This window comes from Salmo trutta, chromosome 4, assembly GCF_901001165.1.
Source record: "Salmo trutta chromosome 4, fSalTru1.1, whole genome shotgun sequence".
Lineage (NCBI taxonomy): Eukaryota > Metazoa > Chordata > Actinopteri > Salmoniformes > Salmonidae > Salmo > Salmo trutta.
This window is the reverse complement of record NC_042960.1, coordinates 42,546,839-42,618,927: the sequence shown is the minus strand read 5'-3', so window position 1 is coordinate 42,618,927 and position 72,089 is coordinate 42,546,839.

Genomic DNA, 72,089 nt, shown 5'->3' with positions numbered 1-72,089 from the left:
ACAACTAATTATACACTCTAGCCTAATTCAATATTTACGTAATGGCCATGAAATTAGTCAAACCCGGATACATACACCAGGATACATACACTAAAGGCATCATATACATGATACAAAGAGTTGAGACTCATGCAACAGTGCATAACCGAACAAAGCAACCAAAGATTACACCTAAAAATAAAAACAAATCAAGGATACTACCATTCATTCATTCATTCCTAGTAATAACTATTGAAATGGGACGGAGACATTTTGGGTTGTGGAGGTCAGGGTGAGATTAATCACGGAGCAAAGCAAACAAATAATCGCACAAAATAAATAACAAATAAACCGAGACATATGTTACGCCCTGTGGATCCGAAAATACCCCCCCCCCCCCCCCCCCACTTTGCTGCACACTCTTCATAAATCCCTCGACAAGTGATCAATGGATAAGCACTCCGATTCTAATAGCCGCCACAAAGCGCACAGGGATTAGCAATGTTTACCATCGTTAGCCTAATAGTCCCCCATCCAAATGAAATGAATTCAGGGAGCGTTTGTGGCTAAAACCCTTGAGTGTGAGAGAGCGCGTGCGGCAGCAGCACTAATGAACCCCATCATGCACCTCAGCAGAACGAAGCCACGACGGATAGCAGCCACGCGGGTCAGCTCTGACTGTGATTGATCAGCTTGCAAGGCTAGTGAGTCGAGTGACGCAGCCCAATGTATTCATCACACGTCTGTTTGTCACATGTTAGACCGGAGGATGCCACCTTACCTCACAAACTGTATCATACCATTAGCTGAACTAACATCCTGCACTGCACAAACGGACATACTGTGTACTTTTTTAAACTCAACTGTATGAGGCACAACTACGCAAGCGTACACATGCAGACACAACTAGGCTGCCTAAAATCAAGGTGTGTAAATATACACAAACTCCAAATTAACACACCTTCTTACCACTGAAATCAGTGTGTCATCTTAAAAATCAGACTCTTTGCTTGTCTTCATCTCAGTCCGAATATCACAGATTCAGACATTTAGACACTCAAAGTAACAAAGTTACTAGGATAGGAGTTTGAATACTGATCATGGCTGTGCCCTTGACCCTTCAGCCAACGCCAGTCTACAAATATGGACTGTTTCATTGTTCACAGGTTACAAAGGGTAGAATGTACCAACATGTGCAGTACAACGAAGTACAATCAAAACATTCCAAACACGTACTTATATTTTACCATGTATGGAGTTTGAAGAGTTCTTACTCAACAATTTATAGTAAAACCATAAACGTTATAATTCTCTGTCTTGACAAAGTATTTCCTCCCACTGTGCACTATTCAGCAAAGATATAAGCAAAGATAAAAACAAAGGTAGGCTGCTTATTGAACAATAATCTGCCTCTTTATACAAGCAGTTTAACAATTATTTTTTATTTATTTTTATATATTTTTTTATTACCCCTTTTTCTCCACAATTTCGTGGTATCCAATTGGTAGTTACAGTCTTGTCTCATCGCTGGTCAAGAGCCGTGTGGTCGAGAGCCGTGTGGTCGAGAGCCGTGTGGTCGAGAGCCGTGTGGTCGAGAGCCGTGTGGTCGAGAGCTGTGCGTCCTCCGAAACACAACCCAACCAAGTCGCACTGCTTCTTTACAAAATGCACGCTTAACCCGGAAGCCAGCCGTACCAATGTGTCGGAGGAAACAGTGTACGCTAGGCGACCGTGTCAGTGTGCACTGCACCCGGTCCGCCACAGGAGTCGCTAGTGCGCGATGGGACAAGGACATCCCGGCTGCGACAGAGCCTGGACTCGAACCCAGAATCTCTAGTGGCACAGATAGCACTGTGATGCAGTGCCTTAGACCGCTGCGCCACTCAGGAGTCCCAGTTGAACTATTCTTAATGCTTTATGAGAAAGAGGGATAGAGCAAGAGAGATTAACCGAGGGAATGCATTTTTACATGTTCCAAGTTGCACTTAGTTGCCATCAGTCTCTTCGGTCTGACGTAGGTCTGACGTCTTTTCATCCAGTAGCTATATGTTCTGCCTCCATCCTGTTTGCCATGGTGACTAAGAGCCTGCATCTCTCCCTCTTAACTCTGCCTGCCCCATTGTGTTTTTTCAGACGGAAGAGAGGCGAAATTGCTCCACTAAAGCTTTAAGAACGACATCCCTGGAGAGGACACCAGGCCTTTCCAGTCCTGAATCGACTGCAATCTTGTGGAATTATGGGTATTAAAAGGGTATTTCATAGAGAGGTGGAGAGTGAGCAGCAATCAAGCACAGTCATACGGTGTGACTAATGCTAAATTGTATGTGCAACATAAAGACAGACATTCCCACCATGGTAATGACTTCTTTTCTGAAAACAATAGAGTCAGGAAGCAATAGAGCTCCCCTACACATCCTTTACATCTACAGTATGCACACATACAAACACACACGCTGACACACTGATACAGAACACACACACACTGACACACTGATACAGAACACACACACTGACACACTGATACAGAACACACACACTGACACACTGATACAGAACACACACACTGACACACTGACACACTGATACAGAACACGCACACTGACACACTGATACAGAACACACACACGGACACACTGATACAGAACACACACACTGACACACTGATACAGAACACACACACTGACACACTGATACAAACACACTGCCACACTGCTACAAACACACACACTGACACACTGATACAAACACACACACTACCACACTGATACAGAACACGCACACTGACACACTGACACAGAACACACACACTGCCACACTGATACAGAACACACACACAGAACACACATTGACACACTGATACAGAACACACAGACAGTTTTCATGTATCAAGACGTATCAAACATTCGTCACAAGCAATACAATACCAACCTCTACACACATACCACACACAAATACTGCAAAGCATGGTAAACGTACGTTAGGAAATGTCCTTTCGAAGCAAAAATATATGCGAACTTACCCGGTTGGTAGGACTTCCTCTCCCTCTGCTTAACAAGTCTTGTTTTAACTCAGACCCCCATACTGACACACACACACACACACACACACACACACACACACACACACACACACACACACACACACACACACACACTCACACACACACACACACACACACACACACACACACACACACACACACACACACACACACACACACCACTGAACTTTACTGTTCTGAGGTTGTAAACTTCCTTCCCAACCAGGATGAGATGGGAACATTTGGGACACAACTGTTTTTAACATTATGTCTAGACGCAGAGGTCAAGTCCACAACAAACAAAACTGCCGGCCAGGCGAGCCCTAGCCAGGGCTGTGTCACTTGGCTCTAATTAGATGAACTTTCTAGGAACTTAGGTGTGGATAGGAACACTGAGGATTGGCAGAACCTTGACCTCAGTCGCTTGTACTGTGTGCTGTTAAACGCTCAACTAGGAACATATTTTCCAGGAAACCTATTGAGATACAATATACTATTTGGTGCAAATAGCAGCACTTTGAACATACATGTAGTAAAAGTGGAGCATCACCATACACTTACTGCATATCACATACACAGATCATTAACCCTCCCCCTCACTGCTCTCCTCTTGGCTGAGCTCCATCAGTTATTCATCAGTGATTCATCATGGTGACATTTAGTTGAGCTCCTAAGCTAAAGTCCTTGCAGCACTCCTGCAGGAGGGAGTATCATTAACAGAGAAACATTCTATGTTTTTGTGATTTCCCTTCCTCTCCCTCCAATCCAATCCATCTCTCCCTTCTATCTTCTCGTTCATGCCCTCGTTGCTTCTCCCTTTCCGCGTCGCTCTCTCTCTCCCATCGCCCTTCCTTCCATTCTATCATTGGGGACTTGTTTCTGTACATGATTCCACTTGATTAACCCTGAGGGCAGGACACGGTGTCTTCACTGGGGGGGTACCATATACAGTACATTTATACAAATATAGACTGAACACAATTACTGTCCGGCCTCTGCGACCACTTAGGCCTGAAATAGCCTGAGAGAGCCAGAGAGAGCCAGGCGAGAGATTTATGAAGCCCAGAGTCAATCACCTTCCTCCAGGCTGGTGGCACAGAGGCATTATGCGTACAGAGACTGCAGTTTTCTCTCAGATGATGCCCGCTCGGCTCAGGCCCAGGGGGGCATGACGCATCAACCGTTTACACTCGGTGGGGATATTGCCATTGCAGGCCAGGGATTATAATGGATACTCTATAATATCACATGTAGGCTCAGTTCCTGTGGGAACGTCATCACAGCCGTCACCAGCGGCAACTTAGTGAGAGGGGCCTTGTGGGCGCTACCAAGCTCCTGATTGGCTTTTTAATAATGACTTTACAAAGAGTCACCCTGCTGTCAATCAATCCCATGTAAACAGAGTAGGTGTTATTTTCCCTTGTCGTTTCTTCCTCCACAAAATGTTCCATTTCTACTTCTTCTTTTTGCTTTTATCTCGGTGAGACACATGACTCACACAAAGCAAGTGTACCCGAGTGAGTATTTTTATCAATCCCTCCTTTTCCTGTCTCTCCCTCTCCTATTGCTAATTTACGTTGTCATTTTCCACCACACTAACGGCTCTGTCTCCGTCTGTGTTCCTCTCTCAATTCAATTCAAGGGCTTTATTGGCATGGGAAACATATGTTAACATTGCCGAAGCAAGTGAAATTGATAATAAACAAAAGTGAAATAAACATTACAAATGAGCAGTAAACTTTACACTCTCTCTCTCTCTCTCTCTCTCTCTCTCTCTCACACACTCACTCTTTCTCTCTCTCCTTCTCACTGTCATTCTCCAGACCCTCCAGGTTGTGGCTGGTAGCGGTATTGTAGCAGGCATTTGGAAGGATGGTGCAGTCTCTGCTTCTTTCTCCAAATGTCATCCACTCACGGTGTCACGTGACATTTGGGACGAGTCCTCTGGGGCCCCTGCGTTTGAAGTATTGATTGAAGTGCCCTCGTCCCCTGTGTGACGTTACGTAACAGATGAAAAAGATTGACAAATTCAGAGAGATAGAGAGGGAGGGAGGGAGGGACTGACCAAATGAGGGAAAGAGAGAGAGAGAGAGAGAGAGAGAGAGAGAGAGAGAGGGGGATAATTAACCATGTGGTAGAGAGGAGTAAGGGCATCGCTGTAATGAATCTGCATTCCATCATGGTTCCATCCTGAGGAACTAAAGCTGTGTCATAGATCACCTCGTGTTACGGCTTAAAATAGAGCTATGAATAATGTTATCATTACTCCATCCTCTATAATTACCCTATTAAACGGACACTTCGATCTAGAATAAGATAGGGATCAGACAAGTGTACCAGATATGATTGAGAAAAATCTGAGAAGCATGAAAACTTTGGCATGAGGCTCAAAGTTAAGGTCTGGAAATTATACAGAGCAACACACAGGGATTTAATAAACAAAATAAAAAGAGAATGTTTTGACAGGTGTCGAGATTGCACGCTCAATAAAAGGGAAATAAGGGATTTGTTTACAAAACAAAACAGAGACAGTGTTGAGAGAAAGTTAGCTGTTTCAAACAACATTCCTTGACAGCTGTGCAGTTCAAGCTCTATTTCAGATTGTCAGGTACAACGGTTTCTCAAAAACAAAATCCCAAAACACACAGTTGTTCTCTTTTTAACAAATTGAGCACATAGACATGCTCGTGTTCAAGCACACACAAACACATGCACACACACACACACACACACACACACACACACACACACACACACACACACACACACACACACACACACACACACACACACGCAAACACACAGGAAAGATCCCACCTGGCAAAAACTGGTTGGCTCAACGTTGTTTCAATGTCATTTCAACAGAATAATGAAATGTGATGACGTTGAATTAGCGTGGGAAACTGATTGGATTTACAAAAAGTCATCAATGTAAGGAAATGTCATCTTTTTTACCCCCACCTTTAACCTAAATCCAATGACATGGTGAAATGTTTTGTGGATTTCACTTTGAATTGATGTTAGTTGACACCAAATTGAAATAAAAACTAGACGATGAAATAACCTCTGTGACCAGTGGGACGGCCCTGACCCTGACCCTGACCCTGGCCCTGACCCTGACCCTGACCCTGGCCCTGGCCCTGGCCCTCGGTAAGGTAACATAAGGTCTTTGTTTGACACAGAGTGAGGACTCCCCATGATGTACGATCTCTCTTCCAAGGTGTCAGAGATGGACATTTGCTGAGAAAAGGCTTAATACAGTACGTGACCTCTGACCTGACTCCTGAACCACTATACAGCCCTGGTGTTCTACCAGCCAATGTGTCCTTGTAGGTGTCTGTGTATGTCTGTGTGCAGTGGCAACCACAGACAAATGGCCCGCTGTCTTGGGCTGCTCAGCTCATTGCTCCCATTCTGTCTTGCTTCAGCAGGTTGGTTCAGCAGCAGCAAAATCTGTGGGAAGCTTCAAAGTTGCAAAGGAAATGGCGAGGGAGTTTATTTTGTTGCCTGGCCACAGTACTCAGGTTAATGGTGACTCGTTTCAGGAAACTAGGTGTATGTCACGCGTCACTACTTCACAGGAGACCATTTGAACGTAAACTTTTTTTAATATCAAAATGTGTTTTTCTTTGGCAGAAATGCCTTTTGGAACATGTGAACTTTCATGTGTCTTAATAACAAACTTGTATGCCATCTGTAAATACGAATACGTTTTTTAAATTATGAGCCTAGTTGGTTTAGCCACGGAAAAAGTCGGAAACCTTCCTGCTAGCCATGATTGGCTGAGTGGGCAGGACATGCTGAGAGATGAGTTCAGATTGGTCTGCCATGTAGAATGCTTCTGTCTATAACATGAGCTGGTCGGTATGTGTAGGTAATCGTTTCTAACGCAGCTTTTTTGAAAGATATCATGTAGTAGAACTGCATAAGTGTTGCTCTCCACTTCCTGTAGGACTAAGTTTTGATATCAGGGGAATTAGAGTGTGATAGCTAAGGAGATGGAGAAAATTCTAGCGTTTGATAGTAAGGTAAGAGATAAGATAGTCTAGCTAGTTACATTTTCAGATATTACACGTTTCTAATTTTGTCAGAGAGTCATTTTCATTTCAAGTGTACTGTTAGCTTGCCAGCTAACATGACATGTATGATCTGTGTAGTAATATTATTTGTATCTCAGAGCCATTTGCATTGCTAGTTATGGCCTAATGTTAGCTAGCTAACATTGAACCTGATTGGTTAGGTACCTGCAGATTCATGCAGGGCAGTAACTTTATGAGTTGGGATTATAGTTCATTGTTTAGCTAGCTAGCTAGCTAGCTACATGTCTAAACAAAAGATGCAAATAACCATTTCAACATAATTGTCATGATGTCACTGCAAAAACTGTCGATAGACAGGTAAATTCACTCTGGCTATCTACTCTGATTTCAGAGCACCTTCGTCTCCGTGTGCCAGAGCTCAGAATAACTGACAAATGTACGAACACTCAACACCCATTGAATATGGCAGGTGTCAGTAAATGTTGGCAAAAAAGTGTAATTAAATTGTTGCCAGCAGCACAGTTGCAGTCGCCAACACTCTGGATAACATGAAATAAGCCTAACCAGCTCTGCTGGGGCGAGTAAAATGGTCAGAGTGAGTGGCCCCTGTGTTGAGGTGTTGTTGCCTACCTTCACCACCTGGAGTCGGCCCGTCAGGAAGTCCAGGACCCAGTTGCACAGGGAGGGGTTCAGACCCAGGGCCATGAGCTTAGTAATGAGCTTGGAGGGCGCTATGGTGTTGAAAGCTGAGCTGTAGTCAAAGAAGCAGCATTTTTACATAATAATTTATCTTGTCCAGGTGGCATAGGGTAGTGTGCAGTGCAATGGCATTTGGGGGGTTCTACTAAGCTGACTTATGAAATTGTTTTAAGATGGTCATACTACAGATCATTTTTTATTTAACCTTTAATTAACTAGGCAAGCCAGTTAAGAACAAATTCTTAGTTACAATGACAGCCTAGGAACAGTGGGTTAACTGCCTTGTTCAGGGGCAGAATAACAGATTTGTACCTTGTCAGCTCAGGGACTCAATCTAGCTACCTTTCAGTTACTGGTCCAACACTCTAACCACTAGGCTACCTGCCACCCCCAAACATTAGGCTATTTGATTTTGAATTTTAGGATCCCTTTAGGTATAAAACTTTTTTTAAATAAAATATTTAATTTGGCCTTTACTACTATAGCCCATAGAAACGTATAGAAATGTATTGAATAACACATTCATAAATGGCAAAAAAGACAGTAAAAATAATGTTTCACAAGGAATAAGGTTTTGAAGTGACTGTCCTATATCTAGGAGATAAAAGAAAGCTCAGGAAATATTTTGGTTTTTTTGGACACACTTGTGGAGGGTGTTCGTGAGAGTCTCATCTTTCCATAGAGTGGTCATATTCGGACGACTCAGACGTTTTCGTGAGAAGACCGATTTTCCGGATGTCTTTGACAAACACCGCCGTTGCTCGGCCACCTTCCACCGTAGATGCGGATGGCCGATATAGGCGGATGCAGTGGATTGAGACGGAGCTCATGCAAAAACTATAACAATATCTCTAGCTTAAACTAATTTTTTTTTTTTAATCTATAGACTCAATAGACTCTTATTAAGGAGCTTAATTAACTAGCCTCTCAGAGCACTTCATGATTACAGAAGTGATCGCTACGGGGCGATAGTCATTTACTTCAGTTACCTTCGCTTTCTTTGGTACAGGAACAATGGTGGACATGTTGAAGCAAGTGGGGACAACAGACTGGGATATGGAGATATTGAATATGTCCGTAAACACTCCAGCCATCTGGTCTGCACATGCTCTGAGGACGCAGCTTGGGATGCCATCTGGGGTCCCTGCTACATACGTCTCATGTCTGAGTAATTGAATTACTGCTCCACTTTGTCCCTGTACTGTCGTTTTGCCTCTTTGATTGCCTTACGGAGGTCATAGCTGATCTGTTTGTACAATTCCATGTTCCCAGTCATTGTTAAATGCCTTGGTTCGCGCTTTCAGTTTTGTGTGATTGTTGCTATCTAGCCACGGTTTTTGGTTGAGATAAGTTAAGTCACAGTGGCAACAACATCCTCTATGCACTTCCTAATGAAAGCGCGAACCACGGAATTTAACAATGACTGGGAACATGGAATTGTACAAACAGACCAGCCATGATAATAATGAGTCAGTGTATACGTGGATACTATTCTCAGAGCCGACCCAGAACATTTCCCAGTCCACGGGATCAACACAATCTTGAAACATAGATTCCGATTGGTCAGACCAATGTTAAGCAGTCTTTACCACGGGTGGATCCTGTTTAAATTGTGTTGTCATGTGTTGCTGCCTTGCTATGTTGTTGTCTTAGGTCTCTCTTTATGTAGTGTTGTGTTGTCTCTCTTGCTGTGATGTGTGTTCTGTCCTATATTTATATCGTAATTAAAAAAAATATATATATCCCAGGCCTCCGTCCCCACAGGGAGCCTTTGGCCTTTTGGTAGGCCGTCATTGTAAATAAGAATTTGTTCTTAACTGACTTGCCTAGTTAAATAAATAAAATTGAAAAATTGAAAGTTTCTGCCTATAGGTGGGAAGGAGCGGAATGGAGGTGTGATCTGAGTTGCCGAAGGGAGGGCAGGGGAGAGTATTGTATCCGTCCCGGAAGGGAGAGTAGCCATGATCAAGAGTTTGTGATGTGCGTGTAGCACAGGAGATGTCTTGATAGATGTGCGGTTTCCATTTTGCACAGTCCAGTGTAGGAAGTGTAGGTCGAGTGTAGTGGGTATTTTCTTCTTATTTTTTTTATTTTATTTAACTAGGCAAGTCAGTTAAGAACAAATTCTTATTTACAATGACGGCCTACCCCGGTCAAACCTGAACGACACTGGGCCAAATTGTGCGCTGCCTGATGGGACTCCGAATCACGGCCAGATGTAAGACAGCCTGGAATCGAACCAGGGACTGTAGTGACACCTCTTGCACTGAGATGCAGCACCTTAGACTGCTGCGCCACTCGGGTATGATCTTTGGCCCTCTGTAACTTTCTCACTCATCATTATTCACGATTCATTCAAGATTATCAGTAATCATCGTAGCATCCACATTAATGAAGAAGTGTTTAGAAACATATTCTATTCTTATTTATAATAAAAATGACTCCAAAATGACACAATACATTATTTACCATTCATTTATATTGGGCACAAAATAATCTGAAACACAACCAAAACGAACTGCAAATGCCTCCATATGGGACCAAATGCTAAATTGTTGACTACTTTATTTATAAGAATCTTTAAGGGTGTCAATAACTTTGATCCCTACCTTTTTTAGAATAAAAAAAGATTACTTGTTAAAAATATCTTTCTCTGAGCAATTGTATTAGTATAATATAATTCCCCCCAAAAGTATTTATTTTATACTAATACAACTAATACAATACAATCTTTATCAATGGTGTCAATAATTTCGGACAACTTTGTACATATATTTTATATAAATATTAATATATATATATATATATAGTGACGGACTCCATCCTAGCTGGAGGGGTGCTCTCATCTTATCTATGAACATAGACAGGGCTCTAACTCCACAATGAGTCTGCCACTAGCACAGTCAGTGTAGTCAGCTCAGCTTTCCCCATTGAGACCGTGTCTGTGCCTCGATCTAGGTTGGGCAAACTAAACATGGCGGTGTTCACCTTCGCAATCTCACTGGAATAAAGACCTCCTCCATTTCTGTCATTATTGAAAGAGATTGTGATATATCACATCTCAAAATAGGGCTACTTAATGTTAGATCCCTCACTTCCAAGGCAGTTATAGTCAATGAACTAATCACTGATCATAATCTTGATGTGATTGGCCTGACTGAAGCATGATGAAACATGATGAATTTACTGTGTTAAATGAGGCCTCTCCTCCTGGTTGCACTAGTGACCATTTCCCCCGCGCATCCCGCAAAGGCCTAGGTGTTGCTAACATTTACGACAGCAAATTTCAATTTACAAAAAAAATGACTGCGTTTGTGTCTTTTGAGCTTCTAGTCATGAAATCTATGCAGCCTACTCAATCATTTTTTATAGCTACTGTTTACAGGCACCCTGAGCCATATACAGCATTCCTCCCTGAGTTCCCTGAATTCCTATCAGACCTTGTAGTCATGGCAGATAATATTCACATTTTTGGTGACTTTAATATTCACATGGAAAAGTCCACAGACCCATTCAAAAAGGTTTTCGGAGCCATCATTGACTCAATGAGTTTTGTCCAACATGTCTCCGGACCTACTCACTGCCACAGTCATACTCTGGACCTAGTTTTGTCCTGTGGAATAAATACTGTGGATCTTCATTTTTTTCTTCATAATCATGGACTATCGAACCACCAATTTATTACTTTTGCAATCGCAACAAATTATCTGCTTAGACCCCAAACAAGGATCATCAAAAGCCGTGCTATAAATTCCCGGACAACCAAAGATTCCTAGATGCCCTGCCAGACTCCCTCTACCTACCCAAGGACGTCAGAGTACAAAAATCGGTTAACCACCTAACTGAGGAACTAAATATATCCTTGCGTAATAGCCTAGATGCAGTCGCACCCCTAAAAACAAAAAACATTTGTCATAAGAAACTAGCTCCCTGGTATACAGATAATACCCAAGCCCTGAAGCAAGCGTCTATAAATTTGGAACGGAAATGGTGCCACACCAAACTGGAAGTCTTCCGACTAGCTTGGAAAGACAGTAACGTACAATATCGAAGAGCCCTCACTGCTGCTCGATCATCCTATTTTTCCAACTTAATTGAGGAGAATAAGAACAATCCAAAATGTATTTTTGATACTGTCGCAAAGTTAACTAAAAAGCATTCCCCATGAGAGGATGGCTTTCACTTCAGAAGTGATAAATTCATTAACTTCTTTGACGAAAAGATCATGATCATTAGAAAGCAAATTACGGACTCCTCTTTAAATCTGCATATTTCTCCAAAGCTCAGTTGTCCTGAGTCTGCACAACACTGCCAGGACCTAGAATCAAGGGAGACACTCAAGTTTTTTAATCCTATATCTCTTGACGCATTCATGAAAATAGTAATGGCCTCTAAACCTTCAAGCCGCATACTGGACCCTATTCCAACTCAACTATTGAAAGAGCTGCTTCTTGTGTTTGGCCCTCCTATGTTGAACATAATAAACGGCTCCCTATCCACCGGATGTGTACCAAACTCACTAAAAGTGGCAGTACTTAAAGCCTCTTTTGAAAAAGCCAAACCTTGACCCAGAAAATATAAAAAACTATATCGGCCTATATCGAATATCCCATTCCTCTCAAACATTTTAGAAAAAGCTGTTGCACAGCAACTCACTGCCTTCAAGAAGACAGTGTATGCAAAACGCTTCAGTCTGGTTTTAGACCCCATCATAGCACAGAGACTGCACTTGTGAAGGTGGTAAATTACCTTTTAATGGCGTCAGACCAAGGCTCTGCATCTGTCCTCTTGCTCCTAAACCTTATTGCTGCTTTTGACACCATCGATCATGACATTCTTTTGGAGAGATTGTTTTCACTATATATTTTACCTCTTGGTGATGTCATTCGGAAACATAATGTTAACTTTCACTGCTATGCAGACAATACACAGCTGTACATTTTGATGAAACATGGTGAAGCCCCAAAATTGCATTCCCTGGAAGCCTGTGTTTCAGACGTAAGGAGGTGGATGGCAACACATTTATACTTTTAAACTTGGACAAAACAGAGATGCTAGTTCTAGGTCCTAAGAAACAAAGAGATCTTCTGTCGGACCTGACAATTAATCTTGATGGTTGTGCAGTCGTCTCAAATAAAACTGTGAAGGACCTCGGCGTTATTCTGGACCCTGATCTCTCTTTTGACGAACATATCAAGACTATTTTAAGGACAGGCCTCCTTATTGTCCCTAGAATTTCTAAGCAAACAGCTGGAGGCAGGGCTTTCTCCTATAGAGCTCTGTTTTTATATAATGATCTGCCTGTCCATGTGAGAAAAGCATACTCGGTCTCAACCTTTATTGAAGACTCATCTCTTCAGTAGGTCCTATGATTGACTGTAGTCTGGCCCAGGAGTGTGAAGGTGAAAGGAAAGGCACTGGAGCAACAAACCGCCCTTGCTGTCTCTGCCTGGCCGGTTCCCCTCTCTGCACCGGGATTCTCTGCCTCCAACCCTATTACGGGGGCTGAGTCATTGGCTTACTGGTCCTCTTCCATCTTGAGTGCTTGAGTCACTGACGTGATCTTCCTGCCTGGGTTTGGCGCCCCCCTCGGGTTCATGCTGTGGGGGAGATCTTCATGGGCTATACTCAGCCTTGTCTCAGGGTAGTAAATTGGAGATATCCCTCTAGTGGTGTTGGGGCTGTGCTTTGGCAAAGTTGGTTGGGTTATATCCTGCCTGTTTGGCCCTGTCCGGGGGTATCGTCAGACAGGGCCACAGTGTCTCTCGACCCCTCCTGTCTCAGCCTCTAGTATTTATGCTGCAATAGTTTATGTTCGGGGAGTTAGGGTCAGTCTGTTACATCTGGAGTATTTCTCCTGTCTTATCCAGTGTCCTGTGTGAATTTAAGTATCCTCCCTCTAATTCTCTCTCTCTCCCTTTCCCTCCCCTCCCGGAGGACCTGAGCCCTGGGACCATGCTTCAGGACTACCAGGCCTGATGACTCCTTGCCGTCCCCAGTCCACCTGGTCGTGCTGCTGCTACAGTTTCAACTGTTTTGCCTGCGGCTATGGAACCCTGACCTGTTCCAATCCTGCTGTTTTCGACTATCTCTCTCTACCGCACCTGCTGTCTTTAACTCTGAATGCTCGGCTATGAAAAGTCAACTGACATTTACTCCTGAGGTGCTGACCTGTTGCACCCTCTACAACCACTGTGATTACTATTATTATTTGACCCTGCTGGTCATCTATGAACATTTGAACATCTTGGCTATGTACTGTTGTAATCTCAACCCGGCACAACCGGAAGAGGACTGGCCACCACGCAGAGCCTGATTCCTCTCTAGGTTTCTTCCTAGGTTCCTGCCTTTCTAGGGAGTTTTTCCCCGCCACCGTGCTTCTACATCTGCATTGCTTGCTGTTTGGGGTTTTAGGCTGGGTTTCTGTACAGCACTTTGTGACATCGGCTGATGTAGAAAGGGCTTTATAAATACATTTGATATATTGATTGATTGATAATCCAAGTTTTTCTCATAATAGTAGTAACAATTGTAATTAATTACCTATGGACTGGTTCATAATAGTTGGTGCTGTTGATAACGCGTCGTCGAGGCAGAGGACATACATATGTAGCCCATGTGTCTGATGCTGTCTGGCCAAAAAGAGAATTATGTACTTGCTCCCAAGTGGAGCAGCGCTCTAAGGCACTGCATCTCAGTGCAAGAGGCATCATTACAGTCCCTGGTTCAAATCCAGGGGCTATCACATCTGGCTGTGATTGGGAGTCCCATAGGGTGGTGAACAATTGGCTGGGGTAGGCTGTCATTGTAAAGAAGATTTTTTTCTTAACCGACTTGCCTAGTTAAATAAAGGTTCTAAAATACTGTTTTTGACCTGACAGCATCAGATACATGGGCTACATTTAGTAAGACCGACGGGTGCTGTTTCACTTGCTCGGATGCTTTCTCTAGCGAGATAGTTTCAGCCACTTGCAAATTGAAGGAAAGTTGGAGTGTGCACAGTACACTGTTCCGATGCTGGAATTATTTTGGATGAACGTGCGAAGGTAGCCTACTTTCTGAAGTGATTTGTTTGATAATCAGATGAAAACATCATGACTGGTTGTTTTCATGGAACATTAAAAGGTAATACTTGTCTTTATTATAAAACTCAGAGTGGCGACTACGGGTATCACGACCAACTTCTGCTGATTCTGAGTGTTTGAGACTTATCTGCAATGCTCCAGCACTGTGTGTGTGCGTGCGTTTGTGTGCGTGTGTGTGTGTGCCCAGCCAGATTCTCTCCAGTGTCTGGGAGTCTTATCTGAAACGCTTCACAGAGCTTGTTCCCTCCACATGACTCTCCTGAGTCCCCAAGTTTACTTTCAGGAAAGTTTCCTCCTCTACTGACTGTTTGTCAGTCTGCATCGACTAACTGTGTCTGTATTCCTGCGGGTGTTCAGCCACTCAATCTCCAGGGTCTTCCTTAAGTGTCTTAAAGGATACTGATGCTGAAAGTACATTCCAAAAAGTACTGTGATTCGAAACTAAATTGGGTTCTGTCTGCATGCTCATCAGTCATTACGCCACCGGATGTTGTAATCAAACTACATGAGATACTGAGGGTAGATATTCTGTTAACTATTGCTTCTTCGGCTGAGACTTCATACGGTATGCATGCCATGATCTAACCCGTTCGCACTCCTAATCGCACTCATAATCTGTAGCTGTTTCTATAATGTGATGCTCTGTTAGTTTCTCTTCTGGTGTACTCTCTGAACTCTTCTTATCTCTAACCTATAGCATTCTCTTTCCTGCTGTTACCTCCCTCTCCGCCTCCCTCTCTGTTTCTCTCCTCAGATCTGTGTTGTTATTGCGTCTCCATCTCTACGTGAAGTTGAAGCCCTGTCACCACAAAGTCTTTCTGATGCCTCTGGTATCCTGTAGCTTCAAGAAACCTCTCTCTTTTACTCTCTTTCTCTCTCCTTCTCCCTCTCGCTCCGCTCTCTCTCTCTTTCTCTCTCATCTCTCTTTGGCAAATGCAAGTTTCATACTGACCCCTCCTCCAGTCTTTCATCTGCTTTATGAAGCCTTCCATGTCGTCTCCACACCCAAACGGGAAACAAATACCCCTCCTAATTAACTCCAGTGACTTTCGCTTCCCTGCCCAGAATCCCACACGTCAGCCATTGTTTCCAACACACAGCCATGTATACCAGCTACACACAATGAGCTCAGCGGTTACTTTGACTGTCTGTTCCTTTTACGAGCCAGTGTAGCACCCTGGAATGCATTTTTAAAATAAAATAAAAACAGAATGGTGATCCTGAGCAGAGCTCAGATGATTGGGAGTAAATGTTATGTGAATGGGATTCTATTTAAAGGTTGACCACATCACAGGAAGCCATCAGTGTGAGTTTGTTGAAGAGCCTGTAAAAGCCTCTCCGCACTGGCATTAAAAACCTCTCTCTCCCTTCTTCTCTCTCTCTTTCTCTCTCTCTCTCTCTCTCTCTCCCTCTCTCCCTCTCTCTCTCTCGACTCTTGTTCAGCTGGCCGCTGCTTCACTCATTCCCTCTCCTGTCTTCACTTTCCCATTTCTCCTATCCTCCCATTTCCCATCAACATTACCCAGCATTCATAGCAGCAGCCATCAGTTTAAATTGACAACAACCAACAATCTGTTTGCAACTCTTGAAGAGCAGCCATCTTGAAAAGGTCACCCAGCATAGAGCCTGGAGGGTCATTGGAGACCATTTTGACAAGGTCACATCACACGAGTGCCACATACACAATCTAGGAGCTGCTGGCTTAGCCCTGTCCCTCAAACTAACTTTGAAATCACATGCTAGATCATTGGGAGGGAGACAGAGGCAGATTCTGGGAGACATAATTTACAAAGCGGCCCTCTTAACTATGTAATCCTCAGTGATAACCATCCACGTGTGGCTCTGTCTCTCTGAACTCCTCCTCATCATTATCGGGTCTGCATCACGGCAGCATCTTTGAGCATCTCTACCCCTCACTGATCAAAGAGATAAGATGTACTAGCTAGCTCGCGTAGAGCTCCCCACCATCACACAGCACTCATGTAACATCTCGCGCCACACACGCCGCCGCACCGGACCTCCAAAGTGTGCGTGTGATTGTGCACGTGTGTTTGTGTGTGTGACAGAGAGAGAGGGCGGAACTCAAAACGGGGGATGTTTCCTGAGTGTCAGGACTCACTTTGAAGAGTAAGAGGAGTGATATCATCCAGGCCTGCAGATAGGAGAGAAGAGCTACCGCAGTGAGACTCTGCAGGCAGGAGAGACACAATCCCACCACACACTCACTCGACACACAAACATGCATGTGCATGCATTCGTTCAAAGCACCCATGCATGCATGCACAGACACACTTTAATAATGGAACATTGGTCACTTTAATAATATTTACCTACTGCTTTACTCATCTCATGTGTATATACTGTATTCTATTCTATCACTCCGACATTGCTCGTCCTAATATTTATATATTTCTTAATTCCATTCTTTTACTTTCAGATTTGTGTGTATTGTTGTGAATTGTTAGATACTACTGCACTGTTGAAGCTAGGAACACAAGCATTTCGCTACACCCGCAATAACATCTGTTAAATATGTGTATGTGACCAATACAATTTCATTTGATTTGACACACACACGTGAGTTACTGAATATATCAAGATGATGATGGTCAGTACTGAGCAGCAAAATAACGTGTGTCATTAGTAAGTGTGAACTTACAACAAAGACTTTCTATGATCCTTCCATTCCCATCTAGGTGGAATGAAAGCAGCATCCTGTGTTCTACCTCTGCTTGTTGCTAAGCAATACCTTTCCTTAAGCCAGGGGATTTGGGCTCTGAATCCAGGAAATCCAATCTGAAAGATATGTAATTTCATTTGGCCAAATCAAAAAGTCTCAACAGGCATGCGTTACACACAAGCCCACATATAGAAAAACGCAATACATTCAGAAATTAGGCTCCATACACATTACACACAGATAAAGGGCGTTAGGTAGCCTAGCAGTTAGCCTAGCAGTTCGAGTGTCAGGCCAGTAACTGAAAGGTTGCTGGTTTGATTACCGGAGCTTATTTTTTTTACATGGTCATCCCCCCCACACCCACATCGCCCCCCTCCACACACACACACCCACACGCACTCACACACCCACACACACAGACACACACACACACACACACACACACACACACACACACGCGCGCGCATACACACACACACACACACACACACACACACACACACACACACACACACACACACACACACACACACACACACACACACACACACACACAGTTATCTTGGTTTGTCTGGTGTGAGTTCCCCCTGTCAGCGGTTGAGTTGTCTGACCTCGTCTTTATAGAGTCGTGTCCATCACAGCCTATCAGGCCCAAGGTGAGTGTTTGTGATCGGGCGACACACAGCGACACAGAGACAGCCAACCACAGAGGGCCATACTGCCAGGGTCAGAGGTCAGGCCTGTTCCCACAGTGACTGAAAGGGGAGTTGTCTCTGCTCACTGTCACCTCATCATCTATCTCATGACCTCTAACCCCAGGTCTGCTTTAAACATCTCAGCAAAGTTGATCTTCTATACATCAAAATTAGGCCACAAAAGAGGAACATTTAGAGGGTTAGACTTCTAGGTACATTCTTACAGATACACCCCCCCTACGTATTTATTTGGACAGTGAAGCAAAAAACATTTAATTTGGAAAAGCACTTTATGTATCTAGTCCCCCTATATGAAGGTGTCATAAGTATTTGGACAAATTAACTTGGAGTGTATTAAATTCAGTCAAAAGTTAGTATTTTGTCCCATATCAAATCAAATCTAATTGTATTGGTCACATACACATGTTTAGCAGATGTTATCGCGGGTGTAGCGAAAGGCTTCTCTTTCTAGTTCCAACAGTGCAGTCATATCTAACAAGTTATATCTAACAATTTCACAACAATATACACACAATACACACAAATCTAAAGTAAAGGAATGGAATGAAGAATGTATAAATATTTGGACGAGCAATGTCGGAGCGGCATAGACTAAGATACAGTAGTATAGAATACAGTAAATACATATGAGAGGAGTAATGCAAAATATGTAAACATCGTTAAAGTGACTAGTGTTCTATTTATTAAAGTGGCCAGTCACTTCAAGTCTATGTATATAGGCAGCAGCCTCTAAGGTCCTAGTGATGGCTATCTAACAGTCTGATGGCCTTGAGATAGAAGCTGTTTTTCAGTCTCTCGGTCCCAGCTTTGATGCACCTGTACTAACCTCGCCTTCTGGATGATAGCGGGGTGAACAGGCAGCACGCAACGACTACATCAAACTTGTTGGATATATTTGCAGTTTGTTTTGTTTGTATTTTGGATTATGTTGTGCCCAAAAGAAATGAATGGTAAATAATGTATTGTGTCATTTTGGAGTCGCTTATATTGTAAATATGAATAGAATATGTTTGTGAACACTTCTACATTAATGTGGATGCTACCATGATTACGGATAATCATGACTGAATCGTGAATAATGATGAGTGAGAAAGTTACAGAGGGTCAAAGATCATACTCACAATAAAATCCTAACCTCCCCTGTTAGTGGTAATGGTGAGAGGTTAGCATGTTTTGGGGGCATGATCTTTGTGCATCTGTGTAACTTTCTCACTCATTATTCACAATTTACACACTATTTACCATTCATTTCTATTGGGCACAACATCAACCAAAACACAACCAAAACAAACTGCAAATGCATCTAACAAGTTTTTAGAGTCACAAGCTTGATGTAGTCATATCGTGCTGATGGGACCAAATACTAAACTTTTGAACGTAATAAACTATAAGTGAATTTGTCCAAATACTTATTACGCCTTCAAATTGGGGGATGAGATACATAAAGTGCTTTCAGACCTGTATGAAAACCCCCTCAGATAAAAGGTGACACGCTGTACTGTCGCCTCATATGAAACATTCAATCTCAAATACAAAATGCTGGAGTATAGAGACAAATGAAAAGTTTTAGCTTCACCTGTCTAAATAAATACATAGAGGAGTGGACGTACATTATAATTGTCTTCAAAGCTGACAATTATCTGATGGATACAGACAGAAAGAACTGTATCCATGACGACCCAACTGCCTACTGTTCCATCACGTTTCTGACATTTGCAGCCGTGCGAGGACGTCAACTCTTATTTGCTAACATAATCAGCGGCTGATAATACAGTACTTATTTTACATTTTGGAGTGACGCCGTTTCCCAATTTTCTTGAACTTGGGATTTCATTTGAAGTCATTGTCATATATGGCAGTGCACCCACTTAAAAAAGCGAGATAGCGCACCCCGTTACCCACTCCACGATACATGAATGTGCTTGGCACACTAACTGGATGGCTAATTAGCTACTTGATGAGAGTTACAGAAGGACGCAGTGATACCCAACGTGAGTAAGAATCAATGACAAAGTCAACTCTATCCTGATCCTGTTTTAACTCCCTACCTGCAGCCTTTTAGGATGTGAGGGAGCACCAGGTAAAGGGCTATGCGTGAAGGTGATGGGGTTTTGACACATGTTTGTAGTCAGCGTGAACCCCAGTAAATATTTTATACTCTGCAGTGCAGTTTAGTGCAGGGGGAGCCGCTACAGAGCAGACTGCTACACGGCAGTTAAAGCAGTTGCAGTCCCGTGGGGAAGTTAGGGGCAGCGAGGGATTGGATGTGTCAGGTCTAATGCTGGAGGAACAACTCCACACCAACACACAGTGTGCTCTGGATTCAGACCACTGAGCATCTACTACTCTAATGTAATGACTAGCCTGCATCATCATCATCATCATTACTAGAATACTCGACACAACATTTATGTTTCAACCCATTTGTCTCTAACTCTCTTTTTTGCCATCAGTCTCTCTAGGCTCAGAATGGGTGCCATCAGTCTCTCTAGGCTCAGAATGGGTGTCATCAGTCTCTCTAGGCTCAGAATGGGTGCCATCAGTCTCTCTAGGCTCAGAATGGGTGCCATCAGTCTCTCTAGGCTCAGAATGGGTGCCATCAGTCTCTCTAGGCTCAGAATGGGTGCCATCAGTCTCTCTAGGCTCAGAATGGGTGCCATCAGTCTCTCTAGGCTCAGAATGGGTGCCATCAGAGGCAGAGCATCTATCATCCCCATCAGTCTCTCTAGGCTCAGAATGGGTGCCATCAGAGGCAGAGCATCTATCATCCCCATCAGTTGCGAGGACTCCAGAAGTGTTATTACTTTGAGGGAAGCCATTAAGCTTTTTCCCTGAGGTGATCGATGGCAGATGCTGTAGGGGTTGTTTGTCTTCTGTCTTCTTATCAGAGAGGCAGAGGGAGAGAGGGAGGAAGGGAGGGGGGAGATGGACAGGCAGAGAGGTAGAGAAGGGAGAGAGAGCGCAAGAGAACACACTGTTCCATAGACAGTGACAACCCTGAACTCCACTCCAAGCCCTGTCGATGAGCTATCATTCACTGAGCATACAGCCATGTTATTGGACAGACTCCCTGAGCAGGTTTAGAACTCTGATCAAAGAAGGAGATCAGTGATTGGGCTGTGCCTGCACTTCTCTGTCACCAGCCCACATCATTGGTTGATTGGTTTGTTGGGTTGTAAACGGATCTATTCTCTGTATCAGCCAAGGCTAGGAATGTCTATCATCTGAACTCAGACCAGCCTCTCATTAAAGCAATTCTAATCTTTTATGACACTGGATGTCATATCAGCTGACATTGGGCCAGTGTGGCTGGTTGTTGGAAGGTGATGGACACAGGGATCTTTAATGAGAAGCGGTAGGGCGGCGTGCGAGGCGGCAGAAATTGCTTTTCCAAACTTTGAACCGTGTGACAAATCTTAATGAAAAAGCTGCGTGAGTCTGGCTAATAGGACGTGTCAGACGCACGGGGCGTGAAGCAGAACGATGAGAAACAGCTGTCTATGGAAGACGCAGCGGCATGCTCTCCCTCTCTTCCTCCATCCCTCACTCTCTCTCCAAAGCCCTCTTGTCAGAATGTGCCATTTTCTCCTTATAGATAAAGTAAACAAACAGTGTGCCCCACAGCTACACTGAATGAATCTTCATATTACAACCTCCTCTATCCCTCTCTCCCTCTCCCTATTCCTAGTCTCTCTTCTCTTAGGCCTAGATTCAATCAGATCAAGCGGTAACAAGCGATAGGGCTTCTGAGTGGCGCAGCGATCTAAGGCACTGCAACTTTCTAGGCCTTTCTAATCGACCTGGCCCGGGTATCCTGGAAGGATATTGACCTCATCCCTTCAGTAGAGGATGGTTGGTTATTTTTTTTAAATGCCTTCCTCACCATCTTAAATAAGCATGCCCCATTCAAGAAATTTAGAACCAGGAACAGATATAGCCCTTGGTTCTCTCCAGACGTTCTGCATTAGCATCGAACAGCCCCGTGATATGCAACTTTTCAGGGAAGTTAGAAACCAATATACACAGGCAGTTAGAAAAGCCAAGGCTAGCTTTTTCAAGCAGAAATTTGCTTCCTGCAACACAAACTCAAAAAAGTTCTGGGACACTGTAAAGTCCTTAGAGAATAAGAGCACCACTTCCCAGCTGCCCACTGCACTGAGGATAGGAAACTCTGTCACCACCGATAAATCCACTATAATTGAGAATTTCAATAAGCATTTTTCTACAGCTGGCCATGCTTTCCACCTGGCTACCCCTACCCTGGTCAACAGCACAGCACCCCCCACAACAACTAGCCCAAGCCTTCCTAATTTCTCCTTCTCCCAAGCTGCAAAATCTGGACCCCTACAAATCAGCCGGGCTAGACAATCTGGACCCTTTCTTTCTAAAATGATCTGCCGAAATTGTTGCAACCCCTATTACTAGCCTGTTCAACCTCTCTTTTGTGTCGTCTGAGATTCCCAAAGACTGGAAAGCAGCTGCGGTCATCCCCCTCTTCAAAGGGGAGGACACTCTTGACCCAAACTGCTACAGACCTATATCTATACTACCCTGCCTTTCTAAAGTCTTCAAAAGCCAAGTCAACAAACAGATTACCAACCATTTCAAATCCTACCGCACCTTCTCCGCTATGCAATCTAGTTTCAGAGCTGGTCATGGGTGCACCTCAGCGACGCTTCCTAAACGATATCTTAACCGCCATCGATAAGAAACAATACTGTGCAGCCATATTCATTGACCTGGCCAAGGCTTTCGACTCTGTCAATCACCACATCCTCATCGGCAGACTCAATAGTCTTGGTTTCTCAAATAATTGCCTCGCCTGGTTCACCAACTACTTCTCTGATAGAGTTCAGTGTGTCAAATCGGAGGGCCTGTTGTCCGGGCCTCTGGCAGTCTCTATGGGGGTGCCACAGGGCTCAATTCTTGGGCTGACTCTTTTCTCTGTATACATCAATGATGTCGCTCTTGCTCCTGGTGAGTCTCTGATCCACCTCTACGCAGATGACACCATTCTGTATACTTCTGGCCCTGCTTTGGACACTGTGTTAACTACCCTCCAGACGAGTTTCAATGCCATACAACTCTCCTTCCGTGACCTCCAACTGCTCTTAAATATAAGTAAAACAAATGCATGCTCTTCAACCGATCGCTGCCTGCACCTGCCCGCCCATCCAGCATTACTACTCTGGACGGTTCTGACTTAGAATATGTGGACAACTACAAATACCTAGGTGTCTGGTTAGGTTGTAAACTCTCCTTCCAGACTCACATCAAACATCTCCAACCCAAAGTCAAATCTAGAATTGGCTTCCTATTTCGCAACAAAGCATCTTTCACTCATGCTGCCAAACATACCCTCGTAAAACTGACCATCCTACCGATCCTCGACTTCGGCGATGTCATTTACAAAATAGCCTCCAATACCCTACTCAATAAATTGGATGCAGTCTATCACAGTGCCATCCGTTTTGTCACCAAAGCCCCATATACTACCCACTACTGCGACCTGTACGCTCTCGTTGGCTGGCCCTCGCCTCATACTCGTCGCCAAACCCACTCGCTCCAGGTCGTCTACAAGACCCTGCTAGGTAAAGTTCCCCCTTATCTCAGCTCGCTGGTCACCATAGCAGCACCAACCTGTAGCACGCGCTCCAACAGGTATATCTCTCTGGTCACCCCAAAGCCAATTCCTCCTTCGGCCGCCTCTCCTTCCAGTTCTCTGCTGCCAATGACTGGAACGAACTACAAAAATCTCTAAAAATGGAAACACTTATCTCCCTCACTAGCTTTAAGCACCAGCTGTCAGATCAGCTCACAGATTACTGCACCTGTACATAACCCATCTATAATTTAGCCCAAACAACTACCTCTTCCCCTACTGTATTTATTTATTTATTTTGCTCCTTTGCACCCCATTATTTCTACTTTGCACTTTCTTCCACTGCAAATCTACCATTCCAGTGTTTTACTTGCTATATTGTATTTACTTCGCCACCATGGCCTTTTTTGCCTTTACCTCCCTTATCTCACCTCATTTGCTCACTTTGTATATAGACTTATTTTTCTACTATATTATTGACTGTATGTTTGTTTTACTCCATGTGTAACTCTGTGTTGTTGTATGTGTCAAACTGCTTGCTTTATCTTGGCCAGATTGCAATTGTAAATGAGAACTTGTTCTCAACTTGCCTACCTGGTTAAATAAAGGTGAAATTAAAAAAAAAAAAAAAATCTCACTGCATCTCAGCGCACTGAAGTCCCTGTTTCGAATCAAGGCTGCATCGCATCCGGCTGTGATTGGGAGTCCCATAGGCTGGTGCACAATTGATCCAGCGTTGCCGGGGTAGGCCATCATTGTAAATTAGAACTTGTTCTTTACTGACTTGACCTGTTAAATAAAGAAAGCTGACACCCGCATTGCTGACATTTTGGCAGAGTTGGAGCTGTCAAATCGGTGAGCATCTTCTCGTGATCATTGTCACGAAGCCACACCAATTCCACTTGCATTAGAAGTTCAGAGCGAGAAAGTGTAGACTATATGGATGCTAAAATGGAAAATCCTTAAATGAAATCATAAAGATTTCTATCAGCCTAATTGAGGTGTAGATTAGACTACATCTCACATTCCAGTTTTTGAACTTGTCAATGCGACAAAACATCAGCTATGTGGATTTCTGCTAAAGCGGATCTGATTGAATCGGGCCCTAAATCTCCATTCATTCTCCTCTTAATCTCTCTGTCCTACTCCCTCTCTCTTTGCACCCTCACTGTCCCTCTCTATTGTGAACTTTAAGTAGTCACTACACTATAATAAGCCAGTGGATCCTAGCCAGTACAGTACAGCCACAACATACCATTTCAGTACAGCTACCACATACCAGTACAGTACAGCCACCACATACCAGTACAGTACAGCCACCACTTACCAGTACAGTACAGCCACCACATACCAGTACAGTACAGCCACAACATACCAGTACAGTACAGCCACAACATAACAGTACAGCACAGCCACCACCTACCAGTACAGTATAGCCACCACATACCAGTACAGCACAGCCACAACATACCAGTACAGTACAGCCACAACATGCCAGTACAATACAGCCACCACATACCAGTACAGTACAGCCACCACATACCAGTACAGTACAGCCACCACTTACCAGTACAGTACAGCCACAACATACCAGTACAGCACAGCCACCACCTACCAGTACAGTACAGCCACCACATACCAGTACAGTACAGCCACCACATACCAGCCTTCTCCAGAGAGACTGACCAAACCTGATTTGACCGAAATAAAACCCTGAAATATGTGGGCTCTCACAGAAAAATTATAGTCATAAATTGATTTTCACATTAAACTGTCAAATACAGCAGTGGCGTAGCAACATGACAGAGTGTGTGTATGTGTGTGACTGCATATCAGTGTGCCTGGGAGTGTGTGTTTGATTGTGTGTATGTGTTGTGTGTGTGCAGCAGTGGTGTTATGTGTGTGTGTTTATGTTTGCACTGTAGGCGTGAATCACTTTCCATTTACCCCGTCCAGAACGAGCACAGTGTATTTCTTCTGAAAGGTCCCATTGATAGGCCTGAAGCCTGGGCATTTCCTGCTGGGCTGCTGCTGACAGCTCTGACCGGGCCCAGGGGAGCTCGCTGTCATCAGTCCCCAGGCCATCACCCACACCACCAGCAGCTCTCCCTGAGTACTGTCTACAGGCCAAGGGAGGCTAGCTGGCACAGTGATGCAGAGACCAGGACATCCTCATGACCTCTATCATTAACATACAATATGAACTGGAACTGACACATTCCTATCAACAGTCAGAGGTCAATGGAAACAAGGTGCACCTAATGTGTTTCAGACCAGCCTGAACGAAAAATGAGGGGAAAGTCAAAAGGTCGAAGTTACACGTTCACATTCTGAAAGGGAGGGCAAAGGAAGACAAATCATGATTAACAATACGTGTCCATTGGGAATCACATGGGTTCACATTCTGTGATCACGCTCTCCGTAGCCGATGTGAGTAAGAACTTTAAACAGGTCAACATTCACAAGGCCACAGGGCCAGACGGATTACCAGGACGTGTACCTCGAGCATGCGTTGACCAACTGGTAAGTGTCTTCACTGACATTTTCAACTTGTCCCTGTCTTTAAGACAAGAGTCTTTAAGACAAACATGTTTTAAGCAGACCATCATAGTGCCTGTGCCCAGAACACTAAGGTCACCTGCCTAAATGACTACTGACCCGTAGTACTCATGTCTGTAGCCATGAAGTGCTTTGAAAGGCTGGTCATGGCTCACATCAACACCATTATCCCAGAAACCCTAGACCCACTCCAATTTGCATACCGCCCCAACAGATCCACAGATGATGCAATCTCTATTGCACTCCACACTGCCCTTTCCCACCTGGACAAAAGGAACACCTACGTGAGAATACTATTTATTGACTACAGCTTAGCGTTCAACACCATAGTGCCCTCAAAGCTCATCAATAAGCCAAGACCCTGGGACTAAACACCTCCCTCTGCAACTGGATCCTGGACTTCCTGACGGCCGGCCCCAGGTGGTAAGGGTAGGTAACAACACATCTGCCACGCTGATCCTCAACACAGGGGCCCCTCAGGGGTGCGTGCTCAGCCCCCTCCTGTACTCCCTGTTCACTTATGACTGCACGGCCAGGCACGACTCCAACATCATCATTAAATTTGCCAATGACATAACAGGGGTAGGCCTTATCCCCGACAACAACAAGACAGCCTATAGGGAGGAGGTCAGAGACCTGGCCCTGTGGTACCAGGACAACAACCTCTCCCTCAACGTGATTAAGACAAAGGAGATGATTGTGGACTACAGGAAAAAAAGGACAGAGCACGCCCCCATTCTCATCGACGGGGCTGCAGTGGAGCAGGTTGAGAGCTTCAAGTTCCTTGGTGTCCACATCACCTTCAAACTAACATGATCCAAGCACACCATGACCGTCGTGAAGCGGGCACGACAAAACCTATTCCCCCTCAGGAGACTGAAAAGATTTGGCATGGGTCCTCAGATCCTCAAAAGGTTCTACAGCTGCAACATCGAGCGCATCCTGACTGGTTGCATCACTGCCTGGTATGGCAACTGCTTGGCCTCCTACCACAAGGCACTACAGAGTAGAGGTAGTGCGACTGGCCCAGTACATCACTGGGGCAAAGCTTCCTGCCATCCAGGACCTCTATTCCAGGCAGTGTCAGAGGAAGGCCCTACAAATTGTCAAAGACTCCTGCCATCCTAGTCATAGACTGTTCTCTCTGCTACCGCACGGCAAGCGGTACCGGAGCGCCAAGTCTAGGTCCAAGAGGCTTCTAAACAGCTTCTACCCCCAAGCCATAAGACTCCTGAACATCTAGTCAAATGGCTACCCTGACTATTTGAATTGCCAACCCCCACTCTCCTCTCCAGACCACTGCCACTCTCTGTTGTCATCTATGCATAGTCACTTTAATTAACTCTACCTACATGTACATACTACCTCAGCTAACCTGTGCCCCCGCACATTGACTCTGTACTGGCACCCCCCTGTGTATATATATATTTTTTTTTACTGCTGCTCTTTAATTACTTGTTACTTTTATCTCTTATTCTTATCCGTATTTTTTGTAACTGCGCTGTTGGTTAGGGGCTTGTAAGTAAGCATTTCACTGTAAGGTCTACACCTGTTGTATTCGGCGCATGTGACTAATAGAATTTGATTTGATTTGATTTCCAGACAGGAGAAACGAAAGAGAGAGAGAGTGAGAGTCCAGGGTTTTGCATTTGGCTCTGTGTTGCTAGGTGACAGAGGCCTGTGCCAGGACCTTTCTGGTGATTAGCCAAAACATGTACCTCAGCTAGCTATCTGTGTCTGGGAAAGGGAAAGGGGATACCTACTCAGTTGTCCAACTGAATGTATTCAACTGAAATGTGTCTTCCGCATTTAACCCAACTGTCACACTGCACTGCGTTAGAACCCACACAGGGGAGAGAGCAATCTGCAAAGAATAGTCCTCGGGCAGGGGAGAGAACACGGGAGAGAGCATCCACAGGGCACAGAGTGGGCAGGGGAGAGAGCAGGGGTGAGGACAAGGGGGGAGGTGCAGGGGAAAGAACGGTCCACAGGAGAGAGCTCTCATGGCAGGAGGGAGGGGTCAGGGAGGAGAAAAAGAGATCAGTCCAATAGAAAGATTTCCAGCTGATGTGACCTATTTGATTGCTGTTGTGATCCTCGGTGGAGATTATCAAGACCGGATTAAAACACACACTGACCTCTTGCCAACTGAGCTAGACATGTGAGCATGTCTCTGTGTATGTAACCTGTGCGTGATTTCTAGTCAGAGAGAGTCATGCCCTCAGAGCAGGGCACACATAGTCTGGAAAAGGCCACCTCCCTGATGACATACTGTGCCGGGTAGGGACCAGGTATCAGTGCCAGTGGGCAACCCCCCAGTGGCATCATTTCAGCTATACCTTAGGTAAGGCAAAGTTACATCCTTTTAATCGGGATTGGAATGATCTTAGTAGCCTATTTTAAAATGTTGGTTTTGAGCTAGGGTGTGGCAAGTGCCATTGCCTGCCATATCCAATGTCGCCCCTGCCACCACACGCTCATTGTCCATCCCTGCCCAGGCTGGCATGGAAACAGGACTGACAGCACCTAGGTCAAGGTGGCACCAGATTAAAGAGGCGAAACTGATTTTTCACCATACCCTCACTCGGCTGCCTGCACCCACTTCCTCTGAGCGATTGCTTTTCCCTCTATGGCACTTTAATTCCCTGTCAGATTACCCAATGTTTACCCTGTATGGATCTGGTCTGGGCGCTGACAGACTACACTGACATTGACACACTTTCACTAGCTCCCCGTCCGTCACTCACACTGGCCCTTTATCTCTGATGGGAATGGCTTTCATCTGTCCGGCCCTAGACATCACAAACCTGAAGAACTCCTAAAATAACTGTGCAGTGTATTTCCAACATCCAATGTGTGGTACTGTTCTGTACAAGCGTTCCTAAAATCACCCCATACTGTGGCCTAAGAATAGCTATAATAATGTGTATAATATTTAAACTTATCACTGGTAGATGGAACGATACACCAAAGCCATTATAGATCTTGATCAAAACAAGGTGTCGCTATGAATCGTTTTAGATGCTAATGAGGTGAGTTTGTGATGCATATCCATGAAAGCATTGCTGATGTCTGACTGTGCAGCTGAACATATTGCAGTGATCTCCTTTAATATGGCATCAGTACTTTGCATGACTCAGAGCTCTGCTACAGTGCCTTCAGAAAGTATTCACACCCTTTGACCTTTTCCACATTTTGTTTTGTTACAAAGAGGGATTTAAATGGATTTTATTTTAATTTTTTGTCAATGAGCAACATAAAATACTCTCTAATGTCAAAGTGGACAATTTTTAATTTTTTATGAATAGAAATGTATCACTTTTGGCAGCGATTGCACATGTGAGAAATTGTGGGTACATTTCGAAGAGTTTTGCAAAGCTGGACTGTATAAAATTTGCCCATTATTCTTTAAAAAATACTTTTTACTGGTTATTGATCATTGCTAGACAGCCATTTTTCTGTCTTGTTGTCCTGCTGGAAGGTGAATTTGTCTCCCAGTGTCTGTTGGAAGCAGTCTCAACCAGGTTTTAGTCTAGGATTTTGCCTGTGCTCTATTCCGTTTATTTTTATCCTAAACATTTCCCTAGTCTTTGCAGATGACAAGCATTTTTTTGTTTTACCTTTATTTAACTAGGCAAGTCAGTTAAGAACACATTTTTATTTACAATGATGGCCTACCCCGGCCAAACCCAGACGACGCCTGGCCAATTGTGCGCCGGCCCTATGGGACTCCCAATCACAGCCGGATGTGATACAGCCTGGATTCAAACCAGGGACTGTAGTGACACCTCTTGCATTGAAATGCAGTGTCTTAGAACGCTGTGCCACTCGGGAGCCCAATCATGCCCATAACATGGTGCAGCCACCACCATTCTTTAAAGTATGAAGAGTGGTACTCAGTGATGTGTTGTGTTGGATTTGCCACAAACATAACACTTTGTATTCCAGGCAAAAATGTTAATTTCCTTGCCACATGTTTTGCAGTATTAATATTGGTGCCTTATTGCAAACAGGATGTATGTTTTAGGAATATTTTTTATTCTGTACAAGCTTCCTTCTTTTCACTCCGTCATTTATGTTAGCATTCTGGAGTGACTACAATGTTGTTGATCCATCCCCAGTTTTCTCCTATCCCAGCCAATTAACTCTGTAACTGTTTTAATGTCACCATTGGCCGCATGGTGAAATCCCTGAGCGGTTTCATTCCTCTCCGGCAACTGATTTGGAAGGGCGTCTGTATCTTTGTAGTGACTGGGTGTATTGATACACCTTCCAAAGTGTAATTAATAACTGCACCATGCTAAAAGAGATTTTGCTTTGTATTTTTTTTTACTCATCTACCAATAGGGGCCCTTCTTTGCGAACCAAATGAAAACCTCCCTGGTCTTTGTGGTTGAATCTGTGCTTGAAATTTACTGCTTGACTTAGGGACCTTACAGATAATTCTATGAGTGGGGTAGTCATTTAAAAATCATGTTAAGCACTATTATTGCACACAGAGTCCATGCAACTTATTACGTGACTTACTTATTTACTTATGTAACTTATTTAGGCTTGCTATAACAAAAAGGTTGAATACTTACTGACTCAAGACATTTCAGTTTTTCAGTTTTAATTAATTTGTAAACATTTAAAAAAACATAATTCGACTTTGACATTATGAGGTATTGTGTGTAGATCAGTGACACAAAATCAAAATTTTAATCCATTTTAAATTCAGGCAGTAACACAACAAACTCATTTTCACACACTCATGTGTGTTTGTGTGTGTGTGTGGGTGTGTGTGTGTGTGTGTGTGTGTGTGTGTGTGTGTGTGTGTGTGTGTGTGTGTGTGTGTGTGTGTGTGTGTGTGTGTGTGTGTGTATTTGTGTGTGTGTGCTTTGGGTGTGTGTGTGTTTTGGGGTATTCCACACACGGCGTTTGGAGTGTTTGTTGACTTATTAAGGGGGATAATGAGAGCTTAAATGAAACAGTGTACTCCAGAAGCCAGCAGCCAGAGAGAGAGAGAGACGCCACTGAGAGGCAGCTAATTACCACAGCTCACAGACCCGCGTCATCCCCACTGTGTGTGTGTGTGTGTGTGTGTGACAGACTGAAGCCATCACACTAGGTGGCTCAACAGTTTGAATATGTGACATAGGGCTGTGGGATTATGATGTGGGTTTAAGTACATTACTACCAAATACTGTTTCAATTCACTGCCATACTGATACTGGCTCATACACTGAGTGTACAAAACATTAGGAACACCTTCCTAATATTGAGTTGCACCCCCTTTTGCACTCAGACAGCCTCGATTCGTTGGGGCATGGATTCTATAAGGTGTGGAAAGCGTTCGACCCCATGTTGACTCCAGTGCTTCCCACAGTTGTGTCAAGTTGGCTGGATGTCAGCCCCCTATCAATTCGAGTTTCAGCCAATGAGTTATAGCACCTTGCCAAGTGAGTGACAGCTAGCAAGACACACACACAGTAGAGAGAGATAGAGAGAGAGAGACCAATAACGTAGTTCACATATCTGCATTTGTGACCTAGTACGCAATTTTCGAGGACTTCTTTTGGCTCATAGGCTCTACTTTCAGAACTAAAAGTATACAGAGGTACCAGAGAATGTCTTTAAGAGGGCTGAGCTCTACAGATGTCCTCCTCACACGGTTTGGTTATGTGTGTATGTGCTTGTGCATGCGTGCGTGTGTGCACGTAGACCTGAGGGAAGTTAAGTGCTGTGGGTTGATTTGGTCTCCAGCATCTAAAAGCCTGCCTGCTGTCTGGTCAATAATGCATTCCCCTTCGAGTGCTTCTTATAGTGTCAGTAGAGAAAAACAAGTCCTGCTCTCTCTATCTTCTTCCGTCCCTCTCTCCCTCACATTTTTTTTGTACCTTTATTTAACTAAGCAAGTCAGTTAAGAACAAATTCTTAATTACAATGACTACTGGGGACCAGTAACTGCCTTGTTCAGGGGCAGAAGGACAGATTTTTACCTGGTCAGTTTGGGGATTCGATTTCAGTTACTAGCCCGATGCTCTAACCACTAGGCTACCTGCCGCCCCAAATGTGTGTCTGTGTGTGTCACAGATCAGACTGTTCATTCCCAGCCTTCCTCCAGGCCTTTATCATCCTTAGCATTACTTTAATTCTCCACAGCAGCTCTGACGGCCTGTCGTCTCTCCCACACACAGACACTCCCTGACATGTACACACTGCGACGCATGCGCTAACACACACAAGGAAAACCATATACACGCCAGTACAAAGACCAGTAATACAAAAACACTTCAATACACCCAGCACACACATGTACAAATTCTTCCGAGACAACACAGCAGCACGAAACACATCAGTTTCACATAAACACCAAATTCTGTGCGCCTGTGTAGAATGTGTCTCAGGATGTGATTCTCCAATGGACAGTGTGATGGGCTAGTTATTGTGGTACTAACATCTGATGAGCCGCCACTACCATCTGTCATGCTCACGCTTTCTTCACACCCATGCACACACACAAACGTCACGTGCACATTCATGCACACACGCAAGGGCACACACACACAGCTATGTCTTATTATACTTGTGAGGACTTTTTGGGGACAAACAATTGATTCCCATTCAAAATCCTATTTTCCCTAACCCCTAACCCTAAACCTAACCCTTATCTAACTCCAACCCTAACCCTAACCTTAACCCCTTACCAGGGGTTGAAACCAAATGTATTTTCCAATTGTTTAAATTGGAAAATAAATGTTCTTGTTCCGTTCCAATGTTCCGACTAGAAAATAAGTTCTGAACCGGTTAAAAAAAAAGTGATGGCTATATCGTTCCGTTCTGTTCCTTTTTAAAAATCTGAAATATATATATTTTTTTACATTTAGCTGAACAATAAATTGCTTCATCAATGGATAGAGCAACTTGCTATGGAGCGGGCAAACTACAGTATGTAGTGCATTGGACAGACAAGTGTAGTGTAGGGTGCGAGAATAGATAGACATTTTGTCGGTTCGGAGAGCACTGAACATGAAGCGCTGGGCATCTTGTTATGACGTGCGTTATTTGAATTAGGCCCACAGTATTATACCTACAGAGGAGTGGCTTCTATGAAGGAACTTTGAATGTCTTTGAACTTCAGAGAGTTGGCTTAACTGACGGTGGACCAGCGCTAGCCCTTGATCATGACTCTCAGTTCTATTACATTACTCATAATGCCACCTGGAGTTTTCAAGAGCTAGACCAGAGCTAGAAAACTTGTGTGTCTAGAGAAGCACCAGAATTAAAATATTATTTTTTAACCTTTTTGTAGTTAATAAATCCAATGTGAAACTTGATAACTATAGTATCCTTAACTAGCATTGAAAAACTGAATCCATTCTTCTCTAATTAAAAATATCTCTCCCTAATTTCTGAATAATGCTTGTAACTACAGTAGACTATGCGTGCTTCGGAGGAAGGGGGAGGGGCAGGTAGTCTACACACACACACACACTCACTGTGAAATATTTTCAGCTGAATTGGAAAAGAAATTCCCGGAACGTAAAATAACTTTATTAACCAGTTCCCATGCTTTTAAATAATGGTTCTGTTCTGGAACTTTACAGAACACTTTCGTTCTCAGTTATGGTTTTGTTCCTCAAAAAAAAGTACTTTTATGGTTTTCGGTTCTGTCCCTGAACCGGTTCCAACCCCTGCCCCAAAAACCTAACCCTACCTTCTAACTCTAACCCTAACTTTAACCCTAATTGTAACCCTAAATCTAACCCCTAAGCCTAAAATAGCATTTTTACAAGTGAGGACCAGAAAAATGTCCTCATTTCTCAGAATTTTAGTTGATTTACTGTTCTTGTGAGGACTTCTGGTACTCACAAGTATAGTCAAATGTACACGCACGCACGCACGCATGCACACACACACACACACACACACACACACACACACACACACACACACACACACACACACACACACACACACACACACACACACACACACACACACACACACACACACAGCCTCTGAAACAAGAATGTACATGCATGCAGTACTTGTCTATGGCTTAAGACCAGCCTTTGTCTTTGGCTGCATTAATTACATTTGCACAGCTATAGATCCACTGTCTAACCCTGGTGATTGCCTTCTCTCAACGCATATCAAACCTAATTGCAATTGTTAACCTTTACGTTGCACTCATTAACTAAATTGACTATCGGTCAGCTTTGGTTATAAGGTGTAAGGCAAAGAGCTGTGTAATTTCCTTTTTAACTTTCACACTTCACATGTCTCACCACTACATGGAAAGCTCTATAGAATGAATACTTCGGGTTTCACAAGTTTTTCCATCTATAACGCAGTATTCTAAGCCGTAAGGCTAGCTGAGACAGCAGCAGCATAGTCAGTACAGTAATGGTACACACTCACTGAGAAATCTGACTGCCGATAAGTACTTAGCATCATAGGAGGACGTGACTTCCCTTCTCTTGCTAAAACAAAAGACGGCCCTTCTGTGTACCATCCTGGTACAGACGTTTCTACTTGTAGAATCACAATGCTCGTCAGTGACTGAGAAACTTAACCTTGAGCCAATCAGAGAGCACAAACCTCCACGTGGGGGAGCCGATGGAAGTGACAAGAAAAAGGAAAAAAGAGGGCACTTTTCTCTGTGTGATCCACCCACTTTTCATCAAAATTGTTCTAACTAAAACAATAAAGCTGCATAATACATATTTAGAACTAGAGCAAGTCTTTCCATCTTTTACATCTAGCTAAGGAGTTTTGTGCTTGGAGAATGATTTTGTTGTTAGGTTCAGTTTGATCATGTGCACCTGCTCATTAGATAGCTAACTAGCTAGCTAACGTTAGCTTGCTAACTGAACCATACAGTCACACACATCTAACTGAATGGGGTGGTAAGTGCAGCTCAATGCACACAACACTAAATAATTGACCCAGCTAGCTATGTAGCAATATGAAGAAAATCTCTTCACTCTCCATTATCCCATATAACACTGCCAGTTTGCTTGCTAGCTAACATTATCTAAATGGTTAGCATTGCCATTTCGCACAATATACAGTTGAGGTCGGAAGTTTACATACACTTAGGTTGGAGTCATTAAAATTCGTTTTTCAACCCCTCCACACATTTCTTGTTAACAAACCATAGTTTTGGCAAGTCAGATAGGACATCTACTTTGTGCATGACACAAGTAATTTTTCCAACAATTGTTTACAGACAGATTATTTCACTTATAATTCACTTTATCACAATTCCAGTGGGTCAGAAGTTTACATACACTAGGTTGACTGTGCCTATAAACAGCTTGGAAAATTCCAGAAAATGATGTCATAGCTTTAGAAGCTTCTGATTTTCTAATTGACATAATTTGAGTCAATTGGAGGTGTACCTGTGGATGTATTTCAAGGCCTACCTTCAAAGTCAGTGCCTCTTTGCTTGACATCATGGGGAAATCAAAAGAAATCAGCCAAGACCTCAGAAAAAAGATTGTAGACCTCCACAAGTCTGGTTCATCCTTGGGAGCAATTTCCAAACGTCTGAAGGTACCACATCCATCTGTACAAACAATAGTACGCAAGTATAAACACCCTGGGACCACGCAGCTGTCATACCTCTTAGGAAGGAGACACGTTCTGTCTCCTAGAGATGAACGTTCTTTGGTGTGAAAAGTGCAAATCAGTCCCAGAACAACAGCAAAGGACCTTGTAAAGATGCTGGAGGAAACAGGTACAGAAGTATCTATATCCACAGTAAAATGAGTCTTATATCGACATAACCTGAAAGGCCGCTCAGCAAGGAAGAAGCCACTGCCCTAAAACCGCCCAGTTTTCAACTGCACATGGGGACGAAGATCATACTTTTTGGAGAAATGTCCTCTGGTCTGATGAAACAAAAATAGAACTGTTTGGCCATAATGACCATCGTTATGTTTGGAGGAAAAAGGTGGAGGCTTGCAAGCCAAAGAACACCATCCCAACCGTGAAGCATGGGGGTGGCAGCATCATGTTGTGTGGGTGCTTTGCTGCAGGAGGGACTGGTGCACTTCCCAAAATCGGTGGCATCACGAGGAAAGGAAAATGATGTGGATATATTGAACCAACATCTCAAGACATCAGTCAGGAAGTTAAAGCTTGGTCGCAAATGGGTCTTCCAAATGGACAATGACCACAAGCATACTTCCAAAGTTGTGGAAAAATGGCTTAAGGACAACAACGTGAAGGTATTGGAGTGGCCATCACAAAGCCCTGACCTCAATCCCATAGAAAATTTGTGGGCGAACTGAAAAAGCGTGTGCGAGCAAGGAGGCCTATAAACCTGACTCAGTTACACCAGCTCTGTCAGGAGGATTGAGCCAAAATGCACCCAACTTATTGTGGGAAGCTTGTGGAAGGCTACCCGAAACGTTTGACCCACGTTAAACAATTTAAAGGCAATGCTTCCAAATATAATAATATAAAAATATATAATAATTATAATTTTGCTAGCTACCCAAATATAATAATATAAAAATATATAATAATTATAATTTTGCTAGCTACACAAACCCAACTGCTGGATTGCAGGCATTGGGTCACTTAGGTGGTTTGTTTTCTTTAAAGACTGCCAGGTTATTGATGCTTGGTGCTCGGTTAATGATGCTGGGTTATTGATTTTTGACCCAACGTGTCAGCTCAGAAGACTAGAGGCGTGGCTTAGTAGGGGTGTGGCTTTCAGATAGTTATGTTTGGTCAGTGAGAGTGAATGTCATTCCAGTTACAGTTTTTGATAATTGCTAACACATGATTTCTGAAACTATGGCTCCTTTTCTCTAGACTTGTCACGTCCTGACCAGTAAGGGATCATTTTGTTATTATAGTTCGCTCAGGGCGTGGCAGGGGGTGTTTGTTTTGTGTGTTTTTTTTGGGGGGGTTGATCTATGTTATTCTATTTCTATGTTTAAATATCTAGTTTTTCTATTTCTATGTTGGAATTGTTTGGGGTTGGTCTCTAATTGGAGGCAGCTGAATCTCATTGCCTCTGATTAGAGACCATATTTAATGTAGGGGTTTTCTCATTGTGTTTTGTGGGTGGTTTATTTCAGTTTAGTATATCTTACCTGACAGAACTGTTTGGCTGTCGTCTTTTGCTTCTCTGTTTATTGTGTTCTCAATATAATAAATTCATGATGAGCACTAACCATGCTGCGCCTTGGTCTACTCCATTTGACAGCCGTTACAGAACCACCCACCACAAGAAGACCATGCAGCGTGGATTGGAGCATCAGGGAGAAGGATGGACATGAGAGTCGGAACGTAGATTCTGGGAGGACAAGTTAAAGGAGCTACGGGAACCTGAGAGGCAGCCCCAGAAATTATTTTGGGGGGGGGCACACGGGGAGTTGGGGTAAGTCAGGCAATGGACCTGAGCCAACTCCTCATGCTTATTATGGGGAGCGTTTGGCGTGGAGAGCACCGTGCTATGCGGAAGTGCGCATGGTCTCGCCCATCCGCACGCACAGTCTGGTGCAGTCGATACCAGCCCCCCGCAAGTGCCGTGCTAGAGTGGGCATCCAGCCAGGGAGAAGAGCGCCGGCGCAGCACATCTGGCCACCAGTGCGTCTCCTAGGCCCAGGCTACCCTGCGCCTGCTCTACGCATGGCAGCCATCATTCCTCAGCACAGCCCAGTTCGCCCTGTGCCAGCACTCCGCCCGTGCCGGGCTTCAGTAACAACTCAGCCAGGATGGGTTGTGCAGGCCATGCGCTCCAGACCTCCAGTGCGTCTTCAAGACCCGGTCTATCCTGCATGTCTCCCCAGTCTGGTGAGTCCTGTGCCTGAGCCCAGAGCCAGGCCTCCTGCAAGTCTCCCCAGCCTGGTGAGTCCTGTGCCAGAGTCGCCCGCCTGTCCGGCGCTGCCAGAGTCGCCCGCCTGTCCGGCGCTGCCAGAGTCGACCCGCCTGTCCGGCGCTGCCAGAGTCGACCCGCCTGTCCGGCGCTGCCAGAGTCGACCCGCCTGTCCGGCGCTGCCAGAGTCGACCCGCCTGTCCGGCGCTGCCAGAGTCGACCCGCCTGTCCGGCGCTGCCAGAGTCGCCCGCCTGTCCGGCGCTGCCAGAGTCGCCCGCCTGTCCGACGCTGCCAGAGTCGCCCGCCTGTCCGACGCTGCCAGAGTCGCCCGCCAGTCCGGGGCCCACGGCGAGGCACCCCGCTCTAGAGGCGCCACCAAAGTGGGGTGAGCCAGTGGTGGAGCGGGGTCTGCGTCCCGCTCCTGAGCCACCTCCGTATGGTGGAGGATTGGGAAGGGGGGGGGGTGTAGCACAAGAACCGTCGTTGACGGTGGCCACCCTCCCTTCCCTCCCTTTAGGTTTGGGGTTGTTTTTGTGTTTTTTTTGTTTGAGGTGCATTTCGGTGTCTGCACCTTTGGGGGGGGGGGGTACTGTCACGTCCTGACCAGTAAGGGGTCATTTTGTTATTATAGTTTGGTCAGGGCGTGGCAGGGGGTGTTTGTTTTGTGTGTTTTTTGGGTTGATCTATGTTATTCTATTTCTATGTTTAAATATCTAGTTTTTCTATTTCTATGTTGGAATTGTTTGGGGTTGGTCTCTAATTGGGGGCAGCTGAATCTCATTGCTTCTGATTAGAGACCATATTTATGTATGGGTTTTCTCATTGTGTTTTGTGGGTGGTTTATTTCTGTTTAGTATATCTTACCTGACAGAACTGTTTGGCTGTCGTCTTTTGTTTCTCTGTTTATTGTGTTCTCGGTATAATAAATTCATGATGAGCACTAACCCACGCTGCACCTTGGTCTACTCCATTTGACAGCCGTTACAAGACTCTACACACAAAACCCCAAAACACACACAACATGCAAAACGTCAAACATCTCTTGCAAAACCAAACACTTCATTCAAACTACTTTAACTCTTCCCAAAATTGTGTTTTTTCATCAACAATCTACACACAAACCATCAAATGATTAGCTTTTATACACGCCAGCTACACACGGATGTGACAAATGTATAACACTACTATCTTGTGTCTTTTGCATGTTCAGTGTGCAGTGGAGTCCACGGCAGTTTGTCATAGCACTCACATGTACATGTATGTGCACAAATATATACAGTATGTATGCATATTCAGTATATAGTTACACTATAAACAGAAATGCAAGAGGGGGAAAAATGTAATGTATTTCTTTCTCAAAACATTGTATTTTCATCCAAATTTTGGGATGAACAGTAACAGACAAAACAAATACAGTAGAAGATTAACAAATAGGCTTGTCTTTGTCCTCCTCCTCGTCCCCCTCTTACTCTCTCACTCCTCTTCCTCTCTCTTCAAAATTGGCCTCCATTGTTGTCCAAACCAAGAAAGCCAACCTGAAGCCTATTTATAGTGCTCAAGCTCTGATTTCTAAATGAAGAAATTAGCTATATGTGTTTTCACATGAGCACTGGGTTTAGGTAATCGGTAAATGTGTGTGCCATTTGGAATGGCAGTGTTTTCCAAACAAAACACAAGACTTGTTAGTTTTGAATGATGTGTCTAATGTAGAGAACTGTGTTTAGTGTTTTGCAAAAAGTGTGTTTTATAATTGCAAACTGAGTGTAAAGCAGATAATGTGCATGCAGTTTTGCAGACTTGGTCTGAAGATTAGGTACATGAGTTAATGGTTTCACTGAGTGTGCCTCAAGTACCACTTTTAGTGTGTAAGCTATTGTAAAAAACTGTAATCTTTTCTGTTGATCACATTTTAAGGTTTAACACTGACACAGTTTTAATGAGGTTTACACAAGTGTCTGAGTTAGTCAAGTGTCTATGCATCTGCCACGCTCCCTCAATGTTGGGATATGTAAACAATAATGTTAGGAATATGTCATGTGAAAAAAATACATAGATAATTCGAAACTTTCAGTATACTTGAAGAACAGGAATGATGTGTACTCTTATGGGTGGCCAAAAATAATTATCTGAAAGCCAAGCCCTTAGTCCACACCTCCTGAAAATTGGCCACACCTCCTGAAAATAACCTATAGATTACATGCTGGGCTGCTCTGGTCCACCCCTCTGCTCGGTTGGAATGAGGATGCCGTGTAGTGTGTCCAGGAATGTAATGAGAAGGGCGGTGTTGTAGGGACCAAGGTTGGCATGGTGATGGAAGACGCCTTGCTGGCTAACGGCTGCGCACATGGTGATATTCCCTCCACGCTGTCCAGGAACATTCACAATGGCACAGTGGCCAATAATGTTCCGTCCCAGTCCACTTCTTTTGGCTAGGTTGAAGCCAGCCTCATCAATGTAAATATAAACGTGCTGAATTGCAGCAGAATCCAGCTCCAAGACTCTCTGAAACAGACAACAAGACAATATGTGACATAGACCTAGAGCAGTCAATATGGTGAGGCACAATACACTGGATTACAGTACTGTAATGTGTCTATACAGTGCTGATATGATAGTAAATTCACAGTATAGTATTTACTTGCACATATTCATAGCGCTGTTCTTTAACCCTCTCTGAGTTTCGCTCAAATGGCACCCTGTAGACCTCTTTCATCCAGATTCAATTGCGCTGTAATACACGGTCCAATGTAGACAAGCCCACCTGGGGAATGTTATTGAATATTGTTTTGTCTGCAATTATGTGGTTCTGTATTTCTCGTAGTCTAATGGTATTGTTTGCCACCACCATGTTCACAAAAGCGGTCTGTTGTTCTGGTGTGAACAGACGGTGTCTTCCACCATGGCCTGGCTGTCTCTCAGTTGTGCAGAAAATCCACAAATATGATATGATTGCTTACAGTAAGCTAAATTTATCTATTTTCTTTCAATATGAAATGACATTACTGTAACATTGGCCAACAATCACTGAGTAACATAGGCCTACTGATATGTCGGACTGCAGTATTCTATAGTATACATACATAAAGAGCATAGTGTAGATGGTAGGTAACTTACCGGTTGTCATTTCTGAATGTACGGATGATAGATGCAACCGTGTAGCGTCTCAGGTTGGGCTGAACTCTCTGCCCAGCCTCCCTCATACTCAATCCATGGTTGAGCACATGGTCAACCAATGTGGCCCTGATCTCATCTGAAACAACTGTCCTTCCTCGTCCTCATCCTCCTCTTCCTCCTCTTACTCTCACTCCTTCACCTCTAGCTCTTGCTTCCATTGACTTCCATTTTTCTCCAAAACAGGAAAGCTCATCTGTGGCCTTTTATAGTGCTAAAACTCTGATTTCTAAGTGAACAATTCAGCAACTAGTGTTTACACCTGTGAGGAGTGGGTGTTACCAATTGGTGTATCGAGCTTGGCATTGCGATTGGCGTTGCTTTCCAAAGGGACTAAAGAGATTTTAATTTTGAATGTTGTGCCTAATGTAGAGTGTTTTGCAAAAAGTGTGATATAGAATTGAAAACTGAGTGTATATCAGGAATTGTTCTTGCAATTTTGCAGACTTGGTTTAGGGATTTGGCACATGAGTTTCAGGTTTCGGTGATTGCGTTTCAAGTTCCAATTTTAGTGTGTAAACAATGGGGAAAAACTGTAAGTCATATTTAATCATGTACAAGAGAATGTTACACAATATACATATGTAATCCTATATGTACTGTCTGTTTATCTTTTCATACATATTTATCTGATTGTATCAAATCATGTCACATACTCTAGTTGTTGCCTGCTAGATGGCTGACTACGCTACCCATCTAAAATGTTAAAACATACTGCATTCATTCATAATCTATTGATGATCAAACAGTGTAAGTGAAATACCTCAAACGGAGGAGAGATATTCCTGATGTTCTCACAGAACCGTGATGCACATTCCCAGAGCCTTGAAGCATCCCACTGGGCACAGACGTCATTTCAACATCTAGTTTTGACTTACATATAGCTGAGTTGTCAACTAACATGAATTCAACATGAAATCAACCAAAAATGTCACGTCATTGGATTTAGGTTCAAACGTGGGTGAAAAATACTAAATTCCCTTGCGTTAATGCATTTTGCAAATCCAATCAGTTTTCCACGTTGATTCAACGTCATCCCATTACATTTTTTGGTTGAAATGACATGGAAACAATGTTGTTTCAACCATTTTTTCCCCCAGTGGAATAGCAGCAAGCATTGACGGGTAATGGGGCTTCTCTGAGCTATCTTGATGGTACACAGTGTTCAGAATCATTCTACTGATGTGTTCTTACAGTAGGAGATTATCTAAATAATGTAATACATTCTATATTGAGATCCATTTCTGCATGCCTTTAAGGGAGTATGTTTCAAAAGGATCAGAGAGGTGATAATGAGAAAGATGTACAACTCCTTTCAATGATCAGACTTGACAGTGACATCTATTCATATCTAGCTTTCAAAAGAGGCATCTACGTGAACTGTACGATGATCTTTTCATCTCTCTCTCTCTTCCCCTCTGTCTCTTGCCCTCTCCCTCTCTCTCTCTTTCTCTGACAGGTATAGCTAGCTATATATTTAGCTATAGGCTTATATACTGAGGTCTTCTGACAGGCTTTCATGTTTAGGAGAGCTGTAAGGGGAGTGAGTGTGAGTGAGAATGTAATCCACCATTCTACTGTATCTACTTGGCATAATGAGAGCCCACACGGCTCACAGTGAAGACACAAACAGCAGCCATCTTTTTCACAATCATGTCCCTACCCTAACCTGCTACATAGCACAGCCCACTGTGACTGTGTGATATACACCGCAAAGTAAAGACCATGGGTGTCAGGTTAAATCCTCAACAACGTATAGGGCTTTCTAGAAGGTATCAAATATACATTGGACAAAAATATAAATGCAACATGTAAAGTGTTGGTCGCATGTTTCATGAGCTGAAATAAAAGATCCCAGAAATTGTTCACACACAGAAAGCTTATTTCTCTCAAATGTAGTGCACAAATGTGTTTACGTTCCTGTTAGTAAGCATTTTGACCTTTGCCAAGATAATCCATCCACCTGACAGGTGAGGCATATCAAGAAGCTGATTAAACAGCATGATCATTACACAGGTGCACCTTGTGCTGGGAACAATAAAAGGCCACTCTAAAATGTGCAGTTTTGTCAGACAACACAGTGCCACAGATGTCTCAAGTTGAGGTAGTGTGCAATTGGCATGCTGACTGCAGGAATGTCCACCAGAGCTGTTGCCAGATCATTTAATGTTTATTTCTCTAACATAAGCCACCTCCAGACCACGTGTAAGACTTTGTGTGGGAAAGCGTTTTTCTGATGTCAACATTGTAAACAAAGTGCCCCATGGTGACGGTGGGGTTATGGTATGGGCAGGCATAAGCTCTGGACAACGAACACAATTGCATTTTATCGATGGCAATTTGAATGCACAAAAATACTGTGACGAGATCCTGAGGCCCATTGTGAGGCCCATTTTATTAAGGTATCTGTGACCAACAGATGCATATCTGTCACGTCCTGACCAGTAATAAGGGGTTATTTGTTATTGTCAGGGCGTGGCAGGGGGTGTTTGGTTTGTGTGTTTCGGGGTTTTTGGTTTATGTTCTAGATGATCTATTTCTATGTGTTTATCTAGCTTGTCTATTTCTATGTTAGTTTTGTCAATGAACTCAAATTAGAGGCAGCTGGTTGTTGTTATCTCTGATTGGAGGCCATATTTAGTTGTGTGTGTTTTCACTTGTGTTTGTGGGTGGTTGTTTCCAGTATAGTCTGTGCACCTTATTGGACTGTTTTCGTCGTTTGTTTTGTTTAAGTGTTTTTCCTTCTATAAAGAAGAAGAAGAAGAAGATGATACATATACCCGCTGCATTTTGGTCCACTCCTTACGACGAATGTGACAATATCTGTATTCCCATTCATGTGATGAATTTATTTCAATTGACTGATTTCCTCATATGAACTGTAACTCAATAAAATCAATGAAATTGTTGCAAGTTGCGTTTATATTTTTGTTCAATATAGCATCGCCGCTGATGACGTCACCGTGCCGTCCCATTCCCATATGACAGAGGGAAGAGAGGTTATGTTGTGTGTGTAATTATGTGACCATCACTGTTTCACAATGTTTACGTAAGAGTTTATCATTCACAGCATGAACACATCATCCACACAGCGAGTCACAAACACACGCTATTAATATTCACTCTAGCACACACACAACAAAACAGAAACTCATTTCCAAATGCCAGTCCTACGCAAGGGGATACACACTCTGCATCCATTTAGGCAGTTCTCACACCTATGATTTACTATGTTTCTATTAAAACATTAGGCCCAGTACATCTGTTCCTCCTCTAGTAGTAAAGCTCTGTTATATGGTTATGCGTGTTGTCAGCCAAAAGATGTCTGCGTAGTGAGAGGTTCCCCAGGCCTGAAGGAGCAGGTCTACAGCCTGCAGGAGCAGGTCTTGTGTAACAGAGTGAGAGGTTCCCCAGGCCTGCAGGAGCAGGTTTTGTGTAACAGAGTGAGAGGTTCCCCAGGCCTGAAGGAGCAGGTCTACAGCCTGAAGGAGCAGGTCCTGTGTAACAGAGTGAGAGGTTCCCCAGGCCTGAAGGAGCAGGTCTACAGCCTGAAGGAGCAGGTCCTGTGTAACAGAGTGAGAGGTTCCCCAGGCCTGAAGGAGCAGGTCCTGTGTAACAGAGTGAGAGGTTCCCCAGGCCTGCAGGAGCAGGTCTTGTATAACAGAGTGAGGTTCCTCAGGCCTGAAGGAGCAGGTCTTGTGTAACAGAGTGAGAGGTTCCCCAGGCCTGAAGGAGCAGGTCTTGTGTAACAGAGTGAGAGGTTCCCCAGGCCTGAAGGAGCAGGTCTTGTGTAACAGAGTGAGAGGTTCCCCAGGCCTGCAGGAGCAGGTCTTGTGTAACAGAGTGAGAGGTTACCCAGGCCTGAAGGAGCAGGTCTTGTGTAACAGAGTGAGAGGTTCCCCAGGCCTGAAGGAGCAGGTCTTGTGTAACAGAGTGAGAGGTTCCCCAGGCCTGAAGGAGCAGGTCTTATGTAACAGAGTGAGAGGTTCCCCAGGCCTGAAGGAGCAGGTCCTGTGTAACAGAGTGAGAGGTTCCCCAGGCCTGAAGGAGCAGGTCTTGTGTAACAGAGTGAGAGGTTCCCCAGGCCTGAAGGAGCAGGTCTTGTGTAACAGAGTGAGAGGTTCCCCAGGCCTGAAGGAGCAGGTCTTGTGTAACAGAGTGAGAGGTTCCCCAGGCCTGAAGGAGCAGGTCTTGTGTAACAGAGTGAGAGGTTCCTCAGGCCTCAAGGAGCAGGTCTTGTGTAACAGAGTGAGAGGTTCCTCAGGCCTCAAGGAGCAGGTCTTGTGTAACAGAGTGAGAGGTTCCTCAGGCCTGAAGGAGCAGGTCTTGTGTAACAGAGTGAGAGGTTCTTCAGGCCTGAAGGAGCAGGTCCTGTGTAACAGAGTGAGAGGTTCCCCAGGCCTGAAGGAGCAGGTTTTGTGTAACAGAGTGAGAGGTTCCCCAGGCCTGAAGGAGCAGGTCTTGTGTAACAGAGTGAGAGGTTCCCCAGGCCTGCAGGAGCAGGTCTTGTGTAACAGAGTGAGAGGTTCCCCAGGCCTGCAGGAGCAGGTCTTGTGTAACAGAGTGAGAGGTTCCCCAGGCCTGAAGGAGCAGGTCTTGTGTAACAGAGTGAGAGGTTCCCCAGGCCTGAAGGAGCAGGTCTTGTGTAACAGAGTGAGAGGTTCCCCAGGCCTGAAGGAGCAGGTCTTGTGTAACAGAGTGAGAGGTGGTGGACAGGAACAGAGTTCCCCTGTGACTGACTCTCTGGTGAGACAGAGTAGGGCGCTCATTGAGCCAAGGCCTGATGGCAAGTGACACATGGTGGTACTAACGCACTGTTTTGGACACATACTACGGGGTGTGTGTGTGTGTGTGTGTGTGTGTGTGTGTGTGTGTGTGTGTGTGTGTGTGTGTGTGTGTGTGTGTGTGTGTGTGTGTGTGTGTGTGTGTGTGTGTGTGTGTGCATGCGTGTCTCAGACACTTTAAAGACCTGTCATCGTCACAGCAGTTTTCTCAATTTTTGCATATTTTAGACACTGAATGTTATCAGATCAACCAAAACCCTAATATTAGATAAAAGTAACCTTTATTTAATAAGCAGAAGTTACACAACACCCAATTTGCTTGTGCGAAAAAATGTATTGCCCTGTCAATAACTGGTTTCGCCACCTTTAGCTGGAATGACTGCAACCAAACGGTTCCGTGGGCCAAAATACAACCAAACTGCAACCAAACGCACAGAGTGGGCCAAAATACATAATCCACCATTCTACTGTATACAATACAATACAGCTATGTGGTTGCAGTCATCACAGCTAAAGGTGGCACAACAAGTTATTGAGTGTAAGGGGGTAATTACTTTTTCACACAGGGGCATTGGCTGTTGCTTAACTTTGTTTATTAAATAAATTAAATTAGTATACAAATGATGTGTTGTTTGTTCACTCGCACAGTAAATCAAAGAGAGTTGAAATCACAGAGTAAAAAAATGCAGGCTTAAATTAACACTGGAGTTATCTTATCATTAGTGTTCATAACTGGAGTCGATTGGGACTGATTACTTTACAGTAACTCCATTAAGAGTAACCAGAGACAGGGAGTTAAAACTATGGTGTAGCTACAGATGTGGGAGTGGCGTCATTGTCATATTTCCCAGCATGCACTGTTACGGGTAGAGTTTTTTTTTATTGTTTGTTTCAATATCTGTGTTTTTGCATGTATATTGATTGTTTTTCATCTTATGCTTCACACTGATATGTAAAACATTTACCTAAACTAATCTGTAAGTGGTTGGCTCTATTGTAACCGTGACTGAAAAGGATTTCCAGTTTACATGATGTAGATAATCTGTGACAACAGCATTCTACTCCTTGCTCTGACGTATTCTGAATGTAAGTTTTTGTTGATGGAAATCTGCTTGACATCCTCTCTCTTAAATGGAATCAACCAGAGATTGGACGTCACATTGCAATCCGTCATAATATGACACATTAAAGGTGGCAAATAATTTTTCATGGCACTGTAACAGGTACTCACCGACCCCAGGAGTCCCTGCCTGGATCCCCGCCACATACCTGTCTGACCCCACATCATTGTCACACGGTCTATTCTGGACGAGAAGGGGAGGGTGAGAGGGGCAGATAGGTGAAATGAAGACGTATATAACACTATTTCAACTAATAAATCAACTGTGTTAGAAATTAGATTAACTTGTTGGACATTTGAAAAAAATCAAAGGATATACTGAATGTATTCATAACACAACTGTGAGAACACTCGCAAAGAGATGACAAATAACCTTGGGAATTATTGGATCAAAGAGTCTTTTGTCATTGTGGCTCTTTTCTCCGAAATGAAAGGCAGATTAATGATAATGAATAGACATGGGTTCTTTCTTTCTCAACACCGTAAACTGATAACTAATACATACATCACATGGAGAACTGCTGGCTCATGGGGGATTTCTCTCTGATGTGGCCATGGTTCAGATGATGTGACATCTCAATTGATAGCCTACACATCACAGACGGAAAATAAACGAATAACAAGGCTTACATACATGACACCAAAACAAAGCATGCGCATGTAAGCACACACACACACACACACACACACACACACACACACACACACACACACACACACACACACACACACACACACACACACACACACACACACACACACACACACACACACACACACACACACACACACACACATACGTCGTTTTTTCTTCTGCTCAGTTTTCCATTTTTAATGTGTGACTGATAAAGGTTGCTAGACAGATTACAGACTACTATTCATGAATTACCTGTGGTGGTGGTTGCCTTTTAACAATGATGATTTGAACACTGCTGCTATACCTCACTCTCCAAGGTAGGCCTACATAAATGAATTCAATTGAGGAACCAACTGAAGGGAAGAGAAAATTCACCACCTCTTGTAGGACAGTGGAAGTTGATAAGACTGCTTCTATATTCTTAAAAGTAGAACCAATACCAACATGTTTTCGGCCCAACCGGTAGTTTTCTTTTGACATTTACAGAATGAAAAATGATAGAGGATTTTGTATTTTTCAAAATCCCCAAGGACCAATCACAAAGGGAATACAAAAACAAAACATGATGTGATTGGTAAATGAGTTGATCGCATGGTTCTGTTCAAAGGAAGCCGACAGATGTGGATATCAAGATGTGTATTAAGATGTGTTATTTTGTTTGTTTTGGCGGTAAGGCCCGTTACAAACATATGTTCTCTAATCTAAGTTTAGGAAGAGAAGTTGCCTAGGCCCTAGGCTAGATGGATGACTTTTTGTGCTATTGATAGCACCCGAGACAGTATTTATTGGAGAGGTGAGAGTGAGAACTTATCACAGGAAACAGTGAATCTCTCTCAAGACGGAAAAGGTTATCCGGGATTCGCAGATGTCTCAAATATTTACATAAGGTGCGCTCTGAAATTCAATCTCTCTTCTCTTTTTCTTTCTCTCTTTTCCTTTCCCCCTATAAAATAGCTTACATCCTTCCTCTATTGGAAAACACTGGGGAAACATTATAAAACAGTTTTATTAGATATATCAGAGGAAGCCAAATATTTATGCGAGGGGAAGGGCAATAGTAGGCTTAACTTCCCTCGCATTAATGTAGGCCTGTGTCTCCTCTATGGGGAGATATATATATTTATATAGAGAAAGCTATCGAACCCAAACATTTGACCCTTTCCTGTAATTTCCCCAATGGTTCACCGTCGCTCTCCTTCCAGCCTCTCTCTGTCGTCATCTTTCGCCGTAGGTTACAACCAGCGGCAGGGAATGGCAGTAGGGCTAGCCTAGATATCTGCACAAGAGGAGAAACTGAAAAACTGTCACCAGCCGCAGTACAGAAGCAAAGGTTTCCAAGAAGGCTGTCATTTCCTCAAAAACACAGCTGCTATGTGCTGACTGTGTCCGGTTTGCCCTCTTTTAATCCCATGAATCTTTCCATAGTATCTGACTGTAAACCGTGTGAATGACCATTCTGCACTATAGGCCTTTACTTTTACACAGATACTCGTTTTAAAAGATGTTAAAGTGGTCTGTTGGCTACATTATCATCTGCTGCACCTCTGTAATAATCAGGTTGGCGTTGACACAGTGAACTACCCCTCTGTGGACCTTCCATATTATTTACTCATCAGGTAATTAATTGTCACTTAACACTTATAACCCTTCATTGGATCGGCTCAGAGGCACATAGAGGAAGGAATTGGATCAGGGTGGGGAAAATGGGGCTAAGGTCAGGCTGTGTTGTGTGTTGGCTGGATGAGTGGTGCTTGGCTTGGTGTTGCCCATACCGTGTTTGGGCCCCTGCCAGGCGTGTGATATGGGCAGGGTGCATGGAGTTGGCCTGGCATGCCTGTTATCTCCACACACTGACCACCATGACCTTGTGTATGAGGGGCTTGAAAGGAAAATCCGCCGCACAGACAGAAACATCTGCTAACTTCATGTGTGGTGGCAGGAGCGGCTGAGCTGAAGGGGGTGTACATACACACACGCAGGGACGGACGCAACGCACACACGTAAAACAATCTTGGGGCACAAACACAAACAAATGAAACAATTTATTTTGTCCTTTGATAGCTCTCCCTGTAACAGGGAAAAACATACCTTTTATAATAGTTTACCTACTCAGAGAAGATGCTCATGCAGAGAAAAGTGTCCTGAGGGGTTAGAAAGATCTGTGCTCATTCTCTCTATATCTTTATACACACATTTCCTCCTGCAGGATGCCTGTCCCGCATTAGAACCACTTTTTCTCTCTGTGTGGTCTGATGTCATTATTATGTATGAGCCCAAATCCCTGTAATTCTCTATATTTGCTCTACTGTTGTAGTGGAGCTGCCTTTGGGGGCAGTGGCGTAGAGTAACATTCCCTTTTCTCTCCCTCATTGGCAAGTCATACTCAGCTAATGACATCATCACCAGGGACATTGTGACCCTGTTTCCCTCACTGCAGACGATAACTACAGCACCGGAACCAACCCACGAGTTTTCAGCAACTCTGCATGAATAAGTAATGAACACACTGTATTTTCCGAGAATATCTATGAAAGATGTGCTGCGGCATGTGTGTGTGAAATCACTGAGTCTATGAACAGCCTGAATTAGTTTCATTCAGCCAACTGTTGTGTTTCATAGAAACTACACCAACTTTCTGTATGAAGCCCCAAAACTGACGTCTCCACCTCTTATTCTCCTTGACGGAGTGTTTGATCTCACATCCCGCCCTCTATTGTTGATATTTTTTAAACCCAAAGCCCACTCTGTATCTTCCAGTAGACTAATATTTGTATTTCCTCCACGTACCTCTCGGCCGCGAACCATCTGATTGGAGCTTTTCAGAAACATACATTTCCCTTGATGACGTGTGTCGCTTGATTATAAATAGTTAAAGATCCTAAACACAATTCCAAAAAGTTAACTTAACTGTAAATATTTATCTTTGAACACATTCATCATCATGCCTGTCGTCTGAGATTCCCAAAGATTGGAAAGCAGCTGCGGTCATCCCCCTATTCAAAGGGGGAGACACTCTAGACCCAAACTGCAACAGACCTATATCTATTCTACCCTGCCTTTCTAAGGTCTTTGAAAGCCAAGTTAACAAACAGATCACCGACCATTTCGAATCTCACCGTACCTTCTCTGCTATGCAATCTGGTTTCAGAGCTGGCCATGGGTCCACCTCAGCCACGCTCAAGGTCCTAAATGATATCATAACTGCCATCGACAAAAGACAATACTGTGCAGCCGTATTCATCGACCTGGCCAAGGCTTTCGACTCTGTCAATCACCACATCCTTATCGGCAGACTCAACAGCCTTGGTTTCTCAAATGATTGCCTCGCCTGGTTCACCAACTACTTCTCTGATAGAGTTCAGTGTGTCAAATCGGAGGGCCTGTTGTCCGGGCCTCTGGCAGTCTCTATGGGGGTGCCACAGGGTTCAATTCTTGGGCTGACTCTTTTCTCTGTATACATCAATGATGTCGCTCTTGCTGCTGGTGATTCTCTGATCTACCTCTACGCAGATGACACCATTCTGTATACTTCTGGCCCTTCTTTGGACACTGTGTTAACTAACCTCCAGATGAGCTTCAATGCCATGCAACTCTCCTTCCGTGGCCTCCAACTGCTCTTAAATACAAGTAAAACTAAATGCATGCTCTTCAACCGATCGCTGCCTGCACCTGCCCGCCCGTCCAGCATCACTACTCTGGACGGTTCTGACTTAGAATATGTGGACAACTACAAATACCTAGGTGTCTGGTTAGATTGTAAACTCTCCTTCCAGACTCACATCAAACATCTCCAATCCAAAGTCAAATCTAGAATTGGCTTCCTATTTCGCAACAAAGCATCTTTCACTCATGCTGCCAAACATACCCTCGTAAAACTGACCATCCTACCGATCCTCGACTTCGGCGATGTCATTTACAAAATAGCCTCCCATATCCTACTCAATAAATTGGATGCAGTCTATCACAGTGCCATCCGTTTTGTCACCAAAGCCCCATATACTACCCACTACTGCGACCTGTACGCTCTCGTTGGCTGGCCCTCGCCTCATACTCGTCGCCAAACCCACTCGCTCCAGGTCGTCTACAAGACCCTGCTAGGTAAAGTTCCCCCTTATCTCAGCTCGCTGGTCACCATAGCAGCACCAACCTGTAGCACGCGCTCCAACAGGTATATCTCTCTGGTCACCCCCAAAGCCAATTTCTCCTTTGGCCGCCTCTCCTTCCAGTTCTCTGCTGCCAATGACTGGAACGAACTACAAAAATCTCTAAAAATGGAAACACTTATCTCCCTCACTAGCTTTAAGCACCAGCTGTCAGATCAGCTCACAGATTACTGCACCTGTACATAACCCATCTATAATTTAGCCCAAACAACTACCTCTTCCCCTACTGTATTTATTTATTTATTTTGCTCCTTTGCACCCCATTATTTCTACTTTGCATTTTCTTCCACTGCAAATCTACTATTCCAGTGTTTTACTTGCTATATTGTATTTACTTCGCCACCATGGCCTTTTTTGCCTTTACCTCCCTTATCTCACCTCTTTTGCTCACTTTGTATATAGACTTATTTTTCTACTATATTATTGACTGTATGTTTGTTTTACTCCATGTGTAACTCTGTGTTGTTGTATGTGTCAAACTGCTTTGCTTTATCTTGGCCAGGTCGCAATTGTAAATGAGAACTTGTTCTCAACTTGCCTACCTGGTTAAATAAAGGTCAAATAAAATAAATAAAAATAAATAAATAAAATGCCTGCTTAGTGGAGTATTTATTATTGTCATTATTAATTTGTGTTGTGTTGGAAAGCACCGGGCCAGTCATATACTGTAGTTTGCATGATATTTACAATTGGAATTTCAGCTCTAGGAAACAATATGACCACCTAGATTTAGTCTCTTTCATCAGAATACTGGGTTATTTCATTTTTAAATAATCATAGCCTTGTTTTAGTTGAATTTTTTTATGACGCAGAAACGGACGACAACAACTGAAAGACAATGGTAAGGCATTCACCTGGGCAATCAATAAATCAACTGGATTACGGACTTGCAGTGATTTGTTCAGTCAAGGACCTATTTGTCGTTTGGCCCTGTGTTGTTCCTGGGCTCTAATATGCTGTCATCCAGGTGATGGCTGTTACCATGGTCCCCAGGCACTAGTCTGGTTTGTAGAGGAGTCTCAATGAAATGTAAATAGATGGTTTAAGAGGCTCCACTTTGTCATATCATTTTCTTATGTGTATTCATGGTAGTCAGTGTGAGGGTGGGCGTGCGTGTCTATGTGTGTCTGTGTGTGTGTGCGCGTGTGTGTGAGTGTGTGCAAATGTGAGTGTGTAAACGTGAGTGATCATGTAAATGTAAGGGTGTGTGTGTGTGTGTGTGTGTGTGTGTGTGTGTGTGTGTGTGTGTGTGTGTGTGTGTGTGTGTGTGTGTGTGTGTGTGTTTGTGTGAGCGAAAGTGAGAGACTGAATGGGAATATATGTGTGTATCCCTTTCTAACTATGGGTAATGTGTGTGTGTCATTGTGTGTCACAGAGTCCAATTTTACCGGTGTGATGGAAGTCATAATAGTGGTGGAGAACAGGTCTGATTGAAGTCTGTTTGTCACCCTGTGAGGCCCAGCGGTGTGTGTATGAGTCAGGTCTGAGCCAGCCGGATGGGCAATCAGGATTGAGACGGGAGGATCCGTGCAGGGCTTGTTCAATCAGCAGGTATATGAGCCCCACTCAGCAGGTCACAAGGCTATGCATTTAATGAGCAGCTCATACCACGGCTAACTTTCTATCCCTCCCGGAAGCTTGTGGCCAATGTTTTGCTCTCTCTCTCTCTCTTTCTTTCTTTCTTTCTTTCTTTCTTTCTTTCTTTCTTTCTTTCTTTCTTTCTTTCTTTCTTTCTTTCTTTCTTTCTTTCTTTCTTTCTTTCTTTCTTTCTTTCTTTCTTGCTCCCCTCTCCATCCATCACATTCACACACTCAGAGAGAAAATTACTACGATGTGACACTGGAGGAAATTGCACTAGAGCTCTGTAGATGGCAGTGCAGCACAAAGTTCATGCCTGCCACAGTATGTATGTATGTATGTATGTATGTATGTATGTATGTATGTATGTATGTATGTATGTATGTATGTATGTATGTATGTATGTATGTATGTATGTATGTATGTATGTATGTATGTATGTATGTATGTATGTATGTATGTATGTATGTATGTATGTATGTATGTATGTATGTATGTATGTATGTATGTATGTGTTTGTGTGTGTGTGTGTGTCTTTGTAAAAACAAACTACTGATAACTAAGACAAATCCTTTGAGGAGAGGCATGCCATGCATTCCTAAAATACCTGTGTTTGTGCTTACCATTTAGCCTAGTCCTCTTGACGTCAACACACACACATCACATCACAGACAAACTGAAATGGTCCACCCACACAGACAGTTGAAGGAGGCTGAAGAAATTTGCCTTGTCACCTACAACCCTCACAAACCTTTACAGATGCACAATTGAGAGCATCCTGTTGGGCTGTATCGCCATCTGGTACGGCAACTGCACCGCCCACAACCGCAGGGCTCTCCAGAGGGTGGTGCAGTCTGCACAATGCATCACCGGGGGCAAACTACTTGCCCTCCAGGACACCTACAGCACCCAATGTCACAGGAAGGCCAAAAAGACAATCAAGGCAAACAACCACCCGAGCCACTGCCTGTTCACCCCGCTATCATCCAGAAGGCGAGGTCAGTACAGGTGCATCAAAGCTGGGAATGAGAGACTGAAAAATAGCTTCTATCTCAAGGCCTTCAGACTGTTAAACAGCCATCACTAGCACAGATAGGCTGCTGCCTACATACAGACTTGAAATCATTGGCCACTCCAACAAATGGATCACTAGTCACTTTATTAATGCCACTTTAATAATGATGCTTACATATCTTGCATTACTCATGCCATATGTATATACTGTATTTTATACCATCTATTACATCTTGCCTATGCCGCTCGGTCATCGCTCATCCATATATTTCTATGTACGTATTCTTATTCCCTCCCTTTACTTAGATTTGTGTGTATTAGGTAGTTGTTGTGGAATTGCTAGATTACTTGTTGATATTGCTGCACTGACAGAACTAGAAGCACAATCATTTGCTACTCTAGCAATAACATCGGGATGTGACCAATTAAATTTGATTTGATTTTGATTTGACACATATACACACACATACATTCGTCATCTGATACGGTTTATATATTTCCCCATGTAAATCAAACTAAATAATCAGCTTAAAACGATTCGATTATTAAATGTTTTATGACGATGTGTGTGTGCGCTGGTGTGTGTGTGTGTGTGTGTGTGTGTGTGTGTGTGTGTGTGTGTGTGTGTGTGTGGTGTGTGTGTGTGTGTGTGTGTGTGTGTGTGTGTGTGTGTGTGTGTGTGTGTGTGTGAGAGTGAGAGTGTGTGTGTGTGTGTGTGTGTGTGTGTGTGTGTGTGTGTGTGTGTGTGTGTGTGTGTGTGTGTGTGTGTGTGTGTGTGTGAAGGGTTGCAAAATTCCAGGAACTTTCAAAAAATTCCCTACTTTTCTGGAAATCCCAGTTGGAGGATTCCCAGAATCAAGAGGGAATAAGCAGGACATCAGGAATCCCAGTTGGAGGATTCACAGAATCAAGAGGGAATAAGCAGGACATCAGGAATCCCAGTTGGAGGATTCCCAGAATCAAGAGGGAATAAGCAGGACATCAGGAATCCCAGTTGGAGGATTCCCAGAATCAAGAGGGAATAAGCAGGACATCAGGAATCCATCAGTGTCACGCACCCCAAAAATCTGAAAGGGCACAAAGTACATGAAGGTGGCTGGGGGTAGAAAGTTTGAACATTTTGAATCGAGAGTCCTTTTTCCTGCAATTTAGAGCCATAATCATTATTCATTTTCTAGTCCCACAAAAAACGCAGCAAAGCACCTATGTAAAGCCCTCACTCTGTCACTCAAAAATGAATTCCAATGTCTGCCTGCCAGCTGAAACTAATATCCAATGTGTGTGCGTGTGTAGCTACATACCTCTCCCCCTCCGAAGCGTAGGCTAATGTAGCCTACTGACGTTAGGTGATTGAGAAATTAGGGAGAGAAATGTTTTATTTGAGAAGAATCGATTTACTTTTTCATTGCTAGTTAAGGATAGTGTAGTTATCAAGTTTCACATTGGATTTATTAACTACAAAAAGGAAAAACTTGTTTTTATTTTAATTCTGGTGCAACTCTGCACACACAATCTTGTTCGCTCTCTATCAAGCTAGTTCTGGTCCAACGTTAAGCCAACTCTCTGAAGTTTAAAGACATTTAAAGTATTTTCCTAGAAGCTGCTTCTCTGTACAGTAGGTAGAATTCTGTGAGCCTAATTCAGAAAATGCATGTCATAACAAGATGCCCACAAACCAATCCTCCTCCTCTACCCCAAATTTCGGTTAAATCTCATGCTCTGCACTTGTCTGTCCAATGCATGTAAACAACTATAGCTTGTCACTCCGTAGAAAGCTGCTCTATCTGCACTGATTGGTGAAATAATTTAATGTCGAGCCAAATGTAATTATTATTTTTTAATTCAGAGGTTTAAAAAGGAACAGAAAGGATGTCACGTCCTGATCAGTAAAGGGGTATTTTGTTATTGTAATTTGGTCAGGACGTGGCAGGGGGTGTTTGTTTTATGTGGTTCGGGGTTTGTTGGGCTATGTTATTATGTAAGAGGGGTGTTTGTTTAGAGTGTTTTGGGGTTTTTGGTCTATGTTCTAGGTTAGTGTTTTCCTATGTTCAGTCTAGTCTTTCTATTTCTATGTTTAGTTAATGGGGTTGCCCTTCAATTGGAAGCAGCTGCTCCTCGTTGCTTCTAATTGAAGGTCTTATTTAAGAGGGGTGTTTTTTTCTATGGGATTTGTGGGTAGTTGTCTCCTGTTTTGTGTCTGTGCACCTGACAGGACTGTTTAGTGGCGCTCGTTGTTTTGTATACCCTTCTTCACAATAAAAAGAAGCTGAGTATACACGTTCCTGCTGCACCTTGGTCAAATCCTTACGACCCCCGTTACAAAGGAATGATATAAACTGTAACTTTTTGGGGGTTCTAACCAGTTCAGAACTTTATTTTGCTGGTCGGAACAGTGGAACGGAACAAAAAAAATGGTTCTGTTCAGAATGAAAGGCTTGGAAAATAATTTTGGTTCCAACCCCAGGTCAAAAATATGTTAAACTTTCTGCTTATCTAAGCATACCTCTTGAACTGTCTGTGTTCTACTGACTGGTGGTTATTTGTTTAGAGAAACCAATTATGCATTTCTGCATTTCTGCTCAAATCTGGCTAAAAGATTGAAAGGAATGTGAGTCTTATTCAGTACATTTAGTAATTGCTTGCTTTTCTAAAGTCTACTGATCTTGCAGGAGGCATGCCAGCTAAGATAGTTAAATAAGCTAGCTACTATAACTTGATTGATAGCCTGAAATGGCTTCTTAGTGGCTAGTTATGAGGTTGGGAGATTGGGAACCTATCTGGGATAGCTAAAGCCAACTTCATAAAATTGCTAGGTGGCTAGTAGTATTTCAGAGAAACAACGACAAAATGTACCCAAAAATATTTTTTCAATATTCGATTTTTTTTACAGGACAAATCAGTGGGCATGACGGCTCTGCCTGTGTGTGTGTGTATGCACGTGTGAGTGTGTCTCTGATGAGGGGTGATGGAAACAGCAGATTCCTTCTCATCCGCTCCATGTGCTGTTTGGGAGGACAGGACCAGTCTGTCAGCCAGAATAAACTCAAGTCCTGAATTCACTTGCATTCATGTACATCTCTAAATGTCTTCCACTGTGTTCCTCAAACAGAGACATCACTGTGAGGAGCTACATGTTCCTGAGTGAGCTGGGCATAATGAGATGAATATATATAGCATTATGGTCTATAGGGAAAGCGGAAGAGATTGAAGGGATATTGATGGACACAAGAAAGAAGGACAGCGAGGATAAAAGATGAGGGGAAGAGCGAGAGAGGAAAACAGAGAAGATATTGATACAGAGAGAAGAAAGTGAGTTTAGCGAGGGGAAGAAGGGAGAGATAAAGTCAGAGTGAGCTGAGAGGGAAATAGAGAGAGAGAGATGGGAGGAAAAAGAGGGAGGGCTCTGTGTTAAGTTTTGGGAGACGGATGTGACCCAGTGGTTAGTCATGTCCCCTGTGGGGTCTGGGGGCCAGCGGCCCCTCTCTGGCTCTCTCTGGGTCTGTCGGGCACACCGCTCCACTCTGTTCTCCTCTGCTCTCCTCTGCTCTTTTCTCCTTCACATCTGGAGTCTGTTAATTGTCACCAGAGCCAGGGACCATGGCATTACACCTCCCCCCAAAAATGCACAGGATCAGTTTTCAGAGAGAAAGGGATAAACAGTCAGCGTCTAATTTTAGTCTCTTTCGGCACCCTTATATCTCTGGAAGGAGAGTGTGTCTGTGTGTGTTAGTCTGTGTTTAATTCTTGCGTATAGGCACCTCATTTTTTTGCCTACTATGTGTAGTAAATGAGCAGTCTGAGTCAAACCTCATGTATGATACAGCAGCCTTGTAAATGACCTGACCTCAATAGACTAACCTAAATATCTGAAACTTCTCTGAGTTTGAGTCAACACTAAACCTTATTGGAAAGGAAATGTGTTGATTTAGACTTAAGCAAAAACACATTTTTGGAAGTAAAACTAGTTTTGCTCCACTGTTTGATAATTCTCAGCATATCTCTGGGTTGGTCTCCCCACTGCTAATATAACAACCTCCACTCTTCTGGGAAGGCTTTCCACTAGATGTTGGAAGAATGCTGTGGGGACTTGCTTCCATTCAGCTACAAGAGCATTAGTGAGGTCTGGCACTGATGTTTGGCGTTCCAATTCATCCCAAAGGTGTTCGATGTGGTTGATGTCAGGGCTTAGTTCAGGCCAGTCAAGTTCTTCCACACCAATCTCAACAAACCATTTCTGTATGGACCTCGCTTTGTGCACTGGGGCATTGTCATGTCGAAACAGGAAAGGGCCTTCCCAAAACTATTGCCACAAAGTTGGAAGCACAGAATCGTCTAGAATGTCATTGCTTGTTGTAGCGTTAAGATTTTCCTCACTGGAAATAAGGGGCCTAGCCCGAACCATGAAAAACAGCCCCAGACCATTATTCCTCCACAAAACGTTACAGTTGGCACTATGCATTGGGGCAGGTAGCGTTCTTCTGGCATCCACCAAACACAGACTCGTCCGAGAGACTGCCAGATGGTGAAGCGAGATTCATCTCTCAAGAGAACGGGTTTCCACTACTCCAAACAACGCTTGGCATTGCGCATGGTGATCTTAGGCTTGTGTGCGGCTGCTTGGGCATGGAAACTCATTTCATGAAGCTCCTGATGAACAGTTCTTGTGCTGATGTTGCTTCCAGAAGCAGTACTCGGCGGTCCAATTCGGTGGATTTGTGTGGCCTACCACTTCGCGGCTGAGCCATTGTTGCTCCTAGATGTTTCCACTTCACAATAACAGACACCTACAGCTGACCGGGGCAGCTCCAGCAGGGCAGAAATTTGATAAATTGACTTGCTGGAAAGGTGGCATCCTATAACGGTGCCACGTTAAAAGTCACTGAGCTCCTCAGTAATGCCATTCTACTGTCAATGTTTGTCTAGAATGGAGATTGCATCGCTGTGTACTCGATTTAATACACCTGTCAGCAATGGGTGTGGCTGAAATAGCCAAATCCACTAATTTGAAGGGTGTTTCGCATACTTTTGTATGTGCCTTTGGAAAGTATTCAGACCCCTTGACTTTTTCCTATTTTGTTAAGTTACAGCCTTATTCTAAAATGGATTAAATAAAAAAAGATCTCAGCAATCTACACACAATACCTCATAATCACGAAGCAAAAACAGGTTTATAGACATTTTTGCAAATGTATTAAAAATAAATAAACAGAAATACCTTATTTACATAGGTATTCAGACCCTTTTGCTATGAGACTCAACATTGAGCTCAGATGCATCCTGTTTCCGTAGAGCTCCGAGACAGGATTGTGTCGAGGCAAAGATATTGGGAAGGGTAACCAAAACATTTCTGCAGCATTGAAGGTCCCCAAAACACAGTGGCCTCCATCATTCTTAAATATAAGAAGTTTGGAATCACCAAGACTCTTCCTAGAGCTGGCCGCCCGGCCAAACTGAGCAATCGGGAGAGAAGGGCCTTGGTCAGGGAGGTGACCAAGAACCTGATGGTCACTCTGACAGAGCTCTAGAGTTCCTCGATGGAGATCGGAAAACCTTCCAGAAGGACAACCACCTACCAATCAGGCCTTTATGGTAGAGTGGCCAAATGGAAGCCACTCCTCAGTAAAAGGCACATGACAGCCCGCTTAGAGTTTGCCAAAAGGCACCTAAAGACTCTCAGAACATGAGAAAAAGATTATCTGGTCTAATGAAACCAAGATTGAACTCTTTGGCCTGAATGCCAAGCGTCACGTCTGGAGGAAACCTGCCACCATCCCTACTGTGAAGCATGGTGGTGGCAGAATCATGCTGTGGAGATGTTTTTCAGCGGCAAAGACTGGGAGACTAGTCAGGATCGAGGAAAAGATGAACGGAGCAAAGTACAGAGAGATCCTTGATCTCCTGAGAGCTCCAGCCCGGACTTGAACCTGATCGAACATCTCTGGAGAGACCTGAAAATAGCTGTGCAGCAACGCTCCCCATCCAAACTGACAGAGCTTGAGAGGATCTGCAGAGAAGAATGGGAGAAACTCCCCAAATACAGGTGTACCAAGCTTGTAGCGTCATACCCAAGAAGACTCGAGGCTGTCATCGCTGCCAAAGGTGCTTCAACGAAGCACTGAGTAAAGAGTCTGAATACTTATGTAAATGTAATATTTCAGTTTTTTATTTTTAATAAAAACCTGTTGTTTTGTCATTATGGGGTATTGTGTGTAGATTGATGCGGGGAAAAAACAATTTAATCAATTTTAGAATAAGGCTGTAACCTAACAACATTTGGAAAAAGTTGAGGGGTCTGAATACTTTCCGAAGGCACTGTATAGTGTAGATAGATAGATAGGGATTTAGGATTGTCTGTATTCTCTCCTTTACAGTTTGTGCTACAGTACACACATCTCTGATTAGGTAATCATGGCCACACCACCACATTGCAACCACTGTGAGTACGAAAAGCTGAGATGCTCAACTGAATATTCATCCAGAGCTGATTTCATAACCATCTAAATAACCATCCCAAATATTGGTCAAATGAATGTATAATGACAGAAGGAAAATGTATACGGCTCATGCATACATGCGTATGTGCGCACCCTCATGTCTGAGAAGATGGCTTTACATAAATCTTCTCTGTGTGTGTGTGTATGTGTGTGTCTGTGAGGGTGTGTGTTCGTGTGTGTGTTTATATATGTACGTCTATGTGTCATCAGTGTTGTGGCCCAGGGGATTAGGGGTTAGCAGACACCTCTGGGAATGTGTTTAACATCAGGAGGCGCTGATGACGGATTTGAACGCTGGTCAGTCACCGGCGGAGATAAACACGCCATTCATCTTGTGTTGTCAGGGAGATGACCCCAGTGTCCACATCGAGACCGTTCCCTAACGGCCCCACATAGCAGTGATCCCCCACCAAGCAGGCTGCTAACCGGCTGCAGGTTTCAGGATCCAATACTTTGAAATGGTCAGCCATGGTGCAGAGAGCAGAGAAAGAAAAGGGGACTGGGGAGATGAATGGTGGTGTTGATGTGAGGGCATAAGTGTGCCATGTGTATGTATGCATGGAGTTCCTGATACGATATACTTTGAATGTGTATGTGTTTTGTATTATGCCGTGTAATAGCAATAAGATTAATGTCTGTGTGTTCTAATTTTGTCTATCTGTGTACGCGCTGTGAAAGTGAATGATTCAGCAGTGTCCAGTGTGCATGTGTGTATGTTTATTGCATACCTGCGTGCATATACAGTTGAAGTCGGAAGTTTACATACACCGTAGCCAAATACATTTAAACTCAGTTTTTCACAATTACTGACATTTAATCCTAGTAAAAGTTCCCTGTCTTAGGTCAGTTAGGATCACCACTTTATTTTAAGAATGTGAAATGTCAGAATAATAGTAGAGAGAATGATTTATTTCGGATTTTATTTCTTTCATCACATTCCCAGTGGGTCAGAAGTTTACATACTCTCAATTAGTATTTGGTAGCATTGCCTTTATATTGTTTAACTTCGGTCAAATGTTTCGGGTAGCCTTCCACAAGCTTTCCACAACAAGTTGGGTGAATTTTGGCCCATTCCTCCTGACAGAGCTGGTGTAACTGAGTCAGGTTTGTAGGCCTCCTTGCTCGCACACGCTTTTTCAGTTCTGCCCACACATTTTCTATAGGATTGAGGTCAGGGCTTTGTGATGGCCACTCCAATACCTTGACTTTGTTGTCCTTAAGCCATTTTGCCACAACTTTGGAAGTATGCTTGGGGTCATTGTCCATTTGGAAGACCCATTTGCGACCAAGCTTTAACTTCCTGACTGATGTCTTGAGATGTTGCTTCAATATATCCACATAATTGTCCTCTTCATGATGCCATCTATTTTGTGAAGTGCACCAGTCCCTCCTTCAGCAAAGCACCCCCACAACATGATGCTGAAACCCCCGTGTTTCACGGTTGGGATGGTATTCTTCGGCTTGCAAGCCTCCCCTTTTTCCTCCAAACATAACGATGGTCATTATGGCCAAACAGTTCTATTTTTGTTTCATCAGACCAGAGGACATTTCTCCAAAAAGTATGATCTTTGTCCCTTTCAGGTTATGTTGATATAGGACTCGTTTTACTGTGGATATAGATATTTTGTACCTGTTTCCTGAGTTTGAAGGTAAGCCTCAAAATAAATCCACAGGTACACCTCCAATTGACTCAAATTAGGTCTGTTAGGCTATCAGAAGCTTCTAAAGCCATGACATCATTTTCTGGAATTTTCCAAGCTGTTTAAAGGCACAATCAACTTAGTGTGTGTAAACTTCTGACTCACTGGAATTGTGCTACAGTGAATGATAAGTGAAATAATCTGTCTGTAAACAATTGTTGGGAAAATTACTTGTGTCATGCACAAAGTAGATGTCCTAACCGACTTGCCAAAACTATAGTTTGTTTGTTATATATAATATATATATATATATAATTTGTGAAGTTGTTGAAAAACACATTTTAAAGACTCCAACCTAAGTGTATGTAAACTTCCAACTTCAACTGTATATCTGAGGTCTGCCTGTGTGTGTGTGTGTGTGGGGGGGGGGGGGGTTCACGGTGGAAGGAGTAACAGTAAAATATCTCAGAGGCTGTCCGTCATAAAGCTAATGACTTCAGCAGACAGCATGGCTTTTGGCTTTTCCCCACTGCTGACACCAACACCCATAAAACGCTGCATGTTTGGAATGCAGAACATGATTTTGTGGAAAAGAACAGCAACAGACAGATCACAGAGAAGCCTTGAACACTCACTAAAGCGGTTAGACGACGGTTGGGTTAGACTCTCTCTGAGACCAAGACCCAGAGTAGGTTCCATTGCTGTGTTTCTGGGCTGGCTGGAGACTGAGCCCCATGTAGACCCATAGACAGTGAAGGGGTGATGAATTAAAGGTCCAATGCAGCCGTTTTATCAAATTATTTATGGGTAACAATTAAGTACCTTACTTAATTGAAACAAAAATAGCTTCTTAGTAAAGAGCAATTTCTTAAGCAAGACTCTTCCTAGGACTGTCTGGGAGTGGTCTGAGTGGGGAAGCAAAAACTAAAAACTAGCTGTTATTGGCAGAGAGGTCTGGCGATGTCACCAGACAGACCAAAACTCCATCCCACCAAAACAGGCGGTATTTTCAAACAGCTCTTACACTAAAAGGGCATTAGAATAATTGTCACAATGTCACAGTATTGTTCCAACCTCATAGTGTGGAAATATATATTCAACACAGAAAAATCACATTAAAGCCCAGTCGGTCAGTCAGTTTAGCAGGATGTAGAGTGATTGGTGGGTGTCCCAGGTCCAGTTGGGCCTGGGAAGGAGGCTGGATGATATATGGGCTGCTACGACTGTCACAGTGTTTACAGCAGGTCAGCACAGCATACCAGTCCCCCTGATCTCTAACCCCTGACCCCAGGTTGAAGTTAGGGTCAGTTTACCAGGTTCCGAAACAGAGAAGAACCCAAACCTCTATCAGTGAAGTCTCACAGGCCTGAAACAAGTCTAAAAGGAAGGAGAGAGAGAGAGTGTGTGAGTGAGTGACTGAGTGAGTTGGTGAGAGACAAAGTCTGAAAAGTTAGCCTACTTCAACATTTTGGAAAGTTTGTTGAGAGAGTGAAAACAATAAACAAGACAGAGAGTAAAAGTGCATTTTTCAGAAGATTATAAAAGAGTAGATTAAAATCAAATACAGTCAAGTAATAGGTTCAAGAAGTTGATGTAAAATAATAGAAGTTAATGTGATAACATGTAACAAATTGTGAAGCAACATGTGATAACGTGAAACTACCATTGTGACAACATGTGATAACATGAAACTACCATTGTGACAACATGTGAGCATGTGAAAAGATTATCTTGTGAAATAAATTTGACAACATGGGATGCAAAATGTTAACATGTGATACCATGAAACTACACCTGACAAAATGTAAGCATGTGAAAACCCAGGTGACAAACGTAATTGAGAATATTTGACTTTAAAAGGCATCAATTACATTAATTCAATTTAATCAATCATGGTTCCCTGCAGGTTTTGTCTAGTTCCCTGGTTTGTTGCAGGGACATACCCAAGAAGGTTTATAGAACATTCTAGAACATTATGTCATGGTCCCGTGGAGGTTTTTGTCTAGTTGCAGTGAAAATACAGTTAATCTGCAACAAGTGATTGTATTTTTACAGCTAAATTAAGGTGTTAATGTTAAAGGACAGTATGCTGCTGTTTGCTGATTACTTGCGACTCAACCTCACTTGGGATTTGAAATCTCAACCTTTTGGTTGAAGCTACCTGAAGTTTCTGCAGTGTCACTAGGTTTGACAACATAAAGGAGATTGGCTGTACATACATTGCCAAGAATGCATTTCTGCACTTTTCCTAAAGTATATACAACAGCTTGAAGGTGTTATTTCTATTAAATGTATTCTGTATTCTGATTTCAATTAGTGCAAAAAATATTGTAACGTTTTGCACTGTGACCACACTTGGGACCTAAACTTATAACTTCTTGGTCACTAGCAACTTGAAATATCCTGCTACATGTCCTGCTACACCATCAGTTCTGTGAGCATAAAAGAGATATAGCCACAGACGTATTGGCAAGAACACATTTCTGCACTTTGCTAAAAGCTGCCCAGACTCAAGTAAATAGTTCTAGCAGTGTTCAAGGACACTCCACATAGAATATACATGAATACTTTCAGAATTGAAGTTGCGACCTCTTGGTTGAGTGCATCGATGTTTCTGCAGTACTACCAGTACCATACTTATTGCTTGGAACATGTATTAACATAAAATAAGGGTATGGGTAGGGTACAGTGTTGTTCTCTGGGATACTTCATAGGTACACATACGAACTCACATGGTACAGTTCAGTACCTTGTAGGTATAATGGGACATTTTTCAACCTAATATTTTGAATATAAGGTATGATCATCACTGCGCTTTGATAGGTGGGGGCAATGTACTGCTGGTCAAATATATGTATATTTGTGCCAACCGTCAGTGGAAGTGTTGTAGCAGTTTAAGTGTTTTATGGTTATGCCAATGCAAGTTGAGCACGTCCTTTGACATGGTCTCTTCTGAAAACACTGTAAGAGCATGTGTCATCAATGAGCTGCACTGTAAAGATGTTAGTGTGCATTTTCCAGTAAATGAATGGCAACTTGTTGCTGAAATGTGTAATATTGTAATTGAAAACTATTTGTCAGTAAGTTTTTGTAAATTTCACAATAACCTACAGGCAACGTGCTGTCACTAGCAATACATGCCAGTAACCTACTGTATTGACAACATGCAACATTACTTGCTGATTGGCAGCAGTGATGGGGAAATGAAGTGTTGAGGCTTTAAAGCCAATTGTGTCAAATAGGTTAATTACTTAAGACGTTGACCAACACAGTGTTCACTAGTGGCACCTGCTGGTGAAAGGAATTTAGAACAGCCAGATTGTTATAGATGATGTCCCACACACTGTAGTGTGCGCGCGGAGTAGCCTTTTGTATTTTACTGAAACCAATACCAAACCAATCAGGTGGTTGTTCAACGAAGCAAAGCTTCGGACGTCATTGATCACATGTTTCTGCTAAAGTGATACAGGCATTGGCACACTGCTTCGAAGTAAACTGCTTAGTGATTTTGACGCATGCCTTGGATCTCTGGTATCAAACTTAACATTACTAACTGGCAGCATACTGTAGCAGTGGCAGTCTATCAGAATATTGGAAGCGTGGCTTTCAGTTAGCTCTTTTCGGTCTCCCATGAGAGGGAATGTCATCCTAGTTAATGTGCTCTGTTGTATTCTGTTCATAAACACTATGCTAATACACTGTCTGGTATCACAAGCACTTATGTCAACATTTAACAAGGCTGGAGAACAAAGGCCCATGCAATTTACAGATAGTCACCCTGTCATTGTACTACTCACTTCTATGCCACACCATCAGGTCAGTAAGTGTGAAAGATCAGCTACAGTAAGTTACTGTGCATTTAACAATATTCCACTTACAGCTAGTTGTCATTAAATCATTGAAAATTAAACATTAACTTTCTGTGAACCAACTGACATTAATCTACTGGAACAGCACAAAACAATCTCTTACAAAAACTGCATAATTGACAGTGTCAAAAGAGGTGTTCAACCACTTAAACTGGTACAACATTTCCACTGATGGTTGCCACAATTACAACATATTTTAGACTATGCCCTCAAATATGCTAAAGAGCCACCGTCAGCACATTGCCCACACCTACATTTCAAAGTGCAGTGATGAATGTACCTTATATTGAATATATTGGGTATATATGATTTTACCATTATATTAGATTATCCGCACATGTACCATAAAAGATACCGACCAGTACCATATGAGTTTCTATGTTCACCTCTGAAGGAACCTTTTGTAAACCAGGGAACAACATTGTACCGTAACCATACAATTATTTTTGTGTGGATATACAGTGCCGGTCAAAAGTTTGGACACACCTACTCATTCAAGGGTTTTCTTTATTTGTACTATTTTCTACATTGTAGAATAATAGTGAAGACATCTAAACTATGAAATAACACATGAAACCTATGAAATAACACATGGAATCATGTAGTATACAACAAAGTGTTAAACAAATAAAGATATATTTTAGATTTGAGATTCTTCAAAGTAGCCACCCTACAGCTTGCACATTCTTGGCATTCTCTCAACCAGCTTCATGAGGTAGTCACTTGGAATGCATTTCAATAACAGGTGTGCCTTGTTAAAAGTTAATTTGTGGAATGTATTTCCTTCTTAATGCATTCGAGGCAATCAGTTGTGTTGTGACTAGGTAGGGGTGGTATAGAGAAGATAGTCCTATTTGGTAAAAGACCAAGTCCATATTATGGCGAGAAGAACTCAAATAAGCAAAGAGAAACGACAGTCCATCATTACTTTAAGACATGTCGGTCAGTAAATACGGAACATTTCAAGAACTTTGAATGTTTCTTCAAGTGCAGTTGCAAAACCCACCAAGCGCTATGATGAAACTGGCTCTCATGAGGACCGCCACTGGAAAGGAAGACCCAGAGCTACCTCTGCTGCAGAGGATAAGTTAAAGTTACCAGCCTCAGAAATTGCAGCCCAAATAAAAATAACAGACACATTTTAACATCAACCGTTCAGAGGAGACTGGGTGAATCAGGCCTTCATGGTCGAATTGCTGTAAAGAAACCACTACTAAAGGACACCAATAATAAGAAGAGACTTGCTTGGGCCAAGGAACACGAGCAATGGACATTTAGACTGGTGGATATCTGTCCTTTGTTTGGATGAGTCCAAATTTGAGATTTTTGGTTCCAACCTCCGTTTCTTTGTGGGACGTAGAGTAGGTGAACGGATGATCTCCGCATTTGTGGTTCCCACCGTGAAGCATGGAGGAGGAAGTGTGGGGGTACTTTGCTGATGATACTGTCTGTAATTTTTTTGGAATTCATGGCACACTTAACCAGCATGGCTACCACAACATTCTGCAGCGATACCGCATCCCATCTGGTTTGTGCTTAGTGGGACTATCATTTGTTTTTCAACAGGACAATGATCCAACACACCTCCACACTGCGTAAGGGCTATTTGACCAATAAGGAAAGTGATGGAGTGCTGCATTAGATGACCTGGCCTCCACAATCACCCGATCAACCCAATTGAGATGGTTTGGGATGAGTTGGACCAAAGAGTGAAGGAAAAGCAGCCAACAAGTGCTCCTTCAAGACTGTTGGAAAAGCATTCCAGGTGAAGCTGGTTGAGAGAATACCAAGTGTGTGCAAAGCTGTCATCAATGCAAGGGGTGGCTACTTTGAAGAATCTAAAATCAAAATAATATCTTGATTTGTGGTCGGTGGATTACTTTTTTGGTTACTACATTTGGTTACTACATGTTCTTTCATCGTTTAGAGATCTTCTCTACTATTCTACAATGTAGAAAATAGTAAAAAATTAAGAACAACCCTTCATTGTGTTGGTGTGTCCAAACTTTTGACTGGTACTGTATGTTCTTGGCAACAAATAAGTATCTGGTGGCGTTAATGCACTCCAGAGACATTAATGCACTCCAGACCGAAAGGTTGCAAGTTCAAATCCTGAGAGCATTTATAAAAAGTTAATGTCAATTGTACCTGAGCACTGCTACTTTTTTTGCTGAAGTTGTCAGATAACCACACAATTATTGACTTGATTCGGGTAGACTTTTAACAATGCAGTAATGTATTCTTGCCAATAAATCGATGACCGATCTCTGTCATGGCCACAGACCTGGTGGCCTAGCTTGTTGCTGGAATCCCCCTTAAGGAAAAAACACATGATTTCACATGTGGAAAACATTTATTTTTGGAGCACTTCACACATGCAACATTTTATATTTGAAAACATGTTTTTGGAACACTTTGCATGGGACATTTAACATGTGAAAATGTGTTTTGTGAACACTTCACATGAGATCATGTGCTTACATTTTGTCACGTGTAGTTTCATGTTTGCATCCCCATGTGCCACATTTATTTCACATGAGATCATGTTTTCACACTAACTTCACATCTTAAATTTGATCTGACCCAGATTTGAAATCGCAACCTCTGGATTTGAGGTGTGCTGATCTTTCTGCAGCACCACAAAGTCTGAAGCATTGCCCTACACACTCGAGACACAAGTATAGGGACAAAGTGGAGTAGCAATTCAGCAGGTCGGATACGAGGAGTATGTGCCAGGGGCTTCAAACTATCACGGATTACAAAAAGAAAGTCGCCGCCTAAACACCTTTTTCTCAAGCTTAGAGCAGAACGACTTTGAGTGGCCTAGAAGAGCTTCTGAGGACAATGAGGGCTACATACTTACGGTCTCTACGGAAGACGTTTGTAAGTAATTCAAATGTGTTAACCCTCGCAAGGCTGCCGGCCCAAACGGTATCCCTAGCCGTGCCCCCAGAGCATGTGCAGACCAGCTAGCGGTTGTGTTTTCTGACATTTTCTAGCTCAGGCTGTTATCCCCACCTGCTTCAAGATGTCCTCTATCATCCCCGTGCCCAAGAAAGGGAAAGTAACTGAACTGAATGACTACCGACCCGTAGCACCTGCTTCCATCATCATGAAGTGGTTTGAGAGGCTAGTTAAAGACCATATCATCTCCTCCCTCCCCAACACACTCAACCCTCTCAATTCGCCTACCGCCCGACAAATCCACCGACCACGCAATCACCATTGCACTGCACACTGCCCTCACCCACCTGGACAACAGGAATGCACATGTGACTAGACTACAGCACATAGACTACAGCACACCCACATCCTCATCAACGGGGCCGCCGTGGAGACGGTCAGAAACGTAAAGTTCCTCGGCATACACATCTCCAAGGAGCTGAAATGGTCAAACCACACAGACACCGTGGTAAAGAAATTCAGCTTCTCCCCGAGGGTCCTCACAGTGTTCTACAGGAGCACCATCGAGAGCATACTGTCTGGCTGCATCACAGCCTGGTACGGCAACTCCACTGACCGCAAGGCACTACAGTGGGTGATACACTCAGCCGAACGCACCATTGGGTGCACACTGCCTGCCCTCCAGGACAACTACAACACCAGGTGTTGCAGGAAGGCCAAGAAGTAGCACGAGCCACAGCCTGTTCTCCCCGCTTCCATCTTTCAGACGTGGGCAGTACAGGAGCATCATGCCTAAAACTAACAGACAGGCCAATAGCTTCTACCCCCAGAACATCAGGCTGAATAGCCACCACTAGTTTTTTAATTGTTGTTAGTTCAAATCCCAGTTGAGGACACTTTGAATAATAATTAAACATACACAAAGTAGTCAAAGTGCGTCAAATATGTGTTTAACACTGTTAAAAGCACTGTGTGTGTGTATCATAATGGCTCATTTTTCTTGTCACATGTGAAGTGTTCCAAAAACACATGTGAAATGTAAAATCATGTGGTTTTTCCGTAAGGGTAATCAAGGAACAGTAAATGAAAAAAGAGAGAAAGGTGAAAGAAAAGGTTAAGTTAGTAAAATAGGGTAGGAGGGGTGGCATGACTAAATGAGTTAACCCCCTAATAAGTCATATCAGACCCTCCAGCGTGGTTAATTTCACAGCTCCTTATCTCCTCCCCCAGAGAGATTGGAGGGGTGGGGTTTGTTAGACCTCACACTAGTACCCTGGAAGGGTGTGTTGTTGGCTCAGGAGGGCACTGTTTTCAGAGACACCAGTGTCATTTCCGCCAACAGCTCATTATCATGATCCTGTCGCAGGGGGCATTGAGACCCATTAACACCTGGCAAATAATTAACACGTCTGTCTCTATTTAGATAAGCAGCAGGGTCACAATGATGGCTATCATCTTCAGCCTCATCTTCATCATCATCTTCAGTTGTAGGATCCAGACATCACCCTCCAGATCTTCACTGAGAAAGTTGACTAGCAGAAGGACCCAGGCAATTATCCTGGCTATACCTTTAATAAGGCCTTGAGGCGAGATCCTGTACAGTAGATATTATGTTTATCTCAGTAGAGCCTGACTCTGGAAGAGCAGGTTGACAGCGGATGGATGGGAGGTAGGGGGGATTGTGACTGACCGAGAAGTCATCAACATTTCATGCAGGTCCCTATCACACGCCTTTGTTCTGGGACGGGTCACCTCCTCATGAGACACCACAGACAGACGCCGTCTGCAGCCCAATACCAGAGCCCGGTCTGTCTCCCACCGTCACCCTGGTAACCAGACTGCCAGGAGAGGGACAGGAGATGACGAGTTGTCATTTTGTAAGTGAACTGTCGAAGGTAGACTTGTGAAAATGAATAGTTATCTGGAGGTGAGCTTGACGTTTCATGTCAAGAGGGCTATTCCATGATATTATTTTTCTGACATTGGTTTTACTGTCAGCCTGTCACAGGGGATGTGTTGTTTTGCATAAATTAAGTTGATACCTTTGATACATTTTGATTATGATTGATTTGTAATCAATACACTAAGTTACATTGATCATGACGACATACTGAAGTAGCTTACATCTACGAAAATTGTAATAACTGTTACTGATCAACACATTAATTCCACAACTCCATTAAGAAAGTCACTATATCCATTAGTCAAGTTATTTGGATCCTAAAACAATACTCGCTGGCTCCATAATATAATTCCAAAAATAATCTGAATGTAGTATATTGTTTAAGTTAACAAAGTAGCGTTGTCTCTGCCTTCATAATCAGCGCCAAATTTCCATATTTCCTCTCCACTGTGCTCACTAAATCCAATGGGGTTACAAGGGGACAAATGCTGAATAATAATTTTATCTTTGAAGACTGCTTGGTTTCTGTTTAAATGCTATGTTAATCTGTGCCTACGATTCATGTCTAAGGTGTCTGTAATCGAGTGAAT